This window comes from Tachyglossus aculeatus, chromosome 3 (assembly GCF_015852505.1).
Source record: "Tachyglossus aculeatus isolate mTacAcu1 chromosome 3, mTacAcu1.pri, whole genome shotgun sequence".
Lineage (NCBI taxonomy): Eukaryota > Metazoa > Chordata > Mammalia > Monotremata > Tachyglossidae > Tachyglossus > Tachyglossus aculeatus.
Window position 1 is genome coordinate 342,048 of NC_052068.1, and position 72,089 is coordinate 414,136.

The 72,089-nt window shown below is 48.5% G+C and overlaps 1 protein-coding gene across 1 annotated transcript; it reads right to left on the reverse strand.

Moving 5' to 3' along the window:
- Positions 1-9,191: 9,191 nt before the first annotated feature.
- OAT (ornithine aminotransferase) lies at positions 9,192-49,343 on the reverse strand. Its single transcript, XM_038744141.1, has 11 exons — positions 49,273-49,343; positions 44,833-44,882; positions 26,865-27,088; positions 25,870-26,094; positions 25,661-25,756; positions 18,588-18,715; positions 17,235-17,357; positions 13,660-13,788; positions 11,678-11,791; positions 11,334-11,478; positions 9,192-10,034 (listed from the first exon to the last, which is right to left on the reverse strand). The coding sequence occupies exons 3-11, from the start codon at positions 27,061-27,063 to the stop codon at positions 9,874-9,876; spliced, it is 1,320 nt and encodes a 439-aa protein (XP_038600069.1). The 5' UTR covers positions 27,064-27,088; positions 44,833-44,882; positions 49,273-49,343; the 3' UTR covers positions 9,192-9,873.
- Between the last annotated feature and the right edge of the window lie 22,746 nt (positions 49,344-72,089).

Here is a 72,089-nt window from a genome sequence, read left to right on the forward strand (position 1 = left end):
TCTAGAAGGGGGAGACAGACAACAAAACAAAACATGTGGACAGGTGTCATCAGAATAAATAGAAATAAAGCTAGATGTACAACATTAACAGAATAAATAGAATAGTAGATATGTACAAGGAGATATGTCTTCTGTATAAGGAGACAGCTGACAAAAACTGTCACTTGCCCAAGGTCACAGAGAAGCAGCGTGGCTCAGTGGAAAGAGCCCGGGCTTTGGAGTCAGAGGTCATGGGTTCGAATTCCGACTCCGCCACACGTCTGCTGTGTGACCTTGGGCAAGTCGCTTAACTTCTCTGAGCCTCAGTTACCTCATCTGTAAAATGTGGATTAAGACTGTGAGCCCCACGTGGGACAACTTGATCACCTTGTATCTCCCCCAGCGCTTAGAACAGTGCTCTGCACATAGTAAGCGCTTAACAAATGCCATCATCATCATCATCATCAAAAACTACTGCACTGACACAGAATCCAGGAGGAGGAGCAGTGTGGCCTAGTGGGTCGCGGAGTCAGAAGATCTGGGTTCTAATCCCAGATTCACCACTTACCTGTTGTGTGACCTTGGGCTAGTCACCTTCTAGACTGTGAGCCCACTGTTGGGTAGGGACCGTCTCTATATGTTGCCGACTTGTACTTCCCAAGCGCTCAGTACAGTGCTCTGCACACAGTAAGCGCTCAATAAATACAATTGATTGTCACAACTTCTCAGTGCTTCAGTTTTCTCATCTGTAAAATGGCGTTACAGCTTGCAAGACAGCCAGTTTGCAGCGCACAGCAGCATTGCCCAATGGAACTTGCGCAAGACAGTCAGGAGTTTATTGTTATTATTATATTAATAATGTTATTGTTAATTACTGTTAATAATAATATTATGTTATATTATATTATATTATTATTATAATTATGGTACTTAAGTGCTTACTATGTGATAAACATTGACCTAAGTGCCGGGTAGATCCAAGTCAATCAGGTTGGTCCTTCTCCCACATGGGGCTCCCAGTTTAAGTAGCAGGGATTAGGGTTGAATCCCCAATTGATCAATAGGTAACTGAGGCCCAGAGAGGTGAAGTGACTTACCCGAGGTCACACAGCAGGCAAGTGGCAAGTCGGTCTTAGACCCCTGGTCCTCTGACTCTCAAGCCTGTGCTCTCTCCACAATGCCATGCTGTTTCTCAGTCGGAAGCAGAAGCAGGAGTGGACAGCACCTCGGCCTGGGACTACGAAATTCATGGGTTCTAATCCTGGCTCCACCGTTTGCTGTGTGACCCTGGACAAGTCACTTCACTTCTCTGGGCCTCAGGTTTTTTTTGTGTGATTTTTTTTTTGATGGTATTTGTTAAGCGCTTACTATGTGCAGAGCACTGTTCTAAGCGCTGGGGGGGATACAAGGTGATCAAGTTGTCCCATGTGGGGCTCACAGTCTTAATCCCCATTTTACAGATGAGGTAACTGAGGCCCAGAGAAGTGAAGTGATTTGCCCAAGGTCACACAGCAGTCATGTGGCGGAGTCGGGATTCGAACCCGTGACCTCTGACTCCAAAGCCCATGGTCTTTCCACTGAGCCACGCTGCTTCAGTTACCTCACCCGTGAAAAATGGGGGTAAAGAGTTTGAGCCCAATGTGGGACGGGGACTGTATCCAACCTGGTTAACTTGTATCTACCCCAGCATTCATTCATTCATTCAATCGTATTTATTGAGCGCTTACTGTGTGCACAGCACTGGACTAAGCGCTTGGGAAGTACAAGTTGGCAACATAGAGAGACGGTCCCTACCCAACAGCAGGCTCACAGTCTAGAAGGGGGAGACAGACAACAAAACAAAACATATTAGCAAAATAAAATAAATAGAATAAATATGTACAAATAAAACAGAGTAATAGCACTTAGGACTTAGCACTGTCCAGCACTTAGGACAGTACTTGGCACACAATAAGTGCTTAACAAGTACCATAATTATTATTATAGTATTATTATCTGAGAAGTAATAACAATAATAATAATGATGGAATTAGTTAAGCGCTTACTATGGGCCAAGCACTGTTCTTTGAGCTGGGGTAGATACACGGTAATCAGGTTGTCCCACGTGGGGCTCATAGTCTTAATCCCCATTTTACAGATGAGGTAACTGAGACACAGAGAAGTGACTTTCCCAAAGTCACACAGCTGGCAAGTAGCAAGGGGTGGGATTAGAACCCACGACCTCCGACTCCCAAACCCGAGTTCTTTCCACTAAACCACGCTGCTTCTCATAATGTGGCCCAGCAGAAAGAGCCCAAGCCTAAAGTTAGAGAACCTGGGTTCTCATCCTGCCTCTGCCCCTTGTTTGCCGCATGACCTTGGGCAAGTCACTTCACAACTCTGAGCCTTAGTTACCCCATCTGTAAAATGGGGATTAAGACTGTGAGCCCCATGGGGGTCATCGACTGTGTCCAACCAGATTACTTTATATCCACCCCAGTGCTTAGTACAGTGTTTGGCACATAGTTAACAATTTGTTAACAAATGCCAAGAAGCAGCGTGGCTCAGTGGAAAGAGCCCGGGCTTTGGAGTCAGAGGTCATGGGTTCAAATCCCAGCTCTGCCAATTGTCAGCTGTGTGACCTTGGGCAAGTCACTTAGCTTCTCTGTGCCTCAGTGACCTCATCTGTAAAATGGGGATTAAGACTGTGAGCCCCACACGGGACAATCTGATCACCTTGTATCCTACCCAGTGCTTAGAACAGTGCTTTGCACACAGTAAGTGCTTAACAAATGCCATCATTATTATTATTTAAAAAAAAGAATTGTGGTACTTATTAAGTGCTCACTATGTGCCAAGCACTATACTAAGCACTGGAATAGACACAAGGTAATCAAGTCCTGGGTTCTAATCCTGACAGCCACATTCCTGCAATGTGACTCAGACAAGTCACAACTTCTCCATGCCTCAGTTTTTTCATCTGTAAAATGGGGATTAAGACTGTGAGCCCCCTGTGGGACAACCTGATTACCTTGTATTCCCCCCAGCGCTTAGAACAGTGCTTGGCACATAGTAAGCGCTTAACAAATGCCATCATCATTATTATTATTATTACTGTATAGGGGAGGGAGAATGATGAGCATATAGCTATAATTCTATTTATTCTGACAGTTTCGACACCTACTTGTTTTGTTGTCTGTCTCCCCCACCTAGACTGTGAGCCTGTTGTTGGGTAGGGACCTTCTCTATATGTTGCCGACTTGTACTTCCCAAGAGCTTAGTACAGTGCTCTGCACACAGTAAGTGCTCAATACATATGATTGAATGAATGAATGCACACAGCAAGTGCTCAATAAATACGATTGAATGAATGAATGAGTGAAAAACAGAAACAAAAACCTGTTCTTTCTCCCCTTTAGACCATGAACCCCAGGGACCATGCCTGATCTGATTAACTTTTACCTATCTTAATGCTTAGCAAACTGTTAGACATAGTAAACACTTAATAAATACCCCAGTTATTGTTATTACTGATCGTTAACTCTGTAGCCACCCAGAAATTCCATTTCTTCACCTCCTCTCCTCCGTATTTGGTAACAGCCGACTGCACAGGGCGGCTAAGCGCAAGTGGTTTCCTAGAACTAAGTCTACGCGGCTGCCCTTTGGATTCGCAGAGGGCACCTCTGATGGCAAACTGCACCTCCAAGTGTGTGAGCCATGAGCTCAGGGCCAGGAGGGAGAAGGGTGAAAGTACCTTGGCACTGAGCATAAGACCTCAATAAATACGATTGATTGATTGATTGATTGATTGATAGTTCCACAGGGCTGTGGAGACGCTCCCGGGGAGGGACTGGTGGTTCTCCGGGCCGGGCCTCCTTCACCCGGCGAAGACCTCCAGCGCCGGAGCCAATTCCGCTCCCACGTTGCCCGGGGCTGCCATTTGAGTCGGTGGAAAGAGCCCGGGCTCGGGAGTCAGAGGACATGGGTTCTAATCCCGGCTCCGCCACTTGTCTGCTTTGTGACCTTGGGCAGGCCACTTAACTTCTCTGTGCCCGTTACCTCATCTGTAAAATAGGGATGAAGACTGTGAGCCCCAAGTGGGACAACCTGATTACCTTCTATCTACCCCAGCGCTTAGAAAAGTACTTGGCACATAGTAAGCGCTTAACAAAAACCATAATTATTATTATTATAATTGTTTGACCAAAGGCTCTGGCAGCACCATCTAGAAGCAAGAGTGAGAGTGCTCAGCTCATGAGGGCTCTTCAGAAGCCCAAATTCCCCACAGGAGACCTCCAGAACCCTTGTCGGTCCAGACCCGCAACTTCAGGTGGAATTAGACATTGGGGAAAACCCCTACTACTGACCTGAAATCTGAGCTGGCAGAGTCACCAGTGCCCACTTAAATGCCCGACCCCACGCAGGACAGAGTCCAAGATGAGCCAGGCAGGGCACAAGTCCCTTGGACTCACAGAGAAGCGGATTCGCTTGGATAAGTGCAGCTCCTCGGCCACAATAACAGCACCTCCAGGCCAGGCTGGAGGCTTGTTGCAGGGGGAAAGTACTCGGCTCCACTGACCTTTGCTCTGCCTCTTTGTTCAATCAATCAATCAATCGTATTTATTGAGCGCTTACTGTGTGCAGAGCACTGTACTAAGCACTTGGGAAGTACAAGTTGGCAACCCATAGAGACAGTCCCTACCCAACAGTGGGCTCACAGTCTAGAAGACTGTTCAAAAGTGTGTCTTTAATCTCCATCCAACCCCAACCCGATAAACAGGTTGGAATCTAACTCCATGCCCGATTACCTCCCGGTGCTCCATGAGACGCCGTCTCAGCCTAGAACCCTGGAGTGGCAAGAACCAACAGGGATTGCCAGGCCTCAGCAGCAAGGTGGGGCGGGGGTGGTGGTGAGGAAGATGGGGAGGGGTCCAAAAGCCACTCTCCTGGGAAGTCGGGCTAAATTTGGCCACAATAAGGAATAAACCCACCCACCATCTCCATGCCTGGTCTAACAGATATGTTGGCAACTTACCTCAGCCTCCCAATTGTCACAACTGCTGAGCAGGGTCAGCAGACAGTACCAGAGTCGAGTCTGGGCCAGAGAACTGGGGTGGCCAGACCCCGAGCCTAGCAGGGGACCCCCGGCTCCCTCCAGGATGATCACACGAGCCCATTGCTGCTGCCCCGAGGCCCGCAGCTAGTTCTGAAGCACGTATTACATACCAAGCATTGCGCTAAACACTGGGGTAGATACGAGGTAATCAATCAACCAATTACATTTGCTGTACGCTTCCCTTGTAGAGCACTGTTCTAAGCACTTGGGAGAGTGTAATACAATTAGCAAGCAGACACGAGCCTTGCCCTCAAAAACTTTAACAACTAGCAGGGGAATATTTAAATAAATAAGATAGGGAGAGTAATAATAATAATAATAATAACAATAATTGTTACGGTATTTGTTAAGCGCTTACTATGTTCCAGGCACTGTACTATGCGCTGAGGCACTGTAATAGCGGCTTGGTCTAGATGGAAAAACACAGGCTTGGGAGTCAGGAGACTTGGGTTCTAATCCTCACTCTGTCACTTCAATCAATCATATTTATTGAGCGCTTACTGTGTGCAGAGCACTGTACTAAGCACTTGGGAAGTACAAGTTGGCAACGTATAGAGACATTCCCTACCCAACAGTGGGCTCACAGTCTAGAAGGGGGAGACAGAGAACAAAACCAAACATATTAACAAAATAAATAGAATAGATATGTAAAAGTAAAATAGAGTAATAAATCTGTACAAACATATATACATATATACAGGTGCTGTGTGGAAGGGAAGGAGGTAAGACGGGCGGGATGGAAAGGGGGACGTGGGGGAGAGGAAGGAAGAGCCTGCAGTAAGGCTTTGAAGTGGGGGAGAGTCACTGTCCGTTGTAGACTGTGAGCCCGTTAGTGGGTAGGGACCGTCTCTTTATGTCGTCAACTTGTACTTCCCAAGTGCTTAGTACACTGCTCTGCAAACAGTAAGTGCTCAATAAATACAATTGAATGAATGAATGAATGTTTATTGAGGATTTACTATGTGCAGAACACTGAACTAAGCACTTAAGAAAATACAACAGAACTGGTAGACAAGTTCCCTGACCACAGTGAGCTTAGTTGAGAATGAGAGACAGACATTAATAAATTATAGATATATACATAACTTCTTGGGGCTGAGAGTGGGTGAAAAAAGAGGGCAAAATGAAGTGCAAGGGCAGTGCAGAGGGAGTGGAAGAAGGGGAAAACAGGGCTTAGTTGGGGAAGGCCTCTTGGAGTAGTTGGACTTTTAATAAGGCTTTGAAGGTGGGGAGACTGGGGATCTGTTGGCTATGAAGGGAAAGAGTTCCAGGCCAGATGCAGGACATGGGAGAGGGGTCAGCGGCGACATAGAGAAACAGCATGGAAACAGCATGGAATTGGGAGTCAGAGGACATGAGTTCTAATCCCGACTCTGCCACTTGTGTGCTGTGTGACCTTGCCTCTTAACTTCTCTGTGCCTCAGTTACTTCATCTGTAAAATGGGGATTAAAACTGTGAGTCCCATGTGGGACAACCTGATTACCCTGTAGCTACCCCAGCATTTAGAACAGTGCTTGGTACATAGTAAGTACTTAACAAATACCATCATCAACATTATTACTGTTATTACCCCAGCACTTTGAACAGTGGTTGACACATAGTAAGCACTTAAATACCATAATTATTATTATTATAGATGAGATAGAGTTACAGCGAGTAGGTTGACATTTAGCTTAGCGAAGTGTGGGGTGTGGGCTGTAGGAGGGAATCAGAGGTAAGGTAGGAGGGGGCAAGGTGATTGAATGCTTCAAAGCCGATGGTAAGGAGTTTCTGTTTGATGCAGGGGTGGATGGGCAACCACTGGAGGTTTCTGAGGAGTGGGTAAACACGGACTGAACGTTTTTGTAGAAAAATGACCAGGGCAGCAGAGTGAAGTTATGGACTGAAGTGGAGAGAGACAGGAAACAGGGAGGTCAGCGAAAGGAAACTGATGCAATAGTCAAGGGAGGATAAGATAAGTACCTGCATCAACATGGTAGCAGTTTGGATAGAGAGGAAACCGTGTGAACTTGAGAAAATCACTTATCTCTGGGCTTCAGTTTCCCCATTTGTAAAATGGGAATTCAATATCCTCCCTCGACTGATCAATAATATTTACTGAGCACTTACTGTGTGTAGAGCACTGTACTAACCATATGGGAAAAGTAGAATACAATTGTGTTGGTAGACCCCAACCCTACTCAGAAGCTTAAAGCGTTCAGGGGGAGACAGACATTAAAATTAATTACAGATTGGAGAAACAGGCGAGCGTAAGGCTACGCATATAAGTGCTGTGGGGCTGGGGTGACTAGCAAAGTGATTAAGGGGTATGCAGCCAAAGGCATAGTCAACGCAGAGGACAAGGCAGAGAGGGGGAAATAAGGGCTTAGTGAGGACAGGTCTCTTGGAGATGTGATTTTCGCAGGGTTTTGAAGGTGGGGAGAGCAGAGGGTCTCGGAGACGAAAGGGGACGGATTTCCGAGCCCAGGGGAGGATTTGGGCAAGATGTGGGCAAAGTGCCGGCGCAGAGACGAGCCACGTCACAAGGGTTGCGATTGGGTGGTTGTGGGGAGATAAGCAAGATAAGGTGGGAGGAAGGGATCTAATGAGTGCCTTAAAAAACACTCGAGGTAACGAGCTTCTGTTTGATAAGGAGGTGGATGGACTACCACTTGGTGGTTTGGAGGCATGGAGAGATGTGGACTGAACCTTTTTTTAGAAAAGTGATCCCAGGCAGAAGACTGAAGCATGGACCAGAGTAGGGAGAGGCAGGAGGCAAGGAGGTCAGTGAGGAGGCTGTGATGCTGTAGCGAAGATGAAAAATAACAGGTGCTTGGATCAGCATGGAAACAGTACAGATGGAGAGAAAAGGGCAGATTTTAGCAATGTTGGATAGGTAGAACCGTTAGGACTCAATGAATAAGAGATGAGTCAAGGATAATGCCAAGGTTACTGGCTAATGAGAGAAAGGGGATGGTGGTATTGGCTACAGTGATAGGAGAGTAAGGGGAGGGCAGGGCTTGGATAGGAAGGAGTTCTGTTTTGGACAGGTTAAGTTTGAGGGGTCAGATAACACATCCAAAGGCCATGTCCTGAAAGCCTGAGGAAATATGAGACTGCAGAGGAGAGAGGTCAGGGCTAAATTCGGGAATCTTCTGCACAGAGATGGCAGTCGAAGCCATGCGTGTGAATAAGTTCTCCAACGGGTTCTAATTCCAGTTCTGTCACCTGTCTGCTGTGTGACCTTGGACAAGTCACTTCGTTGTGCCTCAGTTACCTCATCTGTAAAATGGGGAGTGAGACTGTAAGCCCCATGTAGGGCAAGGACTGTGTCCAACTCAATTTGCTTGTATCCGCTCCAGCGCTTAGTACAGGCACATAATAAGCGCTTAAATGCCATAATTATTAGTATTATAGGATGGTGGGGGAGTGTCCCACATGGGGGTTCAGCAGGTCTTTAATCCCCATTTCACAAATGAGCAAGCACAGAGAGGCAAAGCAATTAGCCTGGGATCACACAGCAAGGAGGCAGTGCCATCCCAGGAGGTGCCGAGGGGCTTGACATGTGGCGTGGGGTCTGAGGCCACGGTGGCCCACAGCTCAAACCCTCATGAGGCAAAGGCCAGATATAATCGCGTAGCCAGCTGCCCCCAGCCAATTCTGCGGCCCCAAATCCAAACGTCCATCTAGGAACTACTGCAGAGTTCCTCTCCCCTCGTCCCCTTCTCCATCCCCCCCATCTTATGTCCTTCCCTTCCCCACAGCACCTGTATATATGTTTGTACATATTTATTACTCTATTTATTTATTTGTTTTACTTATACATATCTATTCTATTTATTTTATTTTGTTAGTATGTTTGGTTTTGTTCTCTGTCTCCCCCTTCTAGACTGTGAGCCCACTGTTGGGTAGGGACTGTATATGTTGCCAACTTGTACTTCCCAAGCGCTTAGTCCAGTGCTCTGCACACAGTAAGCGCTCAATAAATACAATTGATTGATTGATTGAGGGGGCTGGGAGGCCCACAGGCCCAGGCTCCTGCCAGTTCTGGGGCAGATGCAAGCAAGTTAATCTACCTCACCCAGCATGACTGGGCATTCCAGCACACTCCCCAGGATACCCCAGAGGAGAAAGAGACCTCTTAAATACAAGCTTTATTTTAAATGGAAATAAATCTCACAAATTTCAGAAAGGGGTTTGTTTAGAATGGCAACTGAACTCTGATTTACAAGAAACATAATTTACCACCGCTAAAATAATCATTTTCAAGTGTTAAACACTGTAATAGCCTGAATTCAAAATAACACATCCACGGTTTACATACCAACAATCTCAAACCTCTCTGTGTTTCTGGATAAAATGTTTCAGTTGTAAGTGCATCCCAGCCCTCTGATACTAGAGTTTCCTGAGGTGACATTAGCCAGCTGAGCCATTTCAGGAATCAACACCAAACAGTTAAACATTTCAGATACAAAAACGTGATGAAGCGTGACAGAGGGGGAAAATTCAAAAGATGAACACCTAAATTCCACTTTAAGCTTTGAAACCTGATCCTTTCAGGACCTTACCAGATGGCTATATACAGGCACGTTAGCGTAAGAACATAACATTAGCTGACTTTGCCTCTCACTACATTTTCCAGTAGTTACTATTCCCACAGCTACATCATTCTCTAAATTCTCCTTCATCCCCATTCCGTTCGAACTTGAGTCCTTGCTGAGAGAGACGGGAGTGGATTCTGTTTGCACCGAGCGCAGCGAGGGGGGGGAAGCTGACATTCGGGTGCCCCCCCCCGGGTGCCCCGGAAGCCGTGGGGTCCTCAGAAAGACAGGATGGTCTTGTGGATGATTTCGATACACTCTATCATCTCGTCCTCCTTGATGACCAGCGGAGGGGCCAGCCTAATGATGTCTCCGTGAGTCGGCTTCGCCAGGAGACCGTTGTCCCGAAGCCGCAGGCAAACTTTCCAGGCATCGCAATCTGGATAAAACACACGCCATTTCATGCCCTCGTGCCGCCATCGGCAGGGTCGGGTCTCGGCACTCACAGACAGTGACAGCAGGAGCCCCGGACCATCACTCCTGACCTGAAAGGTTTCCTGGCCCAGATTTGGTTGGGGGGGAGCGGGCCGGGAATGGGCCATCCCCGAGTTCGGAGTGCCTTGTCTGCCCCTGGGGAAACCGCTCCAGAATCCCAGGAACAGAGACGGTCCGAGGACGTCTCGGGGCTCTGGGGCCTTCGGGGTTTGGCCCAGAGTAGCCCCCTGCAACCTTCCACCCTGAAGAGAGTCATCAAATAACACACTGGTGCCCCGGGAGGAGGACACATGGCCCAAAATGCTTCAGGCCCAGGCTGGAGGCCTCCCATTGGCCAGCAGTCCATCTACTTAGTAATAACAATAATAATAATAATAATGGTATTTGTTAAGTGCTATGTGCCAAGCACTGTTCTAAGCACTGGGGTATATACAAGGTAACCAGGTTGTCCCACATGGGGCTCCAGCGCTTAGAACAGTGCTTGGCACATAGTAAGAGCTTAAAAAATGCCATTATTATTATTATTAATCCCCATTTTACAAGATGAGGAAATTGGCACAGAGAAGTGAAGTGACCTGCCCTAGGTCACACAGCAGACAAGTGGCAGAGCTGGGATTAGAACCCATGACCTCTGACTCCCAAGCCCGGGCTCTTTCCACTAAGCCACGCTGCTTCTCATTGTAGGCACCAAGGAGCTCTCTTGACACCTAAGGACAACACTCACTAACTATGGGAGACACTGACCCACTTCTATCCGTGTCAACTCACGGGGTAAATGGGCCAGGCCTGATAATCCCAGGGACAAAAACAAGGAAGGGCAAATGCAGGAGAGCGGGCCCACCCTCCTGGCAACTGAGTACACCCTTGGATCCGAAATAAGACCGCCGGTAAGTCTCTAAGCCCCCTGCCCAGGAAAGAGGCCTGGTGCAGTAATGCAAGGGAGCCCCGCCGCAAACCACACACTGGGCCTCCCCTCCATCAAAGGTCAGGACAGGGCAGGCCGCCACCCAACAGAGTAGAGTTTAACACTTGAGGATTCCACCTACAATCAAGAGAAATTCCAAGGAATCATGCATACATGTCCAAAGGTAAAAAACAAACAAAAACTAAATTCAATTTTGACCTAGGTTTTGAGAGCCAAAAGCTTACTACCCAATATTAAGATTTTTCAGTAGAAACCAATGGACTCCAAACATTACAAAAATGATCCCGTGTCCCTGGGAGTTCCAAAAAGGCCACTTACCTTTGGTTTCTCTAATGACGATGGCATTCAAGAGTCCCTTCCCCCGTACGTGGGTTACAATGTCCGAGGGAGTCTTCATCAGTTCGTTTCTCAGGAGGTTTCCCATTATTTCTGCATTCTTAGCTAAGCCTTCTTCCTCCAAAACCTAGATCCAGATCGTGACAAAGACGGATTGGAGTTGGGGAGAGAGGAACAGAGAAGAAACGAGAAGCATCCTGGGGCCAAGGAGTCTCAGCAAGACAACTGACTCTGGGAAGTTTAGGGGAGCCCTAGGGATCGCAAACATCCGATCCTCTGGAGTGGATCTTTGAAGACATGAGCAGACCCGTCAGGGCGGTACCGACCTCCAGAGCGGCGATGGCCACCCGACACGCTAACGGATTCCCGCCGTATGTTGACCCGTGTTCTCCGGGCTTGATGGTCAGCATGATTTCGTCGTCGCACAGTACAGCAGACACCTAAATGAGAACCGAGAGTTCAACCTCTGGCCCCCTCCCCACAGCCAAAAGGAAAGGCTCCTCATGGCCTCGAAAACCACCTGCCGGGGAGGGGATAGGCGACAAAGCACAACAAAAGCTTCCAGATCTACACCCCACCGCATTTATTCACATATTTGCCTCCACTAACAATTTCCCCACCCGGACTTTTTGAGGAGGAAATAAAAGATCCCGTTGTACCAGATGCAGAGAGAGTGGTGAGCTCAGGGTAGGAGGGCTAGGACAGTCAGAATGTGAAAATGTATATATGTTTGTACGTATTTATTACTCTATTTTTTTTAATGGTATTTATTAAGCGCTTACTATGTGCAAAGCACTGTTCTAAGCGCTGGGGAGATTACAAGGTGATCAGGTTGTCCCACAGGGGGCTCACAGTCTTAATCCTCATTTTACAGATGAGGGAACTAAGGCCCAGAGAAGTGAAGTGACTTGTCCAGTCACACAGGTGACAAGTGGCAGAGCCGGGATTTGAACCCATGACCTCTGACTCCAAAGCCCGGGCTCTTTCCACTGAGCCACGCTGCTTCTACGCTGCTGCTTCCACGCTGCTTCTGCTTCTATTTATTTATTTTACTTGTACATATCTACTCCGTTTATTTTATGTTGTTAGTATGTTTGGTTTTGTTCTCTGTCTCCCCCTTTTAGACTGTGAGCCCACTGTTGGGTAGGGACTGTCTCTATATGTTGCCAACTTGTACTTCCCAAGCGCTTAGTGCAGTGCTCTGCACACAGTAAGCGCTCAATAAATACGATTGATTGATTGATTGATTGACTGAGCCCCGGAGGACTCCCACCAAGGGGTGGGAGTTTTTTCTTTCAAATGGACACGTTCCAGGGTAGGAAGAGGAGAAGCTTCAAAACAGTGTAAAGCAGCAGAGACAGGCTTATGCCAGGGGTATGGGGAATTTGTTCTTTGATAGGAGGCACTCCAGGACATGGTGAGAGGGCGGAGGGAGATGGATGGTTACTTTCTGAAGTGTCTATTATACACAGAACTTGGGAGAACGTGACAAGAAAGAGTTGCACTCTCCAGGGTCTTTTTACCTACCTCTTCCCTCGCCCTGCCTTTCCTCCTCCCATTCTTGTGTGATCCTAATAGCCCACCCCTACTCTAATGTTGCAAAAATTAGGTAAAAAGGTGGGCAATTTGGGGAATTCATACCAAAATTGCCCATTGTGGTCAGTCAGTACTATAAAAGTGCTTGAGTAACAGTGTGAACACACTGAAACCATCCCATTGTTAACTTAGGTCTTTAGTGGACTTGAAAGTTTGTAGGTTTAAGACTTACTAGTCCTTCAAATTTCAAGAGAAAAATGTTTTGTTTAATGGCATAGAAAGTCATTTTAGGTGTGTAAGTCGGCAATTTTGCTCCAAAGCAGTTGAGATTTTAGCAACTTCTTTTGCACTGCCCAGGGTCCTTCGTACCAGCTCCACAACAAGTCTCAGAAGGTCGGGAAGGGCTTCACAACATACTTTTGGCAAAAGGACCCCTTGCAGCTGGCTGTATCTCAGAAGTGCTTTACATCTTCCTCAGCTGGAGTTATCGCTTTTCTACTCCGACCGGAGCAAAGGGCATCCATCACCCAACGGGAACGCTAGTCCAGTGCTTCACTCCAGGGCCCCTCCGACACCCTCTGCCCTAGGCTCGTCCAGAGCCCAACTTCTCCGAGCAGAGAACGGCACGCTGTAACGTGTAAGCAGGAATGCTCCCTTCCTGCTCTCTTAGGAAGGGGCTGGTTGATTTTCTAATTAAGCTAGAAATCCAATCTCCAGGCCATTTGCCATTCTGGTCGCTAACTCACCATGACTTCTACAGTGCGCTACTTACCGGGTACAGGCCGCCAGAGAGGGCCTTGCCTAGGAGAATGATATCAGGACGGACGTTCTCGTGATCCACAGCTAGAGATCTCCCGGTCCTGCTTAACCCGGTCTGGATCTCATCCGCAATGAACAGAACCTAGTGAAAGCAAACCTGCATTACTCCAGGCGTAAAATCAACCGGTTCCAGCCACCCTTCATGTGCCTCCACACCATCACGCCTGTCTTTTTCCTTTAAAATAGTATTGGTTACTTGCTTCACTATCTGACTGTACTATATTCTGTTCTAAGCGCTGCAGTACATCCAAATTAGTCAGGTTGGACACACTCCATGTCCCACATGGTGCTCACAATCTTAATCCCCATTTACGCAAGAGGTAACTGCGACCTGGAGGAGCTGACTTGTCCAAGGTCACACATCATCATCATCAATCGTATTTATTGAGCGCTTACTATGTGCACAGCACTGTACTAAGCGCTTGGGAAGTACAAATTGGCAACATATAGAGACAGTCCCTACCCAACAGTGGGCTCACAGTCTAAAAGATCTAAAACATCAGACAAGTGGGGGAGCCGGAACTGCAACCCGGGTACTTCTGACCTCATACCTGCCCATTAGGCCACGCAGCTTCTCTGAACCTGCCAGTGCTTCACTGTCAATCTTCTGGAGAAGTCAGAGCATGGAAGGCTAACTGGCCTGTCCTGGTTCTGGTCCCACTCCCGTTCCTCTGGGAGCTACGAGGGCCTCACACACACGCCCACCTTCTCAGCCGCTTCCTCTGAAGCGGGACCTGGAAGGTGACGAGAGGAGTCTCTGACATCCAAGTGAATGGACTTCATTCATTCATGACTTCACTGAACAGACTGCCAATTCCAGTCAACTTGCTTCTAGCTGTTTCAATTAGGAGCAACTTATTGATTGACCGATCAATCGGCCGATAGTATCGGCTGAGCCCCAACTGTATGCAGAGTGCTACGCTGAGTGCTAAAGAGAGTACTACAGAGGTGCTGCTCACGGTTCGGTTCTGTGTTGTAACTGAAAGCACTTTCATTTGAAATAATACCATGAGGTTGATTCTTCTGAATGTTGAAGGCAAGTGTGGATTGGTGGGGCTGGGTGAGAAAATGAAAGCATGCTAACGACATAGACCCGCTGACACCTGGGCAGCTCAATTTGGTCAAGGACTGGACTCGCAAAGTGGGGATGGAGAAACAACAGGCAGCAGAGTTTTAGTGAGTTCTTTCCACTCAAGAACTTGGTTAAACATGACTCATTAATGTGTTATTGAAACCTTGGTTGCTGTAAGGAGAAGGACAATTCCTGAAACTCCTCTTGAACGTAGAACTGTCATGGTGTATACGCATTTGAGGACAGTCAGCTCTGAGACCGTCACAAGAGTGGAAGATTAAAGGTCTGAAGGTCATTACTTTGCCCAACTGGGATGGGAGCAGAAAACCATTTGGACCACCTTGAATGTACTTGAGTGAGCATGTATCCATCAGTAGAATTGGCAGCCTGATTAATGCCCCAAGTCCCTCACACTTGTGGCCAGAACTCAATCAACCAAAGGAATTTACTGAACTCTGTGCAGAGCACAGTACTACTAAGCACTTGGAAGAAGACAATTACTTCACATGATCCCTGCCATCCAGGGGGGTTACAGTCTAAAATGCACTGCAGATAAGAAGTAATTAAGATAAGTACATAAATGCTAAGAATAGAAGAACAATCTTTGAGTGCCCAGGTGGTATGAGAATGCTGAGGTGGCACTTGGAAGAACAAAGGGTGGACAAATCGGAGATGAATGGAAGAAGGGTTCCTGGAGGAGATGAGATTTCAGAAGGGCTTTGGCAATGGGGAGAGTGGGTGTTGGGGAGAGGGGCCTGACAGCGCTTAGTACAGTGCTCTGCACACAGTAAGCGCTCAATAAATACGACTGAATGAATGATATGAATCGGGAGGGAGTTCCACGTGAGGGGCCTTGAGAAAGAAGGTGACAGAGGCAGGGATGAGGCCCAGTGTGCAGGTCAGACAGAGGAGTGAAGGGAGCACGCTGGGGTGGAGTAGGTGGAGAGAGCAGACAAAGAGGAGGGAGAAAGCTGATTGAGTGCCTTCTAGTCAATGGTCAGAAGTTTCTGCTTGATGCCGAGGGGTATCACTGGAGGCTTTTGAGGAGAGGGAAGAACTCAGAAAGAAGACTGAACTCCTTATCTTCCCTCCCAACCCTGCCCTCTCCGACTTTCCCATCACTGTTAATGGCACTACCATCTTTCCCGTCTCACAAGCCCGCAACCTTGGTGTCATCCTCGACTCCGCTCTCTCATTCACCCCTTACATCCAATCCATCACCAAAACCTGCCTGTCTCACCTCCACAACATTGCCAAGATCCGCCCTTTCCTCTCCATCCAAACCACTACCCTCCTCGTTCAATCTCTCATCCTATCCCGACTGGATTACTGCATCAGCCTCCTCTCTGATCTCCCATCCTCCTGTCTCTCCCCACTTTACACTTCACGCTGCTGCCCGGATCGTCTTGGTGCAGAAACGCTCTGGGCATGTTACTCCCCTCCTCAAAAATCTCCAGTGGCTACCAATCAATCTATGCATCAGGCAAAAACTCCTCACTCTCGGCTTCCAGGCTGTCCATCACCTCGCCCCCGCCTACCTCACCTCCCTTCTGTCCTTGTCCAGCTCAGCCCGCACCCTCTGCTCCTCTAATGCTAACCTCCTCACTGGGCCTCGTTCTCGCCTGTCCCACTGTCGACCCCCGGCCCACGTCCTCTCCCTGGCCTGGAATGCCCTCCCTCCACACATCCGCCAAGCTAGCTCTCTTCCTCCAGTTAAAGCCCTACTGAGAGGTCACCTCCTCCAGGAGGCCTTCCCAGACTGAGCCCCCTCCTCCCCCTCCCCCCGCCTTACCTCCTTCCCCTCCCCACAGCACCTGTATATGTATATATGTTTGTACATATTTATTACTCTATTTATTTTACTTGTACATATTTATTCCATTTATTTTATTTTGTTAATATGTTTTGTTTTGTTGTCTGTCTCCCCCTTCTAGACTGTGAGCCCGCTGTTAGGTAGGGACCGTCTCTCTATGTTGCCAACTTGTACTTCCCAAGCGCTTAGTACAGTGCTCTGCACCCAGTAAGTGCTTAATAAATACAACTGAATGAATGAATGATTCGGGCAGTAGAGCAAAGTAAGGACTGGAGAGGCTGGAGGCGGGGAGGTCAGCAAGGAGGCCGGGCACAGCACTTGATGGGCCACTGGTTGGGTCAAATCAACATTACACTGAGAAGCAGCATGGCTCAGTGGAAAGAACCCGGGCTTTGGAGTCAGAGGTCATGGGTTCAAATCCCAACTCCGCCACTTGTCAGCAGTGTGACTCTGGGTAAGTCACTTAACTTCTCTGTGCCTCAGTGACCTCTTCTGTAAAATGGGGATGAAGACTGTGAGCCCCACGTGGGACAACCTGATCACCTTGTAACCTCCCCCAGGGCTTAGAACAGTGCTTTGCACATAGTAAGTGCTTAATAAATGCCATTATTACTATTATTATTATTATTATTATTATTATTACCTGGTGTTTGGTGCACAGCTCTCTCACCCCCGTCAGGTAACCTGGGTCAGGAACCACAACGCCGGCCTCCCCCTGGATCGGTTCAACCATGAAAGCAGCTACGTTTTCATCCTGAAGTGCACGCTTTGGGGGAAAAAAAGAAAAAAGAAAAAGTTCTGGTTTTCCACTTGAAAAAATTCTGGTTCTGATTTAATATTTTCCACAGAGGAAAAAAACAAAAAAAAACCACGTGTCAATCCTAGTCCTCTAACGTTCGCGTTTCAAGTAAAAGCAAAAAAGGGTTGTCGAGACCCCAGCTGCTGGCCATTTTCCTTGCTTTGCAGCGTGTGGCCCTACGAGTGGCAGGAAGGATGTAGTCAGGGCCACAGTTGGGGAGTTACATGCTGTTTCCCCAAAGTCACGTTGGCTAGCTGCCAAAGGCCAGGCTGGTCTTGCTCGTCAGTCTCCGCACTGCTTAAAGGTCAATTTTCCTTTTAAATGCAATCGGTGTGAGGTGTCAGGTGGGGTCCCTGGGAGTGTCTACACCACCCTTGCCCCGGGCCTGCATATTGAGATGTATGCCCTCCACCATTGAGCCACCCACTCTTCCGGATGAGCTACTGTGGCCCAGACCTCCATCCCAACCAGATCCTGGGGAACCCGAGAGCAGGTCCCTGGAGACCCTCCAAATCCTGAACTTCCAGCCTGGCTTTAAGGGGCAAGAAGGAATCAAGGTGGCATGAGTCAACCCCCTGGATTGGATGACAACAGATGCCATTTGTCCAAAATAGGCCACGTGTGGGGCTCTGTGCTCATGAGGAGGAGGTGTGTCCCGAACTGGCATCTCCATGAAAGTCTGATACTAATAAAGGTCACCTGGCAACAACAACCGGCTACCTGGAGATTCTAGCCAACACCGGGGCCTAGGACACCAAGCCAACATGGCAGTCCTTTCCTCTCCCTCCCAGCAACTGAGGGACAGGGAGAAAAGGATGAACGGAGTGGGGCGGGGAGAGGAAGTGTGCCGGCATCTGGGGAACTCCGGGTCCCAAATCCCAGAGCACCGAGATGCCTAGACCCTGGAGTGGGAGCGCAGGCATTTGGAAGCAGAAGCATCTGGGTCCATCCCCATTCCGGGATTTCTGCAGTAGGCTACAGTTGCCCAGGACAACCTATAAGTAGCCCACACGGGCTCTGGTTTAGCCCAGACCACCAGCCTGCATCCCCACAGGCTACTAGTGTTGCTGGTCACACAACAATAGCTGCAGAGTGTGACGGCGAGCACAGAGGACGTGTCCCTCCTAAAGGGCATCGGACTAGAGACTGGAGGCAGCCAGCTCTCTGGAGCCCTCCAGAAGAGAGATCGCATGGTACCTCGAGTGCAGGGAGGTCGTTATAGGGGATCAGTTCAAAGCCCGGCATGAACGGTCCGAAGCCGTCGTAGCTGGAGGGGTCCGTGGAGCTGGAGATGGCAGACATGGTCCTCCCCCAGAAATTGCCGGCTAAGAGAGAAACAAAAACACAGCATCCTAAAAGTCACGCTGACACACCGCGCCCCAACACCACAATGACTTAACAATTCATCAATACTACCCGAGCACCTACTGTGTGCCACGCACTGTACTAACCCCTGGGGGGAAAAAGCACAGGGATGGGAATTGGCTCATGGCGCCCAGACCCTCAAATCTGGGGAATTGGGGTTCAATCCAACCACTTATCCTATCCCACCTTGATTACTGTATGAGCCACCTTTTGCTGACCTCCTTCCCTCCTGTCTGTCCTCACTGCAGTCCACATTTCACTCTGCTGCCCAGATCATTTTTCTACAAAGCCATTCAGTCCTCGTTTCCCCACTTCTAAAGAACCTTCAGTGGTTGCCCGTCCAACTCGGCATCAAATACCAACTCTTTACCGTCGGCTTTAAAGCGCTCGATCATGTTGGGCCCTCCTACCTTACCTCTCATTTCTTCTTACAACACCACTCGACCCACTTCGCTATGCTAACACCAACCTACTCACTGTACCTCCATCTCAACTATCTCACCACTGAACCCTCGCCCATGTCCTGCCTCTGGCCTGGACTCCCTCTCACTTCATATTAGACAGTCTCCCCACCTTCAAAGCCTTATTAAAAGGCCATTCCCTCCTTCAGGAATTCCCCAACTAAGCTCTCATTTCCTCTTCTCCCACTCCCTTCTGTGTCACCCTCACACTTGGATTTGCTCCCTTTATTCACCCCCTCAGCCCCACGGCACTTGTGTACATATCCGTAACATTTATGTGTATTAACATCCATCTCTCCCTCTAGACTGTAAGCTCCTTGAGGGCAGGGAACATGTCTACCAACCCTGTTATATTATACTGTCCCAAGTGCTTAGTACATTGCTCTGCACACAGTAAGCGCTCAATAAATATGATTGATTGAAGTTATGATGAATTCCTCAAAGCAAAACACACGGAAAGAAGAAACACATAGCTCTATCCTCTTTGAAAGGGCTCTCAGCAGAGTGCCCAGCAGCAGAAGACACAGCATCGTCTCCTCCCCGTTAAACTCTCCTCCCTGGATGCCTCATGGGACATGTGTTTGGTCTCCGCTTTGGGGAAGTCTGCTCATGCCAGTAGAGCCGGCGACTGCCTCCTCTAACCGCGGGAATATTTTCAAGCTGCCGCAGAAGCCCCCGGGGCTTTCTCTGGCCCGGGTATAATATCTGTTTTATTGAGGTCCACAGCAACGATAACTTTGTCCACCTGACTTGGCCTCGCGTCTTGCGGTACTCCGCATTTCAGTCTTCGGGGGGGAGCTGGAGCAGAAGAAGGCCGCACAAGTTAGCTGGAACGGGTTGTCCTTTGGGGGCTCTGCCCTCGAGGATGGGGGAGCGTATCTGTCGGCCTTCCAGCTCCACGGGGGCCGGCCCCGAACCTCATTTGTCCTTGTAGGCCCCAACAGAGACGGCTCATTTTCCGCTTAACAAATGCCAACTGGGGAGGGAGGGGGAGGTGTGTGTATTGGGACGGGGAGGGAGCGGGGGTGCGGCTCACACGTCTGCTCGGCCTGAGGTGACCAAGCTCCCTCTGCCTGGCTCTAGGCGCGGCCCACGGTACTGACAGGGCAGCACAAAGTGGCCTCCTCCCAGCGTGGACAGGGCTGCCCCAGAGTCCAGGAAACTGGGTTCTCTTGGCCTCAGTCTCCCCAGGAGGAGCCCGACCCCACCCCCGCCCCTCCAGCAGAATAATAATAATAATGATGGCATTTGTTAAGCGCTTACTATGTACAACGCACTGTTCTAAGCGCTCGGGGGGGATACAAGGTGATCAGGTTGTCCCACGGGGGGCTCACGATCTTAATCCTCATTTTACAGATGAGGTAACAGGCTCAGAGAAGTTAAATTAAGCCCAAGGTCACACAGCAGACATGTGGCAGAGCTGGGATTAGAACCTCTGACTCCCAAGCCCGGGCTCTTTCCACTGAGCCACGCTGCTTCAAGCATGTTGCCCCTACTACAGAGTCCATTTCAACTTTTCAGCTCCTCGTGGCCGCGGATCCTGCCGACCAACTCTGTTGTACGGTACTTTCCCAAGCGCTTAGTGCAGTGCTATGCATACAGTAAATGTTCAACAAGTATATATGTATATATGTTTGTACGTATTTATTACTCTATTTATTTTACTTGTACATATTTATTCTATTTATTTTATTTTGTTAATATGTTTGGTTTTGTTCTCTGTCTCCCCCTTCTAGACTGTGAGCCCGCTGTTGGGTAGGGACCGTCTCTATATGTTGCCAACTTGTACCTCCCAAGCGCTTAGTACAGTGCTCGGCACACAGTAAGCACTCAATAAATACGATCGAATGAATGAATGAAAAAGTACCAGTGATCAATCAACGGACTTTCTCTTTAGTCCTCTCTCCTGTATTCTTCCTTTCCTTTTCTAAAAGCAGCTGGAACCTCACTTAAGTTCAGCCACCTACAAGTCACTCTGAGTTTTTTCGGTTGGACAATTCCCCACCCCGTCAACTAAGAGCTTTCTGTTGACCCCGACCTGCCCTGTTCTACCTACACCCGAGCCTTCCCCAGCTCCAAGCCTCGGCCTCTGGTCCGAGCGTCGCCTCGGTTGGACCGACTAGGCTCTTTACCTGCTTTAGCCACTGCCATCCTCCTCCTCCTCCCTAACCCGCTTCAGCCCCTCCAATCCCCAGCAGCTCTTGGGGCACGTCTAAATCCACCTGCTGTCAACTCCCTCCAACTTCTTCCCTGGAGCTTCTGCTGCCCAAACGGGAGAGTCGACAGGGTTTTTGTTCGAAAGGGCCCGGTTTGGCCCTGGCCCCCTCTCTCTCTCTCCTTCTGGTCTTTAGCTACCTCTCCGCCTCCATATTTTCACTCAGACGGGGGCAAGAGACTTACAGTTGGAAACAGTCTTCCTCTGTGTCTCCACCCCACTGACTCACCAGCTCCTTTCAAAACTTGGGTGGAAACACCTTTGCACCCTTTGTTAATAGAAAAGAGGCTGGATACAGTCTGTAGGAATGAAAACCAGCAAACAAAAACAAAGTGGTATTTTTGCAAGAGACATTTATATTGCACCAGCTCTAAACCACAAGTTTAGAAAGCACAGGTTAAGCTTTGTTGACCCTTAGGTTTTCCTTCCTTGGGAATGCGAATCGGAAACGCCCAGAACTGATTAAAACTATCTCAGTCTAGACTTTATTGCAGAATTTACAGCTTCCCTGCCCTTGGGTTGGGACTGTGAACCCGAGGCTGTGCTCTCCAGAGCTGGAGCACACCAGGGCCCACCGCTAATCTCGGTAATCTGTGGCAGGTGCAGATATCAGGGCACAATGGACAGGCTTGAAAGATAAGGATGAAAGCCCTTAACATGGACTGGCTCAAAACAAGCCGCAGGCTGTTTCTGCACTGCCAGAAGCTCTAGAGAAGCCTAGTCCAGCCGGGGGACTCTCCCGGCTCAAATGTTCATTTTCACAGTCACCCCTCTCTCCCACGAGGAGAAATCCTTCTCACGGTGGGATGAGGAGCCAACCGGGAACTCCTCCCGCCCCGCCGGCCATGGTGCAGAGGCCAGGGAAGAGGTCCTCTCTGGCTCAGTGTCAGCTCAGGGTGAGGGCAGCCCTCTGCAGGGTGAGCTCCTGGTGGGCAGGGGGAGAGGGGGACCCCAAGAGCTGGGACCCAACCCCAGTGCCACTCACTCATTGGCATAAGACAGTTTAACCATTGGGTCCTCTGACCACCAATAACCACAGTAAAAAGCCAATCATCTCTACCACCTGGGACCCCTTCTAGACTGTGAGCCCGTTGTTGGATAGGGACCGTCTCTATATGTTGCCAACTTGAACTTCCCAAGTGCTTAGTACAGTGCTCTGCACACAGTAAGCGCTCAATAAACACGACTGAATGAATAAGTGAACAAGGGCTCCAGCTCACAGCCCTTTAGCTGTCAGGGGGCGGGGGGCTGCAGCTCTTCCACCTGTCCCTATCCCCACAACCCAAGCTGGGGCTTTCCCTTCCTGCTCTCCAGTCCCCGTTCCCATTCTGTTCCAGCTCTGCTGCCGTCTGTGGGGGAATCGCGGGGTGAATGGGGAACTAGGACAACTGGCGCTGGCATCGGTCTGCATCATGCCTCTACTCAAATTCACATAACCTAGGGTTACGGGTGCAGCAGCAAGACAGTAAAATAGTTTGGGGGTGGGGGGAGCCAGGGCTCGAGGTTGGGGGAGAGGGGTTGATTAATCATGGGAAATAAGGCTACTGGGCTGGGGAGGGGTCCGGCTAACCACTGCCAACTGGAATAGCCCCCGTCCTGGCCCACCCTGGAGTGTCCATGCCGAGTGGAGGCATTCCCACCTCGTGCCTGGGCGCTGCAGAGGGTCAGTGGAAAGATGTGAAGCCAAATAAACGCGCCCCAGACTATGCCACGAGGAAAAGGCCTGCAGAAACAAGGCTGAGGCAGGTCCAGAGCGGAGTCAGCCCAGGACCAATTTCAGGACTGGAAGCTGCAGTTCCAGACAGAGCGGCCAGGTCGTCCATGCAAGGAGGCCTCCAGCCCTCTGCCCCAACACCGTGCCCACCCTAACTCCTGCCCTCGCCCCACGCTAGGCTAGGAGCATCTATTGAAATAGTAGGCTTGCTGGTGGGCAGGGGGTTCATCCCGGTTCCCTTCCCTCTCTCCCATCCCCCTGGCCCTCCCAGGGATTTGCTTCCTAAATCTCCAATCGATTCCCAACACCTATTCTGGTCCTTTTTGTGCATCCCATCTACTCAATCTTAAAACAGAGTGGCGAAGCACCATGGCCTAGTGGAATGTGCATGGGCCTGGGAGCTGGGGACTTGGGTTCTGATTCCGGCTCTGCCACTTGCCTGCTATATGGCCTTGGGCAAATCACTTAATTTCTCTGGGTCTCACTGACCTCATCTGTAAAACGGGAATGATATACCCTTCTCCCTCCCCCTTAAACCAAGAGCCTCATATGGGATAATAATGATGATGATAGCATTTATTAAGCGCTTACTATATGCAAAGCACTGTTCTAAGCACTGGGGAGGTTACAAGGTGATCAGGTTGTCCCACAGGGGGCTCACAGCCTTAATCCCCATTTTACAGATGAGGTAACTGAGGCACAGAGAAGTGAAGTGACTTGCCCAAAGTCACACAGCTGACAATTGGCGGAGCCGGGATTTGCCCAGTACTTGGGGCAGTGCTTAGCATATAGTAAGCACCTGAACAAATACTATAATCATCATCTTTATTATTATTATTACTGATCTTAAAAGGAGGATCCACAGTGAATCAATCACAGAGTTTCAAGGCATGAGGCTCCGCGATTCTACTAACTCTGACAATATCCATGCTCCACCCCACAGGACTTAGTCTTGCACAAAGTAAAGAGTTAAGTGCAGGAATAATAATGAGTCGGAGTACCTGCTGAGAGCAGACTCTGGTCGCAGGTGCTCAGGAGTACAGGACAGAAGGGGAAAACCTTAACTGTGGCTAAGGCCCACCGCTCCTCCCGTCACCAGCCCGCTCCAGGGATGTTGCCTTTGGACCCAGACCTAGGCTTTGGATTTTCATGGAGAACAGGCCAAACGCCCACTCGAGACCCCTCTGAGGAGACCGAGCCATCCATTGCAGTGACGGAGGGCTCTGCCCCAATGCCTTAGAGGGAGAAGGAAGCCTACAACCAGAGTGTCGGGGACCTCAGAAGCATGGAAGAGTAAGGTCGTGGTTGCCCAGGGTGCCGGTCCCCAGAGACCCCCGACCAGTGTCTTGAGTGGGAGTGGGGGCAAGGGGAGGCACCAGCCCCCGAGTTTGCTGCCAACAAGCTTCCCGGCCAAACAGTGGACTCTGCATCCATTTCTGCTCCCAAAAAGATCAGAGCAGCAGCCCCTCGGGCTTCCCCAGGAGCTTCTTCCTTCGACTGCCCAGCTGCGGGACGCGAGCACGTCCCTCCCTCCTCCTCGTTGGGGAACCAACAAAGAAGGGGCAGAGGCACCTCCCGGAAAAAGGCTGAGTTTTCTCTATTGGTTGTCTTCAAACTTTAAGAAAAGAAATGGACAGAGGGAGAGAGGGAGGAAGGGAGGAAGGGAGGGAAGGAAAGCCCCCTAAGACATCACTGTACATGACAACTTCCAGCTCTCCAAAAAATTCTGAAATCAGAAGCAGCTCATCGGTCCTGGCTGCCCTGAGAAGGTCTGGCCCCTGGAGGAAAGAACAGCCCTCAAGTGCTGGGATCTGGCATGGGGAATGGAGCTGACTAAGCCACGGTCTAAGAGTGTGCTAGGGCTGCATTCACAATGACTGGATACTGTCCTCTCCCAAGTGCCTAGCACAGGGCTCTAAACAAAAAAAACATGCGATAAATCATCAATCGTATTTATTGAGTGCATACTGTGTGCAGAGCACTGTACTAAGCGCTTGGGAAGTACAAATTGGCAACATATTTGTTGCCATCGACTGATCTATAGGGATGGTTGCCGGTTTCCAGCCAGGTCTCCAGCTCAGGAGAATTTAGACCATTCAGACATCCTCGTCAGGAAAAGTACAGAACTGGTTTCACTCCCTCTGCCCGGGCACGCCCAGACTCACTGGGAATCAGCTCCCGCCGTCAGTTGCCCAGTTGGCTTTTTCCTGTAGCTAAATGAGTGGCCTGATGCCAATTTTTTTTTTTCATTTTCGTGGAACCGCATCAACGCCTCAAGGATAGAGAGCAAATCCCCATGGAGGTGAGCAGCCAGCTGCAGAACACAGTGCACCAACACAGCCAGGAGCAATTTCCCTTGGACTCCACAGCCCGCCCCCCGGCCAACCGGGGCCCCGGATGGGCCCATTCCTCAGCTTGGCTGGCAAGGCCACCACAGGAAGTCTGCACCGGAAAGCGATCGACTGCTAAACTGAGCAAGCCACTGGCATCCTAAAATACCATTCACTCGGCTCACCTGCAAAAATGATCTTCGCCTTGTATTTTGGAATCCCCTTCACGGTGTAACCCCATTTCCGGGCCAGCTTGCAGGCGGTTTCCCCGGCTTCCACCCCTAGAAACACAACAATCCTGAGCGGGCTGAAAAGCCAGCCCTCCCCGCCGAGGTTAGGGGCGATGGCCGAGGATGGTGGTTGCGGCAGCGGCGACGGCAGCCCCTCACCGTACCTGTGTTCATGGGCAGAACTTTGTTGTAATTGAAGAGCTTGGTGACGTATTCCTCATACTCCCCGAGCACGTCGTTATAGAACGCCCTAGACGTCAGTGTCAGTTTGTCCACTTGGCTTTTGAGGGCCTCCACAATCTTTGGATGGCAGTGACCTTGGTTAACAGCACTGTAAGCACTCAAAAAGTCAAAGTATTTTCTACCTTCTACATCCCACACATAAATACCTGGAAGAGAGAAGACCAATCAATTAATCAATCCATGGTGTTTACTACGCATAATTCATTCAATCGTATTTACTGAGCACTTACTTTGTGCAGAGCACTGTACTAAGCGCTTGGGAAGTACAGCTTAATGTGTGCAGAGCACTGTATATAGCACTTGGGAGAGGTCAATATAACAGAATTGAGAGATACGTTCCCTGCCTACAAGTAGCTGACAGTCTAGGTGGGGAGGCAGACATTAATATAAATTACATCATCATCAATCGTATTTATTGAGCGCTTACTATGTGCAGAGCACTGTACTAAGCGCTTGGGAAGTACAAATTGGCAACATATAGAGATAGTCCCTACCCAACAGTGGGCTCACAGTCTAAAAGGGGCTCACAGACAAGTACAGATATAAGCGCTGTAGGGCTGAGAGTGGGATGAATATCAGGTGCCCAGAGGGTTAAGATCCAAAGGGTCTGTACTCAGCACACAGGAAGCATTTAAATACCATTTTTCCAAAAAAGGAACAGATGACCTCAGAAGGGTCCCAGAATACGTTAGGGCTGGGCCTGGAATAACTGAAACCCAAGTTATTTACTGGCTTTACTCCCTGGAAATAATGAGGTATTAAACCCAATGTTTTGTTCCAACCTAAAACAGCCGCCTGGAGCAACCTCCAGCCAGGAAGAGCCGGGGCAGACCGCAGCCAGGGGCAACCAGGGCCAGCACTCTGCCGGGGGCATCCCGGGGCAGCCAGGGCCGGGGGCAACCCACAGCCAAGGTACCTTTCCCTTTTTCCAGGGCCACCGGGAGAGGGTGGTAGTTGTGTGCGCCGTATTTAGCTTCCCGTTCAAATATGTAGTCTGAGGATGGCGGTCCTTGGACAGTTTTTTTAGTTGCAACCGACGTAGCAGAAGCCACTGAAGAATGAACGCCACGCCGCAGAACCGCAAACGTCTGCACGTGGGCTAGTTTAGAAAACATGTTGCACTTCAATAACGCTGCAGATCTAAGGAGAAAAAAGAAACAAGATGAATGATCAATCAATCGATCTATCAGTGGCATTCACTGAGCTCTTACTGTGTGCAGAGCACCGCAGAGTTGGTAGACACGTTCCCATCCGACAATGGGCTTCCAGTCTAGAGGACCCAACTATTTCCCCACTTCTCCCCCTGTGTGTCTGCCTGATTCTCCCATTAGACTGTAAGCACCAGGTGCAGAGATCTTACATGAAAGGGAAGCAGTGTGGCCTGGTGGATAATGCACAGGTCTGGGAGCACTTAGTACAGTGCTCTGCACACAGTAAGCCCTCAATAAATATGACAATGAATGAATGAATGAAAGTCAGACTTCCAGCTAAACCCGGCTCTGCCACTTGTCTGCTGTTTGACCTGGGTAAGTCACTTCACTTCTCTGTGCCTCAGTTCCCTCACCTGTAAAATGGAGATTAACCCTATGAGCCCCACGTGGGACATGGACCGTGTCCAACCTGATTAGCTTGTATCTACCAAAGGGCTTACTACAGTGCTTGGCACATAGTTAAGCGCTTAACAAATATCATAAAAAAAGCTCTCCCAAGTGTCCTAGTACAGTGCTGTGCAAACAGATGCTCAATAAAGAATACTGACTGAATGAACCCAACTACGGATCCAGTTCAAATGTTCAAACCCTACGGGCTGCCCGGGCAAACCAAGAATACCGTTGAACGCTTTAGCTTTAGTGGGAGGCTCTAAGCGGTAACCCCACCTTCCCCAATCACACTATACTCTCAGGGGCTTGTTCTGTTTCATTTTTGGAGCAGGGAAGGATTCTCACCCCTCCAGTTTTTCCAATTCCATACCGATCAGGAGCACTCTTACTTGGGGAAAGCCCTCCAAGAGCACAGAAAAGAGGAAAAGAGAATCCCGTATGGGAGCCTGATGTCTGAGAAGTGTGGGGTTTCCCTTCTGTGCTTCCAATAAAAGACTGAGAAATGGAAAGCTGCAGAAAGAGGTTGTTGACCTAGCTTAACTGACCCAGGAACTGAAATTGCATCCCAGCAAAGGCTTTGTATTCAAGGTCCACATACTCAGTCAATCATACTTAGAGCGCTTACTGTGTGCAGAGCACTGTACTAAGCACTTGGGAGAGTACAATGTAACAAACTCCCTGCCCATGAGTTTTCAGTACAGAGGGAGAGAAAGATATTAATATAAATACATTACAGATATGTGCACAAGTGCTGTAGAGCAGAGGAGGATGGGGGAGGTGGGAAGGGGATGAAGATGAATAAAGGGAGCAAGCAAGTCAGGGTGACACGGAAGGGAGTGGGAGAAGAGGAAAGGAGGCCTGCAAGGCCCATTTGGGCACAACCCAGAGAGAAAGTCAGGCTAACGGGTCAGGATTTCAAGGTTGGCTTCCCTCTCGGCTCAAGGGAGTAAACCCACAAACCCCTCACGCACCTCCCACCATACGGTTGGAAGGAAAAGTCGAGATCTGATAGGGCTCAGGGGAAAAACTACTGTACACTAGCTCCCAGGCATTGTCTTTATTGATGGGGCAGAAAGCTGTGGTCGAACTAAGTGGAATTCACTAAAGCTAGAATACTTGTTTTTTTGTGGGGGTGGGGGGTTTCAATGGGGAAAATCAGTAAGCCAGATTTCTCAACTACCACTGACTGAATATGGGTAAATTAAATGACTTTGCAAATAATAATAATAATGATGGCATTTATTAAGCGCTTACTATGTTCAAAGCACTGTTCTAAGCGCTGGGGAGATTACAAGGTGATCGGGTTGTCTCACGGGGGCTCACAGTCTTAATCCCCATTTTACAGATGAGGGAACTGAGGCACAGAGAAGTTAAATGACTTGCCCAAAGTCACACAGCTGACAATTGGTGGAGCCTGGATTGTGTGCAGAACACTGTACTAAGCGCTTGGGAAGTACAAATCGGCAACATATAGAGACGGTTCCTACCCAACAATGAGCTCACAGTCTAGAAGGGGGAGACAGACAATGAAAAGAAAAAGAACATTTAGACAGGTGTCAAAACTGTCAGAATAAACAGAATTATAGCTAAATGCACATCATTAATAAAATAGAATAGTAAATATGTGCAAGTAAAATAGAGTACTAAATATGTACAAATATGTACAAGTGCTGTGGGGAGGGGAAGGAGGTAGGGCAGGGGGGTGATGGGGAGGAGGAGAGGAGAAAAGGGGCTCAGTCTGGGAAGGTCTCCTGGAGGAGGTGGGCTCTCAGTAGGGCGTTGAAGGAAGGAAGAGAGCTAGTTGGCGGATATGTGGAGGGAGGGCATTCCAGACCAGGGGGAGGACGTGGGCCGGGGGTCGACAACGGGACAGGAGAGAACGAGGCCCAGTGAGGAGATTAGCGGCAGAGGAGCAGAGGGTGCGGGCTGGGCTGGAGAAGGAGAGAAGGGAGGTGAGGTAGGAGGGGGCGAGGGGATGGACAGCCTGGAAGCTGAGAGTGAGGAGTTGTCCCTTGATTCGTAGGTTGACAGGCAATCACTGGAGATTTTTGAGGTGGGGAGTGACATGCCCAGACCGTTTCTGTACAAAGATAATCCAGGCAGCAGAGTGAAGTACAGACTGAAGCAGGGAAGAGACAGGAGGATGGGAGATCAGAGAGGAGGCCAATGCAGTAATCCAGTTGGGATAGGATGAGAGATCGAACTAGCAAGGTAGCGGTTTGGATGGAGAGGAAAGAGTGGATCTTGGCGATGTTGTGGAGGTGAGACCGGCAGGTTTTGGTGATGGATTGGATGTGTGGGGTGAATGAGAGAGCGAAGTCGAGGATGATACCAAGACTGCCGGTTTGTGAGACAGGAAGGATGGTACTGCCGTATACAATGACGGGAATGTCAGGGAGAGGACAGGGTTTGGGAAGGAAGACAAGGAGCTCAGTCTTGGACATGTTGCATTTTAGATGGAGGGCAGCCATCCAGATGGAGATGTCCTGAAGGCGGAGGAGATACAAGCCTGGAGGGAGGGAGAGAGAGCAGGGGCAGAGATGTAGATTTGGGTGTCTTCAGCGTAGAAATGATAGTTGGAGCCGTGGGAGTGAATGAGTTCACCAAGGGAGTGAGTATAAAGAACAGAAGGGGACCAAGAACTGACCCTTGAGGAACCCCAACAATAAGGAGAGGGAAGGGGGGAGGAGGAGCCCTCAAAAGAGACTAAGAATGAATGGCCGGAGAGATAACAGGAGAACCAGGAGAGAACGGTGTCTGTGAAGCCAAGGTCGGATAGCGTGTTGAGGAGAAGGGGGTGGTCCACAGTGTCGAAGGCAGCTGAGAGGTCGAAGAGGATTAGGATAGAGTAGGAGCCATTGGGTTTGACATGAAGGAGGTCATTGGTGACCTTTGAGAGGGCATTTTCGGTGGAGTGTAGGGGACGGAAGCCAGATTGGAGGGGGTCTAGGAGGGAGTTGGAGTTGAGGAATTCGAGGCAGCGCGTGTGGACAACTCGTTCTAAGAGTTTGGAAAGGAAGGGTAGGAGGGAGATACGGTGATAACTAGAAGGGGCAGTGGGGTCAAGAGAGGGATTTTTAAGATGGGGGAGACATGGGCATGTTTGAATAATAATAATAATGATGGCATTTGTTAAGCACTTACTATGTGCAAAGCACTGTTCTAAGTGCTGGGGGGATACAAGGTGATCATGTTGCCCCACATGGGGCTCAGTCTTAATCCCCATTTTACAGACGAGGTAACTGAGGCTTAGAGAAGTTAAGTGACTTTCCCAAGGTCACACAGCAGACATGTGGGGGAGCCGGGATTAGAACCCATGACCTATGACTCCCAAGCCTGTGCTCTTTCCCCTGAGCCACACTGCTTCTTTGTTTGAAGGCAGAGGGGAAGGAACCAGTGGAGAGTGAGCCGTTGAAGATGGAAGTTAAGGAGGGGAGGAGGGAAGGGGTGAGACTTTTCATAAAATGAGAGGGAATGGGGTGCACTTGAGAGGAGGGAGGAGATCTCATCTGAAGATACTGCTGGGAAGGATGGGAGAGTAGTGGAGAGGGTTGAGAGCGGGGGGGATGGAGAAGGGGGAGGGGTGACTTTGGGGAGCTCAGACCTGATGGTCTTAATTTTACTAATGAAGTAGGAGGGTAGATCTTTGGGGATGAGGGAGGAGGGGGAGGAACAGGGGGCCTGAGGAGGGAGTTAAATGTATGGAACAGCTGATGGGGATGATGGGCATGGATGTCATTAAGGGAGGAGAAATAGTTTTGCCTGGCAGAGGAGAGGACAGAGTTAAGGCAGGAAAGGATAAATTTAAAGTGAACAAGGTTGGCTTGGTGTTTAGACTTTCGCCAGCAGCGTTCAGCAGCTTGAGCTTAAGAGCAAAGGAGGAGGGCAGTGGCAGTGATCCAAAGCTGTAGGTTTGTGGTGCAAGTGCGACAAAGGGAAAAGGGAGTGAGCGAGTTGAGTTGAGTAGAAAGGTGGAGTTGAGAAAAGTCATCTGGTCAAAGATCTGGTCATCTTTCCTCTCCATCCAAACCGCTACCCTGCTCATTCAAGCTCTCATCCTATCCCGTCTGGACTACTGCACCAGCCTTCTCTCTGATCTCCCATCCTCGTGTCTCTCTCCACTTCAATCCATACTTCATGCTGCTGCCCGGATTATCTTTGTCCAGAAACGCTCTGGGCATATTACTCCCCTCCTCAAAAACCTCCAATGGGTACCAATCAATCTGCGCATCAGGCAGAAACTCCTCACCCTGGGCTTCAAGGCTGTCCATCACCTCGCCCCCTCCTACCTCACCTCCCTTCTCTCCTTCTACTGCCCAGCCCGCAACCTCCGCTCCTCCACCGCTAATCTCCTCACTGTACCTCGTTCTCGCCTGTCCCGCCATCGACCCCTGGCCCACGTCATCCCCCGGGCCTGGAATGCCCTCCCTCTGCCCACCCGCCAAGCTCGCTCTCTTCCTCCCTTCAAGGCCCTGCTGAGAGCTCACCTCCTCCAGGAGGCCTTCCCAGACTGAGCCCCTTCCTTCCTCTCCCCCTCGTCCCCCTCTCCATCCCCCCATCTTACCTCCTTCCCTTCCCCACAGCACCTGTATATATGTATATATGGTTGTACATATTTATTACTCTATTTACTTATTTATTTATTTTAATTATACATTTCTATCCTATTTATTTTATTTTGTTGGTATGTTTGGTTTTGTTCTCTGTCTCCCCCTTTTAGACTGTGAGCCCACTGTTGGGTAGGGACTGTCACTATGTGTTGCCAATTTGTACTTCCCAAGCGCTTAGTACAGTGCTCTGCACATAGTAAGCGCTCAATAAATACAATTGATTGATTGATTGATTGAGAGTGGGTAGAGAGGATAGGGAGGCGAGATGCAGTGTGATGTGCTGAAAGAAATGGATGGGATCGAGAGAGCGGAGGTCTCGGTGGGGGAGTAATATAGATTTACGGCGGGAGGAGTGTGAGTGAGGAGGCAGGTGAGAAGATTATGATCAGAGAGAGGGATTTCAGAGTTGGTGAGGGTGGAGACAGTGCAGCGGTAGGAGATGACGAGGTCGAGGGTGTGACTAAGTTGGTGAGTGGGAGAGGTGGGGTGGAGCAGGAGGTTGGCAGCGTCAAAGAGAGACAGAAGGTGGGCGGCAGGGGAGTCACCAGGGACATCCATGTGGATGTTGAAGTCTCCGAGGATCAGAGTGGGCATAGAAAAGGAGAGAAGGACGGTGAGAAAGGGGTCAGAATCGTTAAAAAAAAGTTGGAGGTGGGGCCAGGGGGACGGTAGACGACGGCTGCAAGAATCTGGAGGGGGTGGTAGAGGCGAATAATATGGGCTTCAAAGGAGGGAAAGGAAAGGGAAGGGGGAGGAGGGATAGTGCAAAATTAAAGATGCAGGTCTTGCCAAGACACTCCTACCACTGACAAGTTACATAAACAGTTTAAGATTTTTGTGAGAAAATTGAGTCTGTCTAGCTTTAACTCCGGAAGTAGCCAATAAAAGGAAGCAAAAATCAGAGGACAAAAAAACTGAACCGAGAATTCCGGCGCTCTGCCAGGAGGGACAAAACAGGAATATTATAACAGCATATGTACAGAAATGGAACTCAATAACAAATATGGGAGGACAAGATCACTATTTCAGAAGATTAAGGAAATCAGGGGAACATTTCATCCTCAGATTGGCCTTCTCAAAAGCAAAGATGGACTGATGATAAATGATACCAGTGGAATCAAACACAGATGGAAAGAATACACACAGGAACTATACCAGAAAGAGAGCGATATACACGAAGTATTGGAAGAAGCTCCTTTTGAATTAGAGCCACTCATCAGGAAAAGTGAAATTAAATCAGTTTTACACTGCCTGCCAAAAATAAGGCACCTGGCTTAGGCTTCATCTGTTGGGTAGGGATTCTCTCTATTTGTTGCCGAATTGTACTTTCCAAGCGCTTAATACAGTGCTCTGCACACAGTAAGCACTCAAATGCAACTGAATGAATGGAGAGGAACCGGTTAAAGTCCTTACCAAATTACATCAACAGGTATGGCTAACCACCCAATGGCCATCTGATTGGAAGAGATCAGTTTATGGTCCAATACCGAAGAAAGGATACAACTAAATGCGACAATTATCATAGTTTCCTTGATCTCCCATGACAGCCAAGTACTGCTAAAAGTTATATGGTGTCGAATGGAGACCTACGTGGAATGTGACTTGCCCGATGCTCAAGAAGGATTCCGGAAAGGATGAGGAACGTGAGTTATTATTGCTGATGTCTGTTGGATAATTGAAAGGACAAGAGAATACCAAAAGGAAGTCAGCAAGAGCTTTATTGATTATAGTAAGGCCTTAGACTTCACGGATCATGAGAAACCCTGGAGCACATTAAGGAAAATGGGCATGCCAGACCAATTAACTGCAGCAATACGAAACCTGTATGACCAACGGGGGTCTACAATAAGAACAGAACATGGAAAAACAGATGGGTTTCCCATTAGTAAAAGTGTAAAACAAAGATGTACCTTATCGCCTTATCTGTTCATCCTTTACCCTGAATACCTAATGAGAGAAACCACACTGGATGAGGACAAACGGGGAGTAAAGATTCGAGGAAGGCATAAAAACAGCTTTCATTATGCTGATGATACAACCCTATTAGCAGAAAATGAAGAAGATTCGAAGGGCTTATTATTAAAAGTTAAGGAACAGAGCAAAATGATGGGGCTATATTTAAATGTCAAGCAAACAATAATAATAATAATAATGATGTCACTTATTAAGCACTTACTATGTGCAAAGCACTGCTCTAAGCACTGGAGAGGTTATAAGGTGATCACATTGTCCTACGGGGGGCTCACATTCTTCACCTCCATTTGACAGATGAGGTAACTGAGGCACAGAGAAGTTAAGTGACTCGCACAAAGTCACACAGCTGATAAGTGGCAGAGCCAGAAAAATCACGATGGAAGTTTTAACACATTTGTAGTGGATGGAGAGAAGACTGAAATAGTTGACAAGTTCTCTCTCCGGGGATCGATAATCAATAATAAAGGAACTGATACCCAAGAAATATGCCGAAGATTAATATTAGGAAGACTTGCTATGAAGAACCTGGAAACAGTCATGAAATGTGCTGATGTAACAATTGCCACAAAAATACAAACTGTCAACTATGGTGTTTCTGCTGACAATACATGTATCCGAAAGCTCGGCAGTGAAAAAACAGGATAGAAAGAACATCGATTCTTTTCAACTGTGGTGTTGGAGAAAGCTTTTGAGAATACCATGACCTGCCCGAAAAACAAACAAATGGATTTTGGAGCAAATTAAGCCAAAGTGTCCTTTGGAAGGCCAAATGACTCAACTCGGATTAGCATATTTTGGACACATAATCAGGAGGACTCATTCTCTGGAGAAGACACTAATGCTTTGAAAAGTCCAGGGAAAACGTGGAAGAGGCAGACCAGCAGCTAGAAGGCTAGAGACCACAACAACGATAGTGGAAGAACCATTACAAAGGTTAAGGATTATGGCAGAGGACAGGACGCTCTGGAGAAAGTATATCCATGGAATCTCTATCAATCGGAAACGACCGCACTTAGAAGCTTTCCTCTAGAAAAAGTTATAAAATTTTAAAATTTCTCCTGTAACCTACAAAAACAAATGGATCACACTGGTTTCCACCCCCAAAGACACTCTTGAAAGGTTCCATTATAAAACCAACTCAAGTTCAGCACTAACCCCTGTACATATTCACCTCTTCCTCCTGAAGTCTGTCGGTCTGTCAGTCTATCTTTCTGAGAATGTAAGTTCCTGTGGGCAGGGAATTTGTCTACCATTGTTGCACTGTTCTCTCTTAAAGGCTTAGTACAGTGCTCTGCACACAGGTAAGTGTTCAATAAACACCACTGATTGATCAACTGGTTGGTTGATAGAGACGGCCTCTCCAGTTAGGCAGTAAACTCGCTAAGGGCAGGGTTCGGGTCTCCCAGTACGGTGTGCACGGAGCAGCCGCTCGCTACAAACTTTAGACTGATTGGGATCAGAGCCATTTTTCTGTTCACAAAAAACCGTACAAAGCCCGGGGAAGGGAAATTTCCAGGCCACACTTGTTCCAGGGGGCCGCCAGGCAACTTCCAACTACCGGACAGACTCCCCCGATTTCGGCCATCTCTGTACCCACTTTCAACGGCTCCACACAACTGTCACCTGTGGGTGGATAGGGTCGCCACCCTGGCCTAACACACTAACAGGCAATTTCACTGGGCTAAAGGATGTTCGTCCAAAATCAAATATGTTTCTATTGCATGAAGCTGCTATATTATGTTACTGCTTCTTGTATTTAAAACGGGAATCTATTCCTCCATTCTCCTTTCGGACGATTTGGCCATTTCAGTCCTCCGGTATCCCCCAGGAAGCTGTGAGCTCTGGGATTGTACCGGTGAAGAAGCAGCACAGCTCAGTGGAGAGAGCATGGGCTTTGGAGTCAGAGGTCATGGGTTCAAATCCTGGCTCCGCCAATTGTCGGCTGGGTGACTTTGGGCAAGTCACTGCACTTCTCTGTGCCTCAGTTACCTTATCTGTAAAAATGGGGATTAAGACTGTGAGCCCCCCGTGGGACAACCTGATAACCTTGTAACCTCCCCAGTGCTTAGAACAGTGCTTTGCACATAGTAAGTGCTTAATAAATGCCATCATTATTATTATTATTCACCCCTCGGTGACCCACCCCACTTGACAATGCACAAAGGGAAGTCCAAGAGTCCAAGCACTGGCCGTTCCCTTCAAACACTAATCTGCTCTCCTCCTTCATTGCCAGCTAAATCCCTCCAGCTCAATCCCACTCCCCCTCTTTGTCTCCCCCATGGCTGCCCACAGAGGGACCCCTCCCTCGGAGCCCCTAAGGTCTCCTTTCATCATTCATTCATTCAATCGTATTTATTGAGCGCTTCCTGTGTGCAGAGCACTGTACTAAGCGTTTGGGAAGTACAAGGTGCCACATCACTGTGGCACCAACTGCTGGCCCACTTGGCTTACACGGCAAGCTGTGAGCGCACTGTTGGGTAGGGACTGTCTCTATATGTTGCCAACTTGTACTTCCCAAGTGCTTAGTACAGTGCTCTGCACACAGTAAGCGCTCAATAAATACGATTGATTGATTGGAGGATAGGCAGTGTCCAGGAACTCAAGTTGTGCCACACACGCGTGAGAGACGAGGGTCGGGGGGAGAATTCGATGCACTGGCCGGCTCCAACTTGGAACCATCCTCTCCCCGCTAATCCGAGAACCGTAAAGAGGCTCACCAAGTCAGTTAATCAATCAATGGTATCTATTGAGCCTTTACTGTGTGCAGAGCACGGTACTAAGAGCTTGGGAAGATACAATAAAACAGGCGTTGGTACACACATCCCCTACCCCACAAGGAGAGCACAGTCTAGAGGGACTGTGCCCCGTGTCCTGGGAACGGGGCTGGATTCAGAAAAGCTCTAGGATTTCGTGTCCCCGAGGTACGATTTTTGCTGAAGGCAAAAATCCTGCCACTTGGCCTGACAAGGCTCATTATAAAACTTCTCCTACAACTTCCCAAACAAAAGCTGCAAAAATAAATCCATCACGCTGGTTTCCACCCCCAAAGACAAAGGCTGCAGTATAAAAATGCCTCAAGTTTGGCACTAACCCCTAAATGCATTCACCTCTTCCTCCTCCTGCAGTCTGTCGGTCTATCTGTCTGTCAGCCTGTCTTTCTGAGTCTTTCTCCCCCAAAAAGTCTGGAAGCAACTGGAGGGTAGGGACCATGTCTGACTCTCATACTCTCTTAAGCATTTAGTACAGTGCTTGGCACACAGCAGGAGCACAATAAATACTACCGACTGATTCATTTTTTTTTAACATATTTAAGGTTCTTAAATCACTCAAAGAATGGTCAGTAACAAATACCAAAAAAAAAAAAGCAATGAAAATTTCTCAATTCTGGCACTTTCTACCCATTCCACAATTCCTATAAAATATTAACATTTATAGGTTAACATTTCACAAATAATAGCCTTTTTGAAAAGCTGGCCTAGCAAGGGTCCAACTTTGATGTAATTAAACCCTGGCTGAAATTCAGCCTAAATGCGTCACTCTGCAGTGCCATCAGGATTAACTCTTTAGAAGACTGCTGCTTCCTCGCACTTACACTATCCTGCCGAGGCTCCAGAGAAAATAAAAAGAAAAAAGGTCCAGGGGAATAATAATAATAATAATAATAATAATAATAATAATAATAATAATAGCAGCATTTGTTTAGCGCTTACTATGTGCAAAGCATTGTTCTAAGCGCTGGGGAGGTTACAAGGTGATCACGTGTCCCACAGGGGGCTCAGTCTTAATCCCCATTTTACAGATGAGGTAACCCAGGTACAGAGAATAATAATAATAATAATGGTATTTGTTAAGCGCTTACTATGTGCAAAGCACTGTTCTAAGCGCTGGGGAGGTTATAAAGTGATCAGGTTGTCCCACGGGGGGCTCACAGTTTTTAATCCCCATTTTTCAGATGAGGTAACTGAGGCACAGAGACGTAAAGTGACTTGCCCAAAGTCACACAGCCGACAACTGGCGGAGCCGGGATTTGAACCCATGGCCTCTGGCTCCAAAGCCCGTGTCTTTCCACTGAGCCACGCTGCTTCTCTGAATCTGCGAGCGTGGGAGGCAGAGACCTGGGTTCTAATCCTGCCTCCACCACTGTCTGCTGTGTGACCTGGGAAGTCATGTAACTTCCCCGGGGCTCAGTTCCCTCATCTGTAAAATGGGGGTTATCGATCAAACATTGGTATTCATCAAGTGCTTGGGTGTGCAAGACACTGGGGCACCTGTATATATGTATATATGCCTGTACATATTTATTACTCTACTTATTTATTTATTTTACTTGTACATATCTATTCTATTTATTTTATTTTGTTAGTATGTTTGGTTTTGTTCTCTGTCTCCCCCTTCTAGACTGTGAGCCCACTGTTGGGTAGGGACCGTCTCTATATGTTGCCAACTTGTACTTCACAAGCGCTTAGTACAGTGCTCTGCACACAGTAAGCGCTCAATAAATACGATTGATTGATTGATTGATTGAGAATACAATACAATAGAGTTGGTAGATATGATCCCAGCCCACAAGTTTACAGTCTCCATGGGGAGACTGACGTTAAAATCAATTACACGCACGTGCATAAATAGTGTGGGGCCGAGTGCGGGGTGAATATATATCTGCTCTCTCTCCCTCTCAGACTGACAGCCCCATTTGGGTCAGGGGCGGATGGACTCTACCGACCCCAGACTTTAATACAGTTCTTGACATAGAGTAGAGGCTTGACCACCGCAACTATCACAGCGTGGCTCAATGGAAAGAGCTGGGGCTTCGGAGTCAGAGGTCATGGGTTCAAATCCCGACTCTGCCAAATGTCAGCTGTGTGACTTTGGGCAAGTCACTTCACTTCTCTGGGCCTCAGTTCCCTCATCTGCAAAATGGGGATTAATGTAAGCCCCCCGTGGGACAACCTGATCACCTTGTAACCTCCCCAGGGCTTAAAACAGTGCTTGGCACATAGTAAGCGCTTAATAAATGCCATCATTATTATTGGAATGCTGACTGGATGCTGATTATCTGGCATCTGACAGAGTGCTTAGGACATCATAAGCGTGGCTCAGTGGAACGGGCCCAGGCTTTGGAGTCAGAGGTCATGGGTTCAAATCCCGGCTCCACCACCTGTCTGCTGTGTGACTTCGGTCAAGTCACTTTACTTCTCGGGGCCTCAGTTACCTCACCTGCAAAATGGGGATGAAGACTGTGAGCCCCCCGTGGGACAACCTGATCACCTCGTAACCTCCCCAGCGCTTAAAACAGTGCTTTGCATATAGTAAGCGCTTAATAAAATGGCATCATTATTATTATTATCATCATAATAAATACCGTCACTAATATTCTAAGAGCATTCTCTGACGGTATCTTCGGCCTCTAAGAAGCCCACACCCAGATCCAAATTCATGCCCCAAATCCCAATCTGAGGCCTGGTCTCCCTGGATTCCAACTGCTTTCAAATATTTGCATGCATCTATTGCTTCTTCATTTCTGTCCAACCCTGGCATATATTCCTGGCCATCGGTTTCAAGTCTGTTCCATCTGCTCTGTTCATTTAACTTATCAGTTCCTTCCACCTGCTCCTCCCCAGCTCCCACTGTGGCTCACCCAAAGCTCAGGTCACCTTTTAGCTGTCCCCTTTCTTGTCTTTTAGACAGTGAGCCCACTGTTGGGTAGGGACTGTCTCTATATGTTGCCAACTTGTACTTCCCAAGCGCTTAGTACAGTGCTCTGCACACAGTAAGTGCTCAATAAATACGATTGATTGATTGATTGATTGATTGTCTCTGATCCCCTAACTCATGCTGTTCGGCTGCCCGGAATTCCCTTCCCTCCTCCCCCACTGACGGAGCCCTCCTGAAGTCCCACTTCCTCCAGGAAGTCTACCCGAGTTCACTCCCACCACCCCAAGTTATAGCAACCCCATGGCTCCCATTAACACTTCTGAATTTACTTTTATGGTATTTTTAAATGACATTTTTTCAGCGTTTACTCACGCCAGGCACTGAACTAAGCACTGGGGTAAATACAAGCTGGCAACATATAGAGACAGTCCCTACCCAACAGTGGGCTCACAGTCTAAAAGGGGGAGGCAGAGAACAAAACCAAACATACTAACAAAATAAAATAAATCGAATATATATGTACAAGAAAAATAAATAAATAGAGTAATAAATATGTACAGATATATATACATCATCAGCTTGGACACAGTCCATGTCCCGTGTGGGGCTCACAGTCTTAATCCCCAATTTATAGATGAGGTAACAGACGTAGAAAAGTGAAATGAGGTGCCCAAGATCACACAGCAGACAAGTGGCAGAGCCAGGATTAGAACCCAAGTCCTTCTGATTCCCAGGCCAGTGCACTATTCGCTAGGCCACACTGTTTCTCAACTGCACATTCTGCCACTTATAATCTGCTATTTCAACCTGACATTTCTGCTGTTTTATTTCCTCTTCATCATCATCATCATCAATCATATTTATTGAGCGCTTACTATGTGCAGAGCACTGTACTAAGCGCTTGGGAAGTACAAATTGGCAACATATAGAGACAGTCCCTACCCAGCCGTGGGCTCTTAGTCCTGTTTCCACTCTGCAAACAATCCAGTCTCACACTCCCTTAGATACAGAGAAGCAGCGTGGCTCAGTGTAAAGAGCCCGGGCCTTGGAGTCAGACGTCATGGGTTCGAATCCCGACTCCACCACAAGTCTGCTGGGTGACCTTGGGCAAGTCACTTAACTTCTCTGAGCCTCAGTGACCTCATCTGTAAAAATGGGGATTAAGACCGTGAGCCCTACGTGGGACAACTTGATCACGTTTTATCCCCACCCAGCGCTTAGAACAGTGCTTTGCACATAGTAAGCGCTTAACAAATGCCATCATTATTATTATTCAGATCTTTACTCTCTATTGCTTCCCCGCTACCTGTAATTTATTTTAGTGTCAGCCTCCCTGCTGGATTGCAAGGCTCTAAAGGGCAGGGACCACTAATTCTACTCAATCTCCCAAGATAACATGAGAAGCATGAGAAGCACTGAATAAAATGACTCATTGACGACCTGAGAGCGGGGACCAGGCTCTTGCTTGGTTACATTTACTCTCCCAAGTGCTTAGTACAGCACTCAGAATCCAGTAGGGACTCAGAAAATACCACTGAGAATTAGCTGATCATAAGACTTTTAGACTGTGAGCCCACTGTTGGGTAGGGACTGTCTCTATATGTTGCCAACTTGGACTTCCCAAGTGCTTAGTACAGTGCTCTGCACACAGTAAGCGCTCAATAAATACGATTGATTGATTGATTGATAAGACAGAAAGCCCCTGAAGCTGAATTGGGGCAGGGAATCCTAGATGCATAATTATTCGTCTACGGGCTTTGCCTCCTAAGCTCTTTTTGGATCAAGGCGCTGTCACACACTGAACAGTGCCTCTGAGAATGATGCAGCAGGAGAAAGATGGGGCTGGCAGGCATGATGATGGTTTTTGGTCCAGGGTTCGAATCCCAGCTCTGCCACGTGTCAGCTGTGTGACTTTGGGCAAGTCACTTCACTTCTCTGGGCCTCAGTTCCCTCATCTGTAAAATGGGGATTAAGACTGTGAGCCCCACATGGGACAATCTGATCACCTTGTATCCCCCCCAGCGCTTCGAACGGTGCTTTGCACACAGTAAGCGCTTAACAAATGCCATTATTATTATTATTATGCTGATTATGGTATTAGGCCCACTGTGAGCTGGGAATGTGTCTGTTATATTGTTCTCTCCCAAGCGCTTAGTAATCAATCAATCGTATTTATTGAGCACTTACTGTGTGCAGAGCACTGTACTAAGCGCTTGGAAAGTACAAGTTGGCAACATATAGAGACAGTCCCTACCCAACAGTGGGTTCACAGTCTAGAAGGGGGGGACAGAGAACAAAACCAAACATATTAACAAAATAAAATAAATAGAATAGATATGTACAAGTAAAATAGAGTAATAAATCTGTACAAACATATATACATACATACAGGTGCTGTGGGGAAGGGAAGGAGGTAAGGCGGGGGGGATGGAGAGGGGGAGGAGGGGCAGTGCTCTGCACATGGTAAGCGCTCAATAAATAGGATTGATTGTTAAGCTCTTAACTATGTGCCAAACACTGTACTACAGGGGGGGTAGGCACAGAATAATCAGGAAGAACACAGTCCCTGTCCCACTTGGGGCTCACAGTCTAAGTGGAAGGGAGAGCAGGTACTGAATCCCCATTTTACAGATGAGGAAACTGAGGCCTGGAGGAGTTAAGTGACTTGTCCCAGGTCAATCCATTAGTGGTATTTATTAAATGCTTACTGCGTGCAAAGCACTGTACTAAGCACTTGAGAGAGTACAATGGAACTCAGTGGAAAGAGCACGGGCTTTGGAGTCAGAGGTCATGGGTTCAAATCCCAGCTCCGCCAATTGTCAGCTGTGTGACCTTTATTTTATTTTGTTAGTATGTTTGGTTTTGTCTCCCCCTTTTAGACTGTGAGCCCACTGTTGGGTAGGGACTGTCCCTACATGTTGCCAACTTGTACTTCCCAAGTGCTTAGTACAGTGCTCTGCACACAGTAAGCGCTCAATAAATACGATTGATGATGATGACCTTGGGCACGTCACTTCACTTCTCTGGGCCTCAGTTCCCTCATCTGGAAAATGGGGATTAAGACTGTGAGCCCCCCGTGGGACAACTTGATCACCTTGTAACCTCCCCAGCGCTTAGAACAGTGCTTTGCACATAGTAAGCGCTTAATAAATGCCATCATTATGATTATTATTATTACAATACAAGAGTTATAACTCCCTGCCCATTATGAACTTGCAGTCTAGAGAGACAAGAATTAATATAAAATTACAGATATATATATATAAGCGCTGTGGGGCTAAGGGTGGGGTGAATACTAAGTGTCCAAAACTAGGTGCATAGACGATCCAGAAGGGATCGATTGAATGAATGAATACTGCAGACTGTGAGCTCGTTGTGGGCCAGGATTGTCACTGCTTGTATCCTCTCCAGTGCTTAGAACAGTGCTTTGCACATAGTAAGCACTTAATAAATGCCATTATATATATAAAAAAAATAATAATGATGATGATAGCATTTATTAAGTGCTTACTATGTGCAAAGCACTGTTCTAAGCACTGGAGAGGATACAAGGTGATCAGGTTGTCCCTCGGGGGGCTCACAGTCTTCATCCCCATTTTACAGATGAGGGAACTGAGGCCCAGAGAAGTGAAGTGACTTGCCCAAAGTCACACAGCTGACAATTGGCGGAGCCGGGATTTGAACCCATGACCTCTGACTCCAAAGCCCAGGCTCTTTCCACTGGGCCACGCTGCTTCTATTTGGTTTCTGGTTGATGTGGAGGTGGATGGGCAACCACCGGTCACTCAGCGGGCAAACAGAGTGTGACCACTCATTCATTCAATTTACTGAGTGCTTACTGTGAGCAGGGCACTGTACTAAGCGCTTGGGAGAGTATAACGACAGACATATTCCCTGCCCAGAATGACTTTAGAGGGGGAGACAGACATCAACATAAATTATAGATATGTACATAAGTGGCTCAATGGAAAGAGCGCGGGCTTTGGAGTCGGAGGTCAGCGGTTCAAATCCCGGCTCCGCCACTTGTCAGCTGTGTGATTCTGGGCAAGTCGCTTCACTTCTCTGGGCCTCAGTTACCTCATCTGTAAAATGGGGATTAAGACTGTGAGCCCCTTGGGACAACCTGATCACCTTGTAACCTCCCCAGCGCTTAGAACAGTGCTTTGCACATAGTAAGCACTTAATAAACGCCATTATTGCGATTAGTACAGTGCTCTGCACACAGTAAGCGTTCAATAAATATGATTGAATGAATGAATGAATGAATTATTATTATTATTATTATTATTATTATTATTATTATTATTATAAGTGCTGTGGGGTTGGGATGGGGGATGAATAAAGGCAGCCAGTCAAGGCAATGCAGAAAGGAAAGGGAGAAAAAGAAAGGAGAGCTTAGGATAGCACAGGCGCCTGGGAGTCTCCCCCTTTTAGACTGTGAGCCCACTGTTGGGTAGGGACCGTCTCTATATGTTGCCAATTTGTACTTCCCAAGCGCTTAGTACAGTGCTCTGCACATAGCAAGCGCTCAATAAATACGATTGATGATGATGATGATGATGAGTCAGAAGGACCGGGCTCTATTTCCAGCTCTGCTACGTGTCTGCTGTGTGTCCTTGGGCAAATCACTTCTTCTCCGTGCCTCAGGTTCCTCCTCTGTAAAATGGGAATCTAGTACCTCATCCTCTCTCCCACTTAGACCGTGAGCCCCGTGGGGCTGGGGGTGGCCCGGCGGCTGTGCCCGTAGCTCGCTGAAATTCATCCCGTTACCAGAACGTTTTTGTGTCTGCCAGGTTTTATCTATATCTACAATTCTATTTATTTATAATGACGCTACTGATGCCTGCTTACTTGTTTTGATGTCTGTCTCCCCCCTTCTAGACTGTGAGCCCGTTGTGGGCAGGGATTGTCTCTCTATGCTGCTGAATTGTTCTTTCCAAGCGCTTAGTACAGTGCTCTGCACACGGTAAGCGCTCAATAAATATGACAATGAATGAATGAATGAATGAGTCAACACGGCAGCTAATGCGTACTGCATACTTACCCGGGGTCGGTGTGGGGTTGGCGATGGACCGGTGACAGGCGAGACCAGAACTAAACAATGAAACAACGAGAAGGGACAGTTGGTCTTATAATAATAATAATAATAATAATAATAATAATAATAATAATAATAATGGCATTTATTAAGCGCTTACTATGTGCAAAGCACTGTTCTAAGCGCTGGGAGTTTACAAGGTGATCAGGTTGTCCCACAGGGGGCTGACAGTCTTCATCCCCATTTTATAGAAAATGGGGGAAGCAGCGTGGCTTTGGAGTCAGAGGTCGTGGGTTCAAATCCCAGCTCCGCCACTTATCAGCTGTGTGACCTTGGGCAAGTCATTTAACTTCTCTGGGCCCCAGTTCCCCCATCTGTAAAATGGGGATGAAGACTGTGAGCCCCAGGTGGGACAATCTGATTACCCTGTATCTACCCCAGCGCTTAGAACAGTGCTTGGCACATAGTAAGCGCTTAACAAATACCAACATTATTATTATTTTCCAGATGAGGGAACTGAGGCCCAGAGAAGTGAAGCGACTTGCCCAAAGTCCCACAGCTGACAAGCGGCGGAGCCAGGATTTGAACCCACGACCTCGGACTCCAAAGCCCGGGCTCTTTCCACTGAGCCACGCTGCTTCCCCTTTATGACAAGTGTGGGACGCAACGTTTTTCCGGGCAGCCCGCAGCCTCGGCCCGGTCAGTCCTCCTGCTCAGGCCTCAGTGTGCGGGATCCCTGCCCCATCGATCCTCCTGTCGAGGCCCTGCTGTGCAACATTCCCAAGTCCTGAAGCATTCCATATTTATTATTAAAAATAATGATAGCATTTATTATGCACTTAAGTGCTCCAGCGCTTAGAACAGTGCTTTGCACATAGTAAGTGCTTAATAAATGTCATCATCATTATTATTATTATTATTACTATGTGCAAAGCACTGTTCTAAGCGCTGGGGAGGTTACAAGGTGATGAGGTTGTCCCACAGGGAGCTCAGTCTTAATCCCCTTTTTACAGATAATAATAATAATAATAATAATGATGGCATTTATTAAGCGCTTACTATGTGCCAAGCACTGTTCTAAGCGCTGGGGAGGTTACAAGGTGATCAGGTTGTCCCACGGGGGGCTCACAGTCTTCATCCCCGTTTTCCAGATGAGGGAACTGAGGCCCAGAGAAGTGAAGTGACTTGCCCACAGTCACACATCTAGCCCAGCATTTAGCCAGTGCTCTGGCACATAACAGATGCTGTAGTAGCAACAGTACACAATAAGCGCTCAATAAATACGATTGAGTGAATGAATGAATATGAGGAAACTGAGGCCCAGAGAAGTGAAGCGACTTGCCCAAAGTCACACAGCAGACGTGTGGTGGAGCCGGGATTTGAACTCATGACCTCTGACTCCAAAGCCCATGCTCTCTCCACTGAGCCGCGCTGCTTCTCAATGATGTGTACATATCCCTAATTCTATTTATTTCTATTGACGCTATTGATCCTTGTTCACTTGTTTTCATTCATTCAATCGTATTTACTGAGCGCTTACTGTGTGCAGAGCACTGCACTGTTTTGTTTTGTTGTCGGTCTCCCCCTTCTAGACTGTGAGTCCGTTGTTGGGTAGGGACCGTCTCTATAATAATAATAATAATGATGGCATTTATTAAGCACTTACTATGTGCAAAGCACTGTTCTAAGCACCGGAAAGGTCACAAGGTGATCAGGTTACAATCTTAATCCCCATTTTACAGATGAGGTAACTGAGGCACAGAGAAGTTAAGTGACTTGCTCAATGTCACCCAGCTGACAATTGGCGGAGCCGGGATTTGAACCCATGAGCTCTGACTCCAAAGCCTGGGCTCTTTCCCCTGAGCCATGCTGCTGCTCTATATGGTACCGATTTGCATTCATTCATTCAGTCGTATTTTTTGAGTGCCTACTGTGTGCAGAGCACTGTACTAAGCGCTTGGGATGTACAAGTTGGCAACATGTAGAGACGGTCCCTACCCAACAATGGGCTCACAGTCTAGAAGGGGACACAGACAACAAAAAAAGTAGACACGTGTCAATACAATACCATTGACTAATGCATTCAATCGTATTTATTGAGCTCTTATTGTGTGGGAGCACTGTACTAAGCGTTTGGAAAGTAAAATTCATTCATTCAGTCGCACTTACTGAGTGCTTACTATGTGAAGAGCACTATATTAAGCGCTTGGGAGAGGACAATCCATTCATTCATTCATTCAATCGTATTTATTGAGCGCTTGCTGTGTGCTGAGCACTGGACTGAGCGCTTGGGAAGTACAATACATTCATTCATTCAATCGTATTTATTGAGCGCTTGCTGTAGGCAGAGCACTGGACTAAGCGCTTGGGAAGTGCAATTCATTCATTCATCATATTTATTGAGCGCTTGCTGTGTGCGGGGCACTGGACTAAGCGCTTGGGAAGTGCAATTCATTCATTCAATCGTATTTATTGAGCGCTTGCTGTGTGCGGAGTACTGGACTAAGCGCTTGGGGAGTGCAGTTCATTCATTCAATCGTATTTATTGAGCGCTTGCTGTGTGCGGAGCACTGGACTAAGCGCTTGGGAAGTGCAATTCATTCATTCAATCGTATCTATTGAGCGCTTGCTGTGTGCGGAGCACTGGACTAAGCGCTTGGGAAGTGCAATTCATTCATTCAATCGTATTTATTGAGCGCTTGCTGTGGGCAGGGCACTGGACTAAGCGCTTGAGAAGTGCAAGTCATTCATTCAATCATGTTTATTGAGCGCTTGTTGTGTGTGGAGCACTGGACTAAGCGCTTGGGGAGTGCAATTCATTCATTCAATCGTATTTATTGAGCGCTTGCTGTGTGCAGGGCACTGGACTGAGCGCTTGGGAAGTGCAATTCATTCATTCAATCGTATTTATTGAGTGCTTGCTGTGTGCAGGGCACTGGACTGAGCGCTTGGGAAGTGCAATTCATTCATTCAATCGTATTTATTGAGCGCTTGCTGTAGGCAGAGCACTGGACTGAGCACTCGGGAAGTGCAATTCATTCATTCAATTGTATTTATTGAGCGCTTGCTGTGGGCAGGGCACTGGACTAAGCGCTTGAGAAGTGCAAGTCATTCATTCAATCATGTTTATTGAGCGCTTGTTGTGTGTGGAGCACTGGACTAAGCGCTTGGGGAGTGCAATTCATTCATTCAATCGTATTTATTGAGCGCTTGCTGTGTGCGGAGCACTGGACTAAGCGCTTGGGAAGTGCAATTCATTCATTCAATCGTATTTATTGAGTGCTTGCTGTGTGCAGGGCACTGGACTGAGCGCTTGGGAAGTGCAATTCATTCATTCAATCGTATTTATTGAGCGCTTGCTGTAGGCAGAGCACTGGACTGAGCACTCGGGAAGTGCAATTCATTCATTCAATTGTATTTATTGAGTGCTTGCTGTGGGCAGAGCACTGGACTGAGCGCTTGGGGACTGCAATTCATTCATTCAATCGTATTTATTGAGCGCTTACTGTGGGCAGAGCACTGGACTGAGCGCTTGGGGAGTGCAATTCATTCATTCAATCGTATCTATTGAGCGCTTGCTGTGTGCGGAGCACTGGACTAAGCGCTTGGGAAGTGCAATTCATTCATTCAATCGTATTTATTGAGCGCTTGCTGTGGGCAGGGCACTGGACTAAGCGCTTGAGAAGTGCAATTCATTCATTCAATCATGTTTATTGAGCGCTTGTTGTGTGTGGAGCACTGGACTAAGCGCTTGGGGAGTGCAATTCATTCATTCAATCGTATTTATTGAGCGCTTGCTGTGTGCGGAGCACTGCACTGAGCACTTGGGAAGTACAATACATTCATTCATTCAATCGTATTTATTGAGCGTTTGCTGTGTGCGGAGCACTGGACTAAGCACTTGGGGAGTGCAATTTATTCATTCAATCGTATTTATTGAGCGCTTGCTGTGGGCGGGGCACTGGACTGAGCGCTTAGGAAGTGCAATTCATTCAATCGTATTTACTGAGCGCTTGCTGCGTGCGGAGCACTGGACTAAGCGCTTGGGGAATGCAATTCATTCATTCAATCGTATTTATTGAGCGCTTGCTGTAGGCAGAGCACTGGACTAAGCGCTTGGGAAGTGCAATTCATTCATTCAATCGTATTTATTGAGCGCTTGCTGTGTGCGGAGCACTGGACTAAGCGCTTGGGAAGTGCAATTCATTCATTCAATCGTATTTATTGAGTGCTTGCTGTGTGCAGGGCACTGGACTGAGCGCTTGGGAAGTGCAATTCATTCATTCAATCGTATTTATTGAGCGCTTGCTGGGTGCGGGACACTGGACTAAGCGCTCGGGAGAGCACAGTTCGGCAACAGATAGAGTGGGTCCCTCCCCACCAAGGGGAGGCCAGACGGCCAGACAGTAGCCCCCGCCCACCCCCGGCCCCCGCTCCCGTCCTCACCACAGCGCGGCTCCCAGGCGGCGGCGGCGGCGGCGGCGGCGTCCAGTACAGGCGGCGACAGCGAGGACACGCGGCGTCCAGTACGGTCTGCCGCACCGGGGACACGCGGCAACGTCGGCAGCGGCCGGTGGCGTCACAGGCGCCCTATAGCCACGCCAAGCCACGCCCCCTCGGCTCGCCCTCCGCGCCCATTGGCCGCCCGCCCGCCCCCCGCCTCGCTCTCGGCGCCCATTGGCCGCCCTCTCCCGGCTAGCTCTCGGCGCCCATTGGTCGCCCGCTCCCGGCTCGCCCTCGGTGCCCATTGGCTCCCCAGCCCCTCGCCCCCGGCACGCCCTCCGCGCCCATTGGTCGCCCTCCCGCCCCCCCTCGGCGCCCATTGGCCACTCTCTCCCGGCTCGCCCTACATGCCCATTGGCCGCCCGCCCCCCGGCCTCGCTCTCGGCGCCCATTGGCCGCCCGCACCCGGATGGCCCTCCGCGCCCATTGGCTCCCCCGCCCCTCGCCCCCCGGCTCGCCCTCGGCGCCCATTGGCCGCCCGCTCCCGGCTCGCCCTCGGCGCCCATTGGCTCCCCCGCCCCTCGCCCCCGGCTCGCCCTCCGCGCCCATTGGCCGTTCTCCCCCCCCCCCCCCGGCTCGCCCTCGGGGCCCATTGGCCGCCCGCCCCGGGCTCCCCGCCAATCGCCGGCGCCGCTGCCTCCCTCCGCCTCCCTCCGCACTCAACGGCGAGCCCCGCGCCCCGCCCCCACCCGGCCCCTCTCTCCCCCCTTCCTCCTTCCCCTCGCCTCTCATTCATTCATTCATTCATTCATTCATTCATTCATTCATTCATTCATTCGCATTTATTGAGCTCTTACTGTGTGCACAGCACCGTCCTAAGCGCTTGGGAAATCCAACTGGGCAACAGATAGAGACGATCAATCAATCAATCAATCAATCATAGTTATTGAGCACTTACTGTGTGCAGAGCACTGTACTAAGCGCTTGGGATGTACAAGCTGGCAACATCTAGAGACAGTCCCTACCCAACAGTGGGCTCACAGTCTTAAAGGGGGAGACAGAGAACAAAACCAATCAATCAATCAATCAATCAATCGTATTTATTGAGCACTGACTGTGTGCAGAGCACTGTACTAAGCAGTTGGGATGTACAAGCTGGCAACATATAGAGACAGTCCCTACCCAACAGCGGGCTCACAGTCTAGAAGAGGGAGACAGAGAACAAAACCAAACATACTAACAAAATAAAATAAATAGAATAGATAGATACAAGTAAAATAAATAAATAGAGTAATAAATATGTACAAACATATATATATATATATATACAGGTGTATATATGCATATATATACATATACACAGTACATATATACTGTGTGCAGAGCACTGTACTAAGCGCTTGGGAAGTCCAAGTTGGCAACATCTAGAGACAGTCCCTACCCAACAGTGGGCTCACAGTCTAAAAGGGGGAGACAGAGAACAAAACCAAACATACTAACAAAATAAAATAAATAGAATAGATATGTACAAGTAAAATACCTACCCAACCCAACGGTCCCTACCCAACAACGGGCTTACAGTCTAGAAAGGGGAGACAGACAACAAAACAAAATGTGGAGACAGGTGTCAAAATTGTCAGAACAAATAGAATCATAGCTATATAATAATAATAATAATAATAATAATGTTGGTATTTGTTAAGTGCTTACTATGTACCAAGCACTGTTCTAAGCGCTGGGGTAGATACAAGGTGATCAGGTTGTCCCATGTGGGGCTCACAGTCTTCATCCCCATTTTACAGAGGAGGGAACTGAGGCCCAGAGAAGTGAAGTGACTTGCCCAAAGTCACACAGCTCACAAGTGGCAGAGCCGGGGTTTGAACCCACGACCTCCGAAGCCCGGGCTCTTTCCGCTGAGCCACGCTGCTTCATATGCGCATCATTAATAAAATAGAGTAATAAATCTGTACAAATATACGTAATAGATTCTCCCTCCCCCTTCCCTTGCCCCCCCTTCCCTCTTCCTTCTTCCCCTCCCTCTCCCCTCCTACCCCTGCCTCCTTCTCCCCTCCCCCCAGCTTTCATTCATTCATTCATTCAATCGTATTTATTGAGTGCTTACTGTGTGCAGAGCACTGTACTGAGCGCTTGGGAAGTACAAGTTGGCAACATATAGAGACAACATTTAGAGAAGCAGCGTGGCTCGGTGGAAAGAGCACGGGCTTTGGAATCAGAGGTCATGGGTTCAGATCCTGACTCCACCACGTGTCTGCTGTGTGACCTTGGGCAAGTCACTTAACTTCTCAGAGCCTCAGTTACCTCATCCGTAAAATGGGGATGATGACTGTGAGCCCCATGTGGGACAGCCTGATCACCTTGTATCACCCCCAGTGCTTAGAACAGTGTTTTGCACATAGTAAGCGCTTAACAAATGCCATCATCATCATCATCATCATCACACAGAGACGGTCCCTACCCAACAACGGGCTCACAATTTAGAAGGGGGAGACAGACAACAAAACAAAACAAATTAACAAAATAAAATAAATAGAATAGTACTATGCTTGGCTTGGCTATGTGCCAAGCACTGTTCTAAGCACTGGGGTAGATACAAGGTTATCAGGTTGTCCCACGTGGGGCTCACCATCTTCAGTCCCATTTTACAGATGAGGTCACTGAGGCCCAGAGAAGTTAAGTGCCTTGCCCAAGGTCACACAGCAGACAAGTGGCGGAGGTGGGATTAGAACTCACGACCTCTGACTCCCAAGCCCGTGCTCTTTCCACTAAGCCACACTACTTCTCACTTTCATTCATTCAATCGTATTTATTGAGTCCTCGCTGTGTGCAGAGCACTGGACTAAGTGCTTGGGAAGTACAAGTTGGCAACATCTAGAGACGGTCCCTACCCAACAGCGGGCTCACAGTCTAGAAGGGGGAGACAGACAACAATACAAAACATATTAACAAAATAAAATAAATAGAATAAATATGTACAAGTAAAATAAATAGAGTAATAAATATGTACAAACATATATACATATCTACAGGTGCTGTGGGGAGGGGAAGGAGGTAAGGTGGGGGGTGGGGAGGGGGAGGAGGGAAGAGGAAGGAGAGGGCTCAGTGTGGGAAGGCCTCCTGGAGGAGGTGAGCTCTCAGTAGGGCCTTGAGGGGGGAAGAGAGCTAGTTTGGCAGATGTGTGGAGGGAGGGCATTCCAGGCCAGGGGGAGGACGTGGGCCGGGGGTCGACAGCGGAACAGGCGAGAACGAGGCTCGGTGAGGAGATCAGCGGCAGAGGAGCGGAGGGTGCGGGCTGGGCTGGAGAAGGACAGAAGGGAGGTGAGGGAGGAGGGGGTCAGGGGATGGATGGACAGCCTGGAAGCCCAGGGGGAGGAGTTTCTGCCTGATGCGCAGATTGATTGGGAGCCACTGGAGATTTTTGAGAAGGGGAGTAACGTGCCCAGAGCGTTTCTGCACAAAGACAATCCGGGCAGCGGCGTGAAGTATGGATTGAGGTGGGGAGAGACAGGAGGATGGGAGATCAGAGAGGAGGCTGATGCAGTAGTCCAGTCGGGATAGGATGAGAGATTGAACGAGCAGGGTAGAGGTTCGGATGGAGAGGAAAGGGCGGATCTTGACGATGTTGCGGAGGTGAGACTGGCAGGTTTTGGTGATGGATCGGATGTGAGGGGTGAACGAGAGAGCCGAGTCTCGGATGACACCAAGGTTGCGGGCTTGTGAGATGAGAAGGATGGTAGTGCCGTCAACAGTGATGGGAAAGTCAGGGAGAGGGCAGGGTTTGGGAGGGAAGATAAGGAGTTCAGTCTTGGACATACTGAGTTTTAGATGGCGGGCAGACATCCAGATGGAGATGTCCTGCAGGCAGGAGGAGATACAAGCCTGGAGGGCGGGAGAGAGAGCAGGGGCAGAGATGTAGATTTGGGTGTCATCAGTGTAGAGATGATAGTTGAAGAGTGGGAGCGAATGAGTTCACCAAAGGAGTGAGTGTAGATTGAGAACAGAAAGGGACCAAGAACTGACCTTTGAGGAACCCCTACAGTAAGGGGATGGGAGGGGGAGGAGGAGCCCACCAAAGAGACTGAGAATGAACGGCCTGAGAGATGAGGAGAACCAGGAGAGGACGGAGTCTGTGAAGCCAAGGTCGGATAGCGTATTGAGGAGAAGGGGGTGGTCCACAGTGTCGAAGGCAGCTGTTGTCATATGTTAGCAACTTGTACTACCCAAGCGCTTAGTACAGTGCTCTGCAAACAGTAAGCACTCAATAAATACGATTGATGATGATGATGATGATGAAAGGTCGAGGAGGATTAGGATAGAGTAGGAGCCGTTAGATTTGGCAAGCAGGAGGTCATCGGTGACCTTTGAGAGGGCAGTTTCCGTGGAATGTAGGGGACGGAAGCCAGATCGGAGGGGGTCGAGGAGAGAGTTGGTGTTGAGGAATTCGAGGCAGCGCATGTAGACGACTCGTTCAAGGAGTTTGGAAAGGAATGGTAGGAGGGAGATGGGGCAATAACTAGAGGTGAGGTGGGGTCGAGAGATGGTATTTTTAGGATGGGAGAGACGTGGGCATGTTTGAAGGCAGAGGGGAAGGAACCAGTGGAGAGTGAGCTGTTGAAGATGGAAGATAAGGAGGGGAGAAGGGACGGAGAGAGAGATTTCATAAGATGAGAGGGAATGGGGTCAGAAGCACAGGTGGCCGGAGTAGCACTTGAGAGGAGGGGGGAGATCTCATCTGAGGATACCGCTGGGAAGGATGGGAGAGTAGCAGAGAGGGTTGAGAGCCAGGGGAGAAGGGGGAGAGTGACTTTGGGGAGCTCAGACCTGATGGATTTAATTTTATTAATGAAGTAGGAGGCCAGATCTCACAGATCTCAGATTTCAATGTTCTCCCTTCTAGACTGTGAGCCCTTTGTTGGGTAGGAACCGTCTCTATATGTTGCCAGCTTGTACTTCCCAAGCGCTTAGTACAGTGCTCTGCAAACAGTAAGCGCTCAATAAATACGATTGAATGAATGAATGAAGGTACTCTCCCAAATGCTTAGTACAGTGCCTACTTCCATTTCCTTTTTAAATTTTTTTTTTATGGTATTTGTTAGCATTTACTGTGCTAAGCAGCGTTCTAAGTGCTGGGGTAAATGCAAAGCTTATAAGGTGGGACACAGTCCCTGTTCCGCATGGGGCTCACAACCTTTGGGAAAAAGATCAAAGGACGGTGGGCTTAGCCTAAAGTGACAGTACTGATTAAATGCTTTCTGTCATCAATGACCTCCTTCTTGCCAAATCCAATGGCTCCTACTCTATCATAATCCTCCTTGACCTCTCAGCTGCCTTGGACACTGTGGACCACCCCCTTCTCCTCAACATGCCTTGGCTTCTCAGACTCCGTCCTCTCCTGGTTCTCCTCATCTCTCCGGCCGTTCATTCTCAGTCTATTTTGTGTGCTCCTCCTCCCCCTCCCATCCCCTTACTGTAGGGGTTCCTCAAGGGTCAGTTCTTGGTCCCCTTCTGTTCTCTATCTACATTCACTCCCTTGGTGAACTCTTTGGCTCCCACGGCTTCAACTATCATCTCTACGCCGATGACACCCAAATCTATATCTCTGCCCATGTTCTCTCCCCATCCCTGCGGGCTCGTATCTCCTCCTGCCTTCAGGACATCTCCATCTGGATGCCTGCCCGCCACCTAAAACTCAACATGTCCAAGACTGAGCTCTTTATCTTCCCTCCCAAGCCCTGTCCTCTCCCTGTCTTTCCCGTCACTGTGGACGGCACTACCATCCTTCCCGTCTCACAAGCCCGCAACCTTGGTGTCACTCTCTCGTTCACTCCACACTTCCAATCCGTCACCAAAACCTGCTGGTCTCACCTCTGCAACATCGCCAAGATCCGCCCTTTCCTCTCCATCCAACCTGCTACCTTACCGGTTCAATCTCTCATCCTATCCCGACTGGATTACTGCATCGGCCTCCTTTCTGGTCTCCCATCCTCCTGTCTCTCCCTGCTTCAGTCTATACTTCACTCTGCTGCCCGGATTATCTTTGTACAGAAACGCTCAGGGCATGTCTATTTATTATTATGCTACCTATTTATTCTGATGGTTTTGACACCTGTCTTCATGTTTTGTTTCGTTGTCTGTCTCCCCCTTCTAGACTGTGAGCCCGTTGTTGGGTAGGGAATGTCTCAACATGTTGCCGACTTGTACTTCCCAAGCACTTAGTACAGTGCTCTGCGCACAGTAAGCACTCAATAAATATGATTGATTGATTGATTGATTGATTATTCTGATAGTATTGACACCTATCTACTTGTTTTGTTTTGTTGTCTGTCTCCCCGTTCTAGACTGTGAGCCTGTTGTTGGATAGGGACCGTTTCTGCTGCTAACTTGTACTTCCCAAGCGCTTAGTACAGTGCTCTGCACACAGTAAGCGCTCAATAAATACGATTGAATGAATAAATTAATATGCACGGACTCAGCATTGTCTGGGAGAGTGGAAATGGTGGGCGGGGCTGCTCTCAGAACCTACAGTGAGAAAAAGCAAGGAAGACATACTTGTCTGCTGTGTGACCTTGGGTAAGTCACTTCACTTCTCTGGGCCTCAGTTACTTCATCTGTAAAATGGGGATTAAGAGCGGGAGCCCCGTGTGGGACAGGGACTGTGTCCAACCTGAATAGCTGGTATTTACTCTAGTGCTTAGGACAGTGCCTGGCACATAGTCAGCACTTAACAATATCTTAAAAAAAAGAAGGTTGCATTTGTCTGAAGATACGCTACAGTTGAGTGGAAAGTCTTGCTAGGGGTACGGCGGAGAATGTGTCCCATTATTTTGGGGAGGGAAGGGGTCACAACAAGACATCGAATTATGGGACCATTCATTCATTCATTCAATCGTATTTATTGAGCACTTACTGTGTGCAGAGCTCTGTACTAAGTACTTGACACTGTACTAAGTACTTGGGAACAGTGGGGGCTCTGAGCTGCCCTTTGACCTCATAGGAAGCAGCATGGCTTAGTGGAAAGAGCACGGGCTTGGGAGTCAGAGGACATGGGTTCTAATCCCTGTTCCACCACTTGTCCGTTGTGTGACCTTGGGCAAGCCACTTAACTTCTCTGTGCCTCAGTTACCTCATCTGTAAAATGGGGATTAAAACTGTGAGCCCCACATGGGACAACCTGATTACCTTGTAACTACCCCAGCGCTTAAAACTGTGATTGGTGCATAGTAGGTGCTTAACAAATTCCATAATAATAATAATAATAGTCCCACGGCCAACCAGAGAGGTCAATGTTGACCATTTTTGGTTTAGTAGGTAATCGGGAAACCGGGTCAGGAAATGGCTGGGACAGGGTGAGGGATGAGGGGAGAGGGTTATGTGGTGGGGTGCACCAGATATGGGGGCCTTCCTGGAACCAGATCCCCTTCTTCCATCCCCCATTTATTCATTCATTCAGTCATATTTATTGAACACTTACTGGGGGCAGAGCACTGTACTATGCGTTTGGGAAGTACAAGTTGGCAACAAATAGAGACGGTCCCTACCCAACAACGGGCTCATAGTCTAGAAGGGGGAGACAGACAACAAAACAAAACATGTGGACAGGTGTCAAGTCATCAGAACAAATAGAATTAAAGTTAGATCAATCAATCAATCGTATTTATTGAGCGCTTACTGTGTGCAGAGCACTGTACTAAGCACTTGGGAAGTACAAGTTGGCAACATATAGAGACGGTCCCTACCCAACAGTGGGCTCACAGTCTAGAAGGGGGAGACAAAGAACAAAACAAAACATATTAACAAAATAAAATAAATAGAATAGATATGTACAAGTAAAATAAATAAATAAATAGAGTAATAAATACGTATAAACATATATACATATATACATGTGCTGTGGGGAAGGGAAGGAGGTAAGGCGGGGGGATGGAGAAGGGGAGGAGGGGGAGAGGAAGGAGGGGGCTCAGTCTGGGAAGGCCTCCTGGAGGAGGTGAGCTCTCAGTAGGGCTTTGAAGGGAGGAAGAGAACTAGGTTGGCGGATGTGAGGAGGGAGGGCATCCCAGGCCAGGGGGAGGACGTGGGCCGGGGGTCGACAGCGGGACAGGCGAGAACGAGGCCCGGTGAGGAGATTAGCAGCAGAGGAGCGGAGGGTGCGGGCTGGGCTGGAGAAGGACAGAAGGGATGCACATCATTAACAAAATAAATAGAATAGTAAATACGTACAAGTAAAATAAATAGAGTAATAAATCTGTACAAACATATATATAGGTGCCGTGGGGAAGGGAAGGAGGTAGGGCGTGGGGGATGGGGAGGAGGAGAGGAAAAAGAGGGCTCAGTTTGGGAAGGCCTCTTGGAGGAGGTGAGCTCTCAGTAGGGCTTTGAAGGGAGGAAGAGAGCTAGCTTGGCGGATGTGTGGATCACTAGTGCTATCACTCCCCAGTCCTTCATCCTCTTTCCCCTGATACTCTGGACTACCCCTCCTCCCCCACCCCCATTTCCACTCTGTGATCCGAGGGGTTGCCCGGAAAGGAAATAACTCCTGGGAGGGCTTTTCAACTGGAAAGCATCTCACCCATCAATCGAGCCTGCACCGGCAACTGGCCATGACTCTCACCCTACCTTGGACAGTGTGATTCCACCCAGCATCTGACGGGCTAGGTTTCTTTTTTAATCCTCTGTCTTTCCTGGCTGGGGCCTCCTGGCTGGATCCAGAAATCTGGCTTAGTAGCGGGAAATTGGAGTGATATTCAAGGATTGATTGATTGATTGATTGATTGGTTCCTGAACCAAGGCAAGAAAGCCTATTTTACCAGACTGATTCAGAATCAGGTACTAAGCTAATGGTATTTGTTAAATGCTTATTATGTTCCGGAACTGTACTAAGCACTGTGGTTGATAATAATAATTATGGTATTTGTGAAGCGTTTACTATGTGCCAAACAGTATTCTAAGCGCTGGGGTAGATGCAAGGATACAAGCTCATTCATTCATTCATTCAATCGTATTTATTGAGCGCTTACTGTGTGCAGAGAACAAAACAAAACATACTAACAAAATAAAATAAATAGAATAAACTTGTACAAATAAAACAGAGTAATAAATACGTACAAATATATATACATATATACAGGTGCTGTGGGGAGGGGAAGGAGGTAAGGGGGAGATGGGGAGGGGGTGGAGGGGGAGAGGAAGGAGGGGGCTCAGTCTGGGAAGGCCTCCTGTAACGTGGATTCCCAGAGACAGCAGAAAGCAACTGCCTGAACTAATTCACGCTAAAAGTTTGGATAAGCAATCAAAGATTGGTTTTGGCCACTTCACACTAAAGGGAAATTATTTTGTTAGGTTTGAATAACCAATCATTTATAACTGAGGGCTAGATCGTCGGCTTTCTATTTGTACTGCATTTCACTCATTCTTGATCAAGGCCTTTCATTACAGCCCAGGTCTTTAATGAGAAAAAGGATACTTGTGACATAGTTGAAAAAAGCTCATCAGGTTGGACATGGTCCCTGTCCCAAATGGGGTTCTCAGTCTTAATCCCCATTTTACAGATGAGGTAACTGAGGCCTAGAGAAGTGAAATGAGTTGTTCAAGGTCACACAGCCAACAAGTGCAGAGCCCGCATTAGAATCCAGATCTTCTGAGTCCAATAACTGACTCATATCGAGTCAGAAAGATTCGATGAAAGAAGACCACTTTCAATTCATCAGGAGAAAAAGGACGGGTCTACCACTTTGATGACTCCCTTGAGAACGAGCCCCGGCCTCATATCTTGGCCTCTCACTCCTCCTCCACCCTGTTTCGTCCCGGACAACCATCACAGCTTTTACAATTCATTAAATTTCATTTATTGAGCCCTTATTGTGTGCAGAGCACTGTACTAAGCACTTGGGAAAGTACACCAATAGACACATTTCCAGCCCACAACAACAACTTTACAGTCCGGGTGGGGAGACAGATCTCAGTACAAATAATAAATGACAGATATGTACATAAGTGCAATGGGGCCGGGACGGGGTGAAGAACAAAGGGAGCAAGATCGAGATGACGCAGAAGGGAATCGGAGAAGACGAAAGGGATGGCTTAGTCTGAAAAGCCTTCTTGGAGAAGATGTTCCTTCAATAAGGCTTTGAAGCCGGGGGGAGAGTAATTGTCTGTCGGACTTGAGGAGGGAGGGTATTCCAGGCCAGAGGCAGAATGTGGGCAAGGGTCAGGGGTGAGACAGGTGAGACCAAGGCACAGTGAAAAGGTTAGCACTAGAAGAATGAAGTATGTGGGCTGGGTTGTACAAGGAGAGTAGCCAGGTGAGGTAAGAGGTGGCAAGGTGGTTGAGTGCTTTAAAGCCAATGGCAAGGAATGTTTGTTTGATGCAGAAGTGAATGGGCAACCACTGGAGTTTGTTTTGTTTTTTGTTTTTAATGGCATTTATTAAGCGCTTACTATGTGCAAAGCACTGTTCTAAGTGCTGGGAAGGATACAAGTTGATCAGGTTGTCCCACGAGGGCAGGGTGACATGTCCTGAATGCTTTTGTAGAAAAATGATCTGGGCAGCAGAGTGAAATATGGATCTGAATTGGGAGAGACAGGGAGGCAGGAAGGTTAGCAAGGAGGCTGATGTAATAATACTAATAATAATAATGGCATTTGTTAAGCGCTTACTATGTGCAAAGCTCTGTTCTAAGCGCTGGGGGGATACAAGGTGATCAGGTTGTCCCACGTGGGGTTCACAGTCTTAATCCCCATTTTACAGATGAGGTAACTGAGGCTCAGAGAAGTGAAGTGACTTGCCCAAAGTCACACAGCTGACAAGTGGCAGAGCCGGGATTAGAACCCATGTCCTCTGACTCCCAAGCCCGGGCTCTTTCCATTGAACCACACTGCTTCTCTGCATCCAGGCGGGATGAGATGGGTGATTGTATTAACATAGAAGCAGTTTGGATGGAGAGGAAAGGGTGGATTTTAGTGATGTTGTGAAGGTAGTACCGACAGAATTTAGTGATGGATTGAAAATGTGGGTTGAGTGAGGGACAGGAGTCAAGGATAACGCCAAGGTTACGGGCTTGTGAGACAGGAAGGATAGTAGTGGCATCTAGAGTGGTGGGAGAGTCGGGGGAGGACATGGTTTAAGTGGATAGATAAAGATTTCTGTTTTGGACATGTTAAGCTTCAAGTGATGGGAGGTCATCCAAGTAGAGATGTCTTGAAGGTAAAAGGAAATGTGAGACGGCATAAAGGGAGACAGATCAGGGCTGGAGATAAAGATTTGGGTATCATCCATATATAGGTGGTAGTTGAAGCCATGGGAGCGAATGAGTTCTCCAAGAGAGTGGGTGTAGATGGAGACTAGATGGAGACCCAGAACTGAACTTTGAGGGACCCCCACAGGTAGGGGATGGGAGGCAGAGGAGGAGCCCGTGAAGGAATCGGAGAACGAACAAGCCACAGAGATGAGGAGAACCAAGAGAGGGCAGAGTCAGTGACGACGAGGTCGGATAACATTGCCAGGGGAAGGGGGTGGGCCACAGTGTCCAAAGCAGCTGAGAGGTCGAGGAGAATTAGGATGGAATAGAGGCCGTTGGATTTGGCAAGAAGGAGATCACTGGTGACAGTAATAATAATAATGATGGCATTTGTGAAGCACTTACTATTACTGTTCTAAGAGCTGACTTAGAGTTAGACTTATGAGAAGGAGGTTCCTGTGGAGTGAAGGGAACAGAAGCCAGATTGGAGGGGGTCAAGGAGAGAATTGGAGGAGACAGACAACTCGCTCAAGGAGTTAGGAGAGGAATGATAGGAGAGAGATGGGGGTGATAACAAGAGGTAGCCATGGGGCCAAGGGTGGGCTTTTTTAAGATATGGGAGACATGGGCTTCCCGAACGCTTAGTACAGTGCTCTGCACACAGTAAGCGCTCAATAAATATGATTGAATGAATGATGGGCATGTTTGAAAGCAGTGGAAAAGAAGCCATTGGAGAGTGAACTGTTGAAGATCGCTGTTTGGGAGGAAACCGAAACGGGAGGGGGTGAGACATTTCTCCATTTCCCCATTTCCCCATAGCTTCCTGGCCCTCAACTGCCTGCCCCCACGTCCCCAAAGCTACTGACGTAAACGAAGCTGTCAGTCAGTCAGCCAATAGTATTAATTGAGCGCTTACTGTGTGCAGAGCACTGTATTAAGTGCTTCAGAGAGTGCCACGTGACACAGTGGAAAGAGCACAGGCTTGGGAGTCAGAGGTCATGAGTAATCCCGACTCCGCCAATTGTCTGCTGTGTGACCTTGGGCAAGTCACTTTACTTCTCTATGCCTCAGTTACCTCATCTGTAAAATGGGGATTAAGAGCGTGAGCCCCAAGTGGAACAGTGACTGTGTCCAACTCGATTTGCCTGTATCCACCCCAGTGCTTAGAACAGTGGTTGGCGCATAGTAAGTATGTAGCAAATAGCATAATTATTAACAACAAATGGGCACATTCCCTGCCCACAGTGAGATTTCAGTCTAGAGGGGGAGACGGACATTAATATAAATAAATAAATAACAGATATGGACATAAACGCTTAGTACAGTGCTCTGCACATAGTAAGCGCTCAATAAATATGATTGATGATAAGTGCTTTGAGACTGGGAGTGGGGACGAATAATAATAATGATGGCATTTGTTAAGCGCTTACTATGTGCAAAGCACTGTTCTAAGTGCTGGGGAGGATATAAGGTGATCAGGAAAGTCTTTAACGACTTTGACCCCTTCCTCACATTCCTTCTCTCTTTCTTCATGCCCACTCTGATCCTCGGAGACTTCAATATCCACATGGATATCCCTAACGACTCCTCTGCCGCCCGCCTTCTATCTCTCCTTGACGCTGCCAACCTCTTCCTCCACCCCACCTCACCCACTCACCAACTTGGTCATACCCTCGACCTCATCATCTCCTACCGCTGCACTGTGTCCACCCTCACCAACTCTGTGATCCCTCTCTCTGATCATAATCTTCTCACCTGCCTCCTCACTCACACTCCTTTCCCCTGTAAATCCGTATTACTCCCTCACAGAGATCTCCGCTCTCTGGACCCCACCCATCTTTCGGAGCGCCTCACACCCCACCTCGCCGCCCTCTCCTCTCTACCCAGTCTTGATGATCAGATTACTGCTCTCAACTCTACCCTTTCTACTCAGCTAGACTCGCTCGCTCCCCTTTCCCTTCGCCGCTCTCGCACCACTAACCCACAGCCCTGGATCACTGCCACTGTCCACCTCCTTCGCTCTTATGCTCGAGCTGCCGAACGCTGCTGGCGAAAGTCTAAACACCATGCCAACCTCGTTCACTTCAAGTTTATCCTTTCCTGCCTTAACTCAGCCCTCTCTTCTGCCAGACAAAACTATTTCTCCTCCCTTATTGACACCCATGCCCATCACCCCCGCCAGCTCTTCCGTACATTCAACTCCCTTTTCAGGCCGCCGGTTCCTCCCCCTCCTCCTTCCCTCACCCCCAACGATCTGGCCTCCTACTTCATTAACAAAATTAAATCCATCAGGTCTGACCTCCCCAAAGTCTCTTCCCTCCTTTCTCCATCCCCCCGGCTCTCAACACTCTCTGCTACTCTCCCATCCTTCCCAGCGGTATCCTCAGAGGAACTCTCCTCCCTCCTCTCAAGTGCTATTCCGGCCACCTGTGCTTCTGACCCCATTCCCTCTCATCTTATGAAATCTCTCGCTCCATCCCTTCTCCCCTCCTTAACTTCCATCTTCAACCGCTCACTCTCCACTGGTTCCTTCCCCTCTGCCTTCAAACATGCCCATGTCTCTCCCCTCCTAAAAAAACCCTCTTGACCCCACCTCACCTTCTAGTTATCGTCCCATATCCCTCCTACCATTCCTTTCCAAACTCCTTGAACGAGTTGTCTACAAGCGCTGCCTAGAATTCCTCAACAACAACTCTCTCCTCGACCCCCTCCAGTCTGGCTTCCGTCCCCTTCATTCCACGGAAACTGCGCTCTCAAAGGTCACCAATGACCTCCTGCTTGCCAAATCCAACGGCTCATACTCGGTCCTAATCCTCCTCGACCTCTCAGCTGCCTTTGACACTGTGGCCCACCCCCTTCTCCTCAACACGTTATCTGACCTTGGCTTCACAGACTCCGTCCTCTCCTGGTTCTCCTCTTATCTCTCCGGTCGTTCTTTCTCAGTCTCTTTTGCAGGCTCCTCCTCCCCCTCCCATCCTCTTACTGTGGGGGTTCCCCAAGGTTCAGTGCTTGGTCCCCTTCTGTTCTCAATCTACACTCACTCCCTTGGTGACCTCATTCGCTCCCACGGCTTCAACTATCATCTCTACGCTGATGACACCCAAATCTCCATCTCTGCCCCTGCTCTCTCCCCCTCCCTCCAGGCTCGCATCTCCTCCTGCCTCCAGGACATCTCCATCTGGATGTCCGCCCGCCACCTAAAGATCAACATGTCGAAGACTGAGCTCCTTGTCTTCCCTCCCAAACCTTGTCCTCTCCCTGACTTTCCCATCTCTGTTGACGGCACTACCATCCTTCCCGTCTCACAAGCCCGCAACCTTGGTGTCATCCTCGACTCCGCTCTCTCATTCACCCCTCACATCCAAGCCGTCACCAAAACCTGCCGGTCTCAGCTCCGCAACATTGCCAAGATCCGCCCTTTCCTCTCCATCCAAACCGCTACCCTGCTCATTCAAGCTCTCATCCTATCCCGTCTGGACTACTGCACCAGCCTTCTCTCTGATCTCCCATCCTCGTGTCTCTCTCCACTTCAATCCATACTTCATGCTGCTGCCCGGATTATCTTTGTCCAGAAACGCTCTGGACATATTACTCCCCTCCTCAAAAACCTCCAATGGCTACCGATCAATCTGCGCATCAAGCAGAAACTCCTCACCCTGGGCTTCAAGGCTCTCCATCACCTCGCCCCCTCCTACCTCACCTCCCTTCTCTCCTTCTACTGCCCAGCCCTCACCCTCCGCTCCTCCACCACTAATCTCCTCACTGTACCTCGCTCTCGCCCGTCCCGCCATCGACCCCCGGCCCACGTCCTCCCCCGGGCCTGGAATGCCCTCCCTCTGCCCATCCGCCAAGCTAGCGCTCTTCCTCCCTTCAAGGCCCTGCTGAGAGCTCACCTCCTCCAGGAGGCCTTCCCAGACTGAGCCCCTTCTTTCCTCTCCCCTCGTCCCCCTCTCCATCCCCCCGTCTTACCTCCTTCCCTTCCCCACAGCACCTGTATATATGTATATATGGTTGTACATATTTATTACTCTATTTATTTATTTATTTATTTATTTTACTTGTACATTTCTATCCTACTTATTTTATTTTGTTGGTATGTTTGGTTCTGTTCTCTGTCTCCCCCTTTTAGACTGTGAGCCCACTGTTGGGTAGGGACTGTCTCTATGTGATGCCAATTTGTACTTCCCAAGCGCTTAGTACAGTGCTCTGCACATAGTAAGCGCTCAATAAATACGATTGATTGATTGATTGATTGATCAGGTTGTCCCACGTGAGCTCACAGTCTTAATCCCCATTCTACAGATGAGGTAACTGAGGCCCAGAGAAGTTAAGTGACTTGCCCAAAGTCACACAGCTGTCAATTGGCGGAGTCAGAATTACAACTCATGACCTCTGACTCCCAAGCCCTTGCTCTTTCCACTGAGCCACGCTGCTTAGCAAACCAGGGCAATGCAGAAGGGAGTGAGAAAAGAGGAATGGGGGACTTAGTCCGGACGGTCTCTTGGAGGAGATGTGACTTCGATAAGGTTTTAAAGTGTCTGTTGGATATGAGGAGGGAGGGCAGGGAGTTCCAGGGCAGAAGCAGAACGTGGGTGAAGGTTTGGTGGGGAGATAGACGAGATCGAAGTACAGAGAGAAGGTTAGCATTAGAAGGAATGAAGTGTGAGGGCTGGCTTGTAGTAGGCGAGTAGCGAGAAGAAGTAGGAAGGGGAAAGCTAATTGAACGCTTTAAAGCCAATGGTGAGGAATTTGTGTTTGATACGGAGGTTGATAGGCAACCACCGCAGGTTCTTGAGGAGTGGGGAGACATGGAATGAACGTTTTTATAGAAAAATCATCTGGGTAGCAGAGTGAAGTATGGACTGGAGTGGGAAGAGACAGGAGGCAGAGAAGTCAGCAAGGAGGCTGATACGGTAATCAAGGCAGGTTAGGATAAATAATAATAATAATGGCATTTATTAAGTGCTTACTATGTGCAAAGCACTGTTCTAAGCACTGGGGGATACAAGGTGATGAGGTTGTCCCACGTGGGGCTCACAGTCTTCATCCCCATTTTACAGATGAGGGAACTGAGGCCCAGAGGAGTGAAGTGACTTGCCCAAAGTCACACAGCTGACAAGTGGCGGAGCCGGGATTTGAACCCATGACCTCTGACTCCAAAGCCCGGGCTCTTTCCCACTGAGCCACGGAAATGATTGGATTAATGCAGTAACATGGTAGCGTGGTGTTGTAAAGTCAGAACCAATGTGTTGGAGAGCTTAAACAAGGTGCAACTTAAAAACGCTGTGTGTGCTTCTCATTGTAACTCAAAACATGCTACGTGGAGGACTGCCTGTATAATAGTAATTCTGATAATGATGGTGGTAATGATAATAAGGAAAACGATAATGGTAATAAAAACAACCACCTGAGAGCTAGACAGGGTGGAATTGATGCTGAGGTCAGGGCACAGAAGCTCCTTGAGGGCAGGGATTGTGTCCTGTGACTTTGCTGTACTCTCCCAAGCTCTAAGTACAGTGCTATGCACTGATTAAGCGCCCATTGAATTGCACTGATTGGATGATTGATTGAGCACTGTGGATGGAGAAGAATGCAAGCAAACCTACCCTGGTCAGAGCCCGATATCACAATAAGTCAAAACATTACTGATAAGCGGCTCTTTTCCTAGAACGGGAAACCTTTTGGTCTTTACTAATCTCCTAAGAATGTCTTGCTTTTATCTTTCTCTTATCAGAAGACAGGAGAAGTAGAAAGTCCAGTGGGTAGTTTACTGCCTCACCTGCAAATCTTTTCAGCTTGTCCTTGGCAAGCAGGAGGCTGCCTGCTTTCACGTGGATCAAAGCCACCCGACTTGGATGAAGAAAAATTTTTATCATCTCACAGGCATGAGGGGCAGTCTGTTGGAAAATAATGATGGCATTTTTTTTTATTAAGCGCTTACTATGTGCAAAGCACTGTTCTAAGTGCTAGGGAGGTTACAAGGTGATCGGGTTGTTCCACTGGGGGCTCACAGTCTTAATCCCCATTTTACAGATGAGGTCACTGAGGCACAGAGAAGTGAAGTGACTTGCCCAAAGTCACACAGCTGACAAGTGGCAGAGGCGGGAAAAGTTTCTGGCTCTCTAACTTCCACTGCTGTACCCATCTCCAGGCTCTCTGCTCCTGGATAGCCCCCGACCCCAGTTCCTGACGAGCCCCCTCGCCCAGAAGCCCCGAGAGCCGGGCCCCGAGTCAGATTTCATGTTTGCTTCTTTCTCCCTCACTCGTACAGTACAAGGCACAGCGAAAGTGCTTGTGAGGGTGGCAGCTGCATTAGAGAAGCAGCATTCCTCAGTGGAAAGAGCATGGGCTTGGGAGCCAGAGGTCATGGATTCTAATCCTGGCTCCCCCACATGTGTGCTGTGTGACCTTGGTCACTTAACTTCTCTGATCCTCAGTTACCTCATCTGTAAAATGGGGATTAAGACTGTGAGCCCCACGTGGGACAACCTGATCACCTTGTATCCCCCCCAGCGCTCAGAACAGTGCTTTGCACATAGTAAGCGTTTAACAAACGCCATCATTATTATTATTATTATTATTTCACCCACACCTCATCTGTAAAATGGGGATTAAGACTGTGAGTCCCACGTGGGACAACCTGATCACCTTGTATCCCCCCCAGCGCTCAGTACTAGTGCTTTGCACATAATAAGTGTTTAACAAACGCCATCATTATTATTATTACTATTTCACCCACACCTCACTTACGTCCTATATGTGCCTCCACTTGGGACTCCAAGGAAGGAAAACCTCAACGAGGATTTCTTCCTTGGGTGAAGAAATCCCACCGAAAATGAAACCCTTTTTTTAATATGTATTTATATTTTCTCCAGAGACATACGCCTAAATGAAGGGTCAGGGGATAGTTTCCTTTGGCCTAATTTCATCAGTAGCCCAATGGGGGTGAAAAACCCACAGATCTTATCTACTTTTAAGCACTGAGATCACGCTGCTAGCCCTGGTTTCTGTCAGACAATGGAAAAGACGCCCGACCCCAACTAAGTTAACCTGAGCGACGTGCCCAGTGACCACTTAAGGAATGGCTAAGGGCTCAGTTGAAGGGTTGAAGTCTAGAGGAGAGTTTGTTCTGTGAGTACAGACTGAAGCCCTTCTCCCTGCCGGGCAAGGGGGAATCCGGTTGAGGGAGCATGGATGGCTCAGTGCAAACCATCACTGCTGCTGCAGAATGTGCTCTGCTGGTGTCGGACACACCTTTCCCCTCTTAGCCACCGTGTCTGGGTAATGCTCACGTGAGGGGCAGGTGCCAGGGAAGGTGCCCAACTGGGTTTCCATGGGCACAGTGTGATGGGATGTGAAAGATCTCGTCACAGACACTCATGATCACACTCAGTCACCACACCCAGTCTCACCACCAACGGTGCCTTCTTTGACCTGCTCTGGTTTCATCCTTTTAGACTGTGAGCCCATTGTTGGGTAGGGACCATCTCTATATGTTGCCAACTTGTACTTCCCAAGCGCTTAGTACAGTGCTCTACACACAGTAAGCACTCAATAAATATGATTGAATGAATGAATGAATCCAGGAATTCATAGTTTAAATCACTGCCACCTGATCGATCCATTCCTCAATCAATCACTTACTGAGCACTTATTATGTGCAAAGCACTGTATTAGGTCCTGGGAAGAGTACATCTCTGAGCCTCAGTTTCCTCATCTGTACAATGTGGATTCAATCCCCGTTTCCCTCCTACTTAGACTGTGAGCCCAGTGTGGAACAGGGACTGTCTTCAACCTGATTAGCTTGTATCTACCCCAGGGCACAGTACAGTGCTCTGCACATAGTAAGCGATTAAACACATACCATCACTATAATCAATGAATACCACCTCCTGATTGATAGGAAGAAGAAAATTGGAAGGTTTTTGCGTTTTGGTTTTTTTTTTTAATGGTATTTGTGAAGTGTTTACTAAGTACAGGGCACTGAATTAAGTGCTGGGGTAGATGCAATTTAACCAAGTTGGACACAATTCCTGTCCCCCATGGGGCTCACAGTCTTAATCCCCATTTTACAGATGGGGTAACTAAGGACCAGAGAAGTGAAGTGATTTGCCCAAGGTCACACACCAGACAAGTGGCAGAGTTGAGAACAGAACCCAAGTACTTTTGCCTCCCAGGCATGGGCTCTATCCACTATTCATAATAATAATAATAATAATGGTATTTGTTAAGTGCTTACTATGTGCAAAGCACTGTTCTAAGCGCTGGGAAGGTTACAAGCTGATTAGGTTGTCCCAGGGGGGCTCACAGTTTTAATCCCCATTTTACAGATGAGGGAACTGAGGCCCAGAGAAGTTAAGTGACTTGCCCAAAGTCACACAGTTGGCGGAGCTGGGATTTGAACCCATGATCTCTGACTCCAAAGCCCGGGCTCTTTCCACTGAGCCACGCTGCTTCTCTATTCATTCATTCAATCGTATTTATTGAGTGTTTACTGTGTGCAGAGCACTGTACTAAGTGCTTGGGAAGTACAAGTTGGCAACATATAGAGACGGTCTCTACTGCATCAGCCTTCTCTCTGATCTCCCATCCTCGTGTCTCTCCCCACTTCAATCCATACTTCATGCTGCTGCCCGGATTATCTTTGTCCAGAAACGCTCTGAGCATATTACTCCCCTCCTCAAAAATCTCCAGTGGCTACCAATCAATCTGCACATCAGGCAGAAACTCCTCACCCTGGGCTTCAAGGCTGTCCATCACCTCGCCCCCTCCTACCTCACCTCCCTTCTCTGCTTCTCCAGCCCAGCCCGCACCCTCCACTCCTCTGCTCCTAATCTCCTCACCGTACCTCGTTCTCACCTGTCCCACCATCGACCCCCGGCCCACGTCATTCCCCGGGCCTGGAATGCCCTCCCTCTGCCCATCCGCCAAGCTCGCTCTCTTCCTCCCTTCAAGGCCCTACTGAGAGCTCACCTCCTCCAGGAGGCCTTCCCAGACTGAGCCCCTTCCTTCCTCTCCCCCTCGTCCCCCTCTCCATCCCCCGCATTTTACCTCCTTCCCTTCCCCACAGCACCTGTATATATGTATATATGTTTGTACATATTTATTACTCTATTTATTTATTTATTTTACTTCTAAATATCTATTCTATTTATTTTATTTTCTTAGTATGTTTGGTTTTGTCTCCCCCTTTTAGACTGTGAGCCTACTGTTGGGTAGGGACTGTCTCTATATGTTGCCAATTTGTACTTCCCAAGCGCTTAGTGCAGTGCTCTGCACACAGTAAGCACTCAATAAATACGATTGATGATGATGATGATAGAAGGATCCACTAATCCACACTGCTTCTCTAATGGATCCAAGGATGGCTCCGTCTGGAAACAGTTATGTACAGAAGAGTTTCTGGTGGCTGAGAGCGCCCGCGTGCCATGGAGGTGTGAGTTGAGGTGGATGTGACCTGGGGAGAAGAGAAGTCAATCGAAAAAAGCCTCCTGAGGGAGGGGTAGGGAAGGCCTGTGAAATCAGGATGGGTCTCAGATCCCATGAAATCCCTTCCTGACCCCCTGTCCCATCCCCTCATCCCCTCCTGGACATCAACGAGCATTTCCCAGGTCAAAAGAGCAATTTTAGCTAAGGGGTGTAGAGCTGATGAACGAAAACATCAGCCAGGATTTTGAAAACATAGAAGTTAAATCCTGGAAACCTGTTTCGGAAGACGATGATGCGGTGGGCTCCAAGCCAGCACGGGACTCTGGACCGACTCTGAAGAGGAAAGGCCCGGGCAGTCCAGATTGGCAAGGAATTCCAACCTGAGCCTTGAGCCGTGGTTAAACATTGACCCCCTAATCTGGGTGGGCTGTAAAAAGCCTGCAGGGTTGTGCAACGATCCTATCGATTCCCTGCCAATACGTCACTTGAGCATCATTGCTGAGCTGATCGGAGGATGATGGGGACAGCAAAGCATTTGGAACAGTTTAGTCCTTGAATAGCTTTGCCCGACGCTGGCACAGATGGCAGACCGTTCCCGGCTCTCAGAGCGGCCATCAAAGTTGGCGAAGACCAGCAACACCTAGACCCTGCTTGACCCTGCCCAATTAGAGTTGAAGAAATATCTCTCTCTGAGAAGGTGGCATTTCCTGGAGTCTTGATCTTCCGAACCAATGAAACAGCCTCAAAATGATGCCCAAGGCTGCAGGTAATAATGTTTTGGTTTCGGTAGAACATTTTTATTCCTAAACTACTCTCATATTACTTATCTCATTTTTGCCCTCTCAACAACCTTGAGAGGTGGGAAGAAAGGCAGGTATTATTGTCTCCGATTTGTAGATAAGGAAACTGAGAAACAGAGAAGTTAAGCAACCTGCCCAAGGTCATAGGGCAGGCCATGTTAGAGCTCAAACTCAAACCCGGGCCCTCCGCTTCCAGATTGGCACAGTTCTACTACACTGAGCCTCCTCCCTGATCTTCCACCCCGCAGATCAGGGACACCTAGCAGCTTCATCATCATCATCATCATCAATCGTATTTATTGAGCGCTTACTGTGTGCAGAGCACTGTACTAAGTGCTTGGGAAGTACAAGTTGGCAACATATAGAGACAGTCCCTACCCAACAGTGGACTCACAGTCTTCCCTCTGCAGAGATCTTTCCCCCAACAAAGGGCCTATTCTTGTCTATTCTTGTGGCCCATTGAGGAGAGCTCGGGACTGGGAGTCCAGAGACCTGGGTTCATTCATTCATTCATTCAATCAATCATATTCTTTGAGTGCTTACTGTGTGCAGAGCACTGTACTAAGCGCTTGGGAAGTACAAGTACATATAGAGACGGTCCCCACCTGACAACGGGCTCACAGTCTAGAAGGTCACTGGCCTTCTGTGTGACTACGGGCAAGTCACTTAACCTCTCTGGATCTCAGCGTTCCCAGTGTCCTAAAATGGGGACAATAATCCTTCATCTGTCTACCGCCCAGCAATCCTGTGAAGACCCAATGAGGGGAATCACGGGAAAGGGCTTTGGGGAAGAAATGCACAGATTCAGGGAATCATCTTAAGGCCTTGAAAAAGTTAAGAAAATCCCCAGGCCTGAGACCATCAGTTCCCAGCTCCGCCACTTGTCAGCTGTGTGATTTTGGGCAAGTCACTTCACTTCTCTGTGCCTCAGTTCCCTCATCTGTAAAATGGGAGTTAAGACTGTGAGCCCCCTGTGGGACAACCTGATCACCTTGTAACCTCTCCAGTGCTTAGAACAGTGCTTTGCACATAGTAAGCACTTTATAAAATGCTATTATTATTATTATTATTGTTATTACTATTCTGCTGCCTTATGACCTCTATGGCCTGGCCTACTCACAGTCTGACCCTCACACTGTCCACCCTCCACTCCCAGACCAGACTGAGATACTGCGGACACAAAAAGCCTGGCCTGAGAAGTAGCATAAACCAGTGTCAGGGGCACAGGCCTAGGAATCAGAGAACCAGAGTTCTAATCCGGGCTCTGCCACTTGCCTCCCGCGTGACCTTGCACAAGTCACTTCACTACTCCTTGCCTCAATTTTCTCATCTGTAAAAT

What these genes read in the sequence shown, in the direction of transcription:
- OAT (XM_038744141.1), bottom strand. Translation starts at nt 27,063, where the DNA reads ATGTTTTCTAAACTAGCCCACGTGCAGACGTTTGCGGTTCTGCGGCGT. An exon ending in TCTCTGGCGGCCTGTACCCG is followed by an intron (nt 11,792 to 13,659) that starts GTAAGTAGCGCA and finishes GTTCTCATTTAG; the next exon opens with GTGTCTGCTGTACTGTGCGA. An exon ending in TGGCCATCGCCGCTCTGGAG is followed by an intron (nt 11,479 to 11,677) that starts GTCGGTACCGCC and finishes ATCTGGATCTAG; the next exon opens with GTTTTGGAGGAAGAAGGCTT.